Source organism: Pangasianodon hypophthalmus, chromosome 11, assembly GCF_027358585.1.
Source record: "Pangasianodon hypophthalmus isolate fPanHyp1 chromosome 11, fPanHyp1.pri, whole genome shotgun sequence".
Lineage (NCBI taxonomy): Eukaryota > Metazoa > Chordata > Actinopteri > Siluriformes > Pangasiidae > Pangasianodon > Pangasianodon hypophthalmus.
In genome coordinates this window covers 25,537,485-25,599,484 of record NC_069720.1, presented here as the reverse complement: position 1 = coordinate 25,599,484, position 62,000 = coordinate 25,537,485, and the positions used below count along the sequence as shown (strand labels likewise).

The window sequence follows — 62,000 nt, the reverse complement described above, 5'->3', positions numbered from 1 at the left end:
GCTCTCTCTCTTCCCTCCCCTCTGATCCCATGGTTCTAGCTCCCTGGAACTGAGGTGCTGGGGGCCCAAAACTGACATCTTGGACCTGGTTCCCAACTCGCTTTTCTAATGGCTCATTTTTATTGGCCAGGCATTCACAGCGATGTTCACAGGTGGTGTGTGGCATGTTGCGAATGTCACCCCAAAAGCACCATTGCGCCATTACCCTTAATTGAGGTCCCCTTCGAAAGAATTGGCATGGACCTTGTCGGGCCATTAGAAAGGTGCATGTGAGGATATCACTTTGTGTTAGACCTGGTGGTTTATGCAAGGCGATATCTTGAAGCAGTGCCTCTGCGCAACATCTCAGCATGATGTTTTGCATAGGCACTCTTCCGTGTTATCTCCCGAGTTCGGATCCCGAAAGATATTCTGAGGACACATGGTGAGTCGGAGAAGTATACTAGGGCAGGGGAACAGATAGCGGTGATGCACTTCAAATATACCACCTCAATCTCCTGAAACTGTGGAGAGAAGTGGTTCTGGTGACTCTGGTGACAGTGGTTCCCAAGAGGGAGGAGCTGGGACTGGAGAAAAGTCTAAAAAGTGTTTCCCAATTCACCCCGGTCCCCTCTATAGGCCACCTCTCACCGTCCCAGAGAGCACAGGTTGCCAGGTTACAAGGGAAATTTTCTGATGTGTTTTCACCTCTACCCAGTCGTATGGACCTCATAGGTCACCATATTGAGACTCCTCCAGGTGTGGTTGTACACAGTCGCCCATACCGGTTACCTGAACACCAAAAAAATGTGGTTCGGGGTAAACTTAAGGCTATGCTTGACGTGGGAGTAACCCTAGGAGTCCCACAGTGATTGGTGCCCAAGACCGACAGATCTGTCTGTTTTTGTGTGGACTTTAGAAAAGTCAATGCAGTGTCTAAATTTGAAGCATACCCGATGCCTTGCACTGATGAACTGCTCGATTGGTTAGGTGTGGCTCACTTTTATTTGACACTGGACTTAACTTTGGGATATAGGCAGATTCCGTTGACTCCAATATTTCATGAAAAAATGGCGTTTTACACTCTGTTTGAGTTACACCAATTTGTCACCCTTCCCTTTGGGTTGTTTGGAGCCCCAGCTACATTTCAACGTCTCATGGACAGAAAACTTCACCCGCACAGTGAACATGCTGCTGCTTATTTAGATGCATAATCATTTATAGTAATGATTGGCAGCGGCATTTACAACATCTGAGGGCTGTCTCGGGATCCTTGATATGAGCAGGTTTCAACACAAACCCAAAGAAGTGTGCAACTGGATGAGTGGAAGTAAAATATCTGGGCTTCCACTTGGGCCATGGGCAGGTGCATCCCCAAATTGATAATACAGCAATGATTGTTGCCTGCCTGAGACCCAAGACCAAAAAGGGGATGAGGCAGTTCCTGGAGCTGCCTGGCTATTATCGGAGGATTGTACATAATTTTTCGGACGTCACCAGCCCGCTGACTGACCTCACTAAAAAGGTCCAGTGGATGGAGAGAAAGAGTGTCTGGCCATTAGGTGGACGGTCCTCACCCTCCAATATTACCTATTGGAGCACACTTTTACCATCTGTTCTGATCACGCCCCGCTGCAATGGCTCCACCATATGAAGGATGCCAACGTGCGGATCACTCTTTGGTATCTGGCACTTCAGCCAATTTTGAGGTGGTCCTCAATGACATCTAAGTTTTAGGGGGAGTCAGCTGCAGGCAGGACGGCTACCTGAGCTACACTAGAGCTACACTCCCTTGTTTTGATCCTTCTTATCCTCCATTCTCTCCAAGATCAAGGACTGAGGTCCACGCCAAGGAAAGGGTCTTTTTAATAAAAGGTGTTCTGCAAGTAAAGCTATTGATTTTGACTTTTTGTGTGAGCTGATTTTACCCAAGCAATTTAGGAATTGTTCACCAGATCATGTAGTGGTTTATCTTAATGAGAAGAAGGTTTCCTCGTCAGAAGCTGCTTTTCTGACGTTTCCTTGTCAGAAGCTGCTGTGTTGGCTACTGCCACATAAAAATGTGTACAAGCTGACCAAGGTAGAACCCCCTGTGCTGACTGATCGGCAGTCTAAAGCTGGGTTTAGACTGCATGTTTTTTGGCCTGCGTTTTCTGTCACAAGCACAACCTCACACTGTAAAGTAAAATCTTTGGTCAGAAGTTGGGATAGGTGGTCTTACAATGCATAGTGTGACATGCTCACCAGCAACTGATTTATTACCACTGTGTCCAAAGATGGCAGTGTCAGAAAAATTGTACTAAAATCTCAGTGTGAACACTGCTATGACACTCGTCTAAAAGCCACCAATAGGAAGATGGCATAGGATTACACTAAACTCGGGGGACAGCTACAAATATGGTAGTGGAGATGGTGAAATGTAAACAAAACATGGGATATAAAAGAAGAGTGGTTTGTTGGATTGTGGCAGCAGTACTATGTAATTGCAAATTGCTCAATCCTAAAAAGAAAACGCAAAAGGAAAAGCAAAAACAAAGCTGTAGTCAGTCCCAGAATAGTGCTTAAGTTAAGACTCTTGCTCCTATTCCTGTTCCTGTTACGCTTCTGCTGCTGAGAAAGATTCTCTTGATCCTAGTTTTCAACCATTTGTAATGGAGAGTGTTGTTTCTTTGGTAGGTGAAGAAAAGACACTAGTTCCTGTTAAAATCATCTGTGATACTACTGCTACCCAGCCATTTATTTTAGCTGGAGTTTTGCCCTTTTCAGATGAATTATTTCATGGAACACATGTCTTTTGTAAAGAGATCACCATGCAAATTTAATAAAGTTCCTGTTCACCATGTGTCTTTGTTCTCAAGTCAGTCTTTACCTGTGGAAGGCATTACATTCATCATGGGGAAGGACACAGCTGGAAGTAAAGTTTTACCAGCATTAGAAGTTCTGTAGAGTCTCGCTGACTGTTCCTTATTAGATGAACTGTGATGTCATCACCCCAGAGTCTTCATCATGACACGTGTTAGAAGATAACTAAGTGGACACTATGCTTTGTGCATTAGCTGTTAGATGTAATCAACTTACTGAAGCTCAGAAAGCAGACCCTCTGTTTACAAACATATGTAGGCCTACTTCAAAACTGTATATGTCAGACCCATATGAAAAGCAGGAAAGCAGCAAAGAAAAGCAGTTTCCAGGAAATTTATGTCTGGTGATCATGTAAATGTTTTGCTTCTGATTCCTGATTTTCTGGTGGTACATTGCTGTGCCACTGTACTCCTGACACACATCTTTCACATCAACATACTGAAACATGAATGTTTGCAATGATAAAGCTTTTTCTGTTGGGTTGGTATGTTTTTTTTATGTTGGGTTGGTATGTTTTTCTTATGTTGTGCCATAAGAAGGATATTGCTAAGGATTCATATAGGTTATTACTACAAAATATACCACAGACTTTTTGCAGACTTTCAAATTCGGAAACGTTGTCAAAACTGTCTTCAATCTTAAGCCATTAGAAAAGTCTCATGTAAAAATGAATTATTCAAATTCAAATTCAAAGTTTAATGGTCACACTCACAACCATACACAGTACGATGTGCAGTGAAAAGCTTTTTTTGACTGTCCATGACAAAAAAGAATTTACATAATTTACATATAATATAAGGGATATAAAAGATAAATGGCAACAACATTATGACTATATTTGGAATAAAGTGCAGATATGTGCAATTGTTTGTGCAATATAATGCTGTGCAACATCAGGCTGAGGTAGTTGTAGTGAAATTGCCAACATATATAATAAATATTTATAAATATATGGTAATATGGGTATGTTAACAGGAATGTAGGGGGTGTAGGTGTTGCGCAAACAAGTCTAAGCTCTAGTTCTAGGTGACATCCTGGTTGAGGGCCCAAATGGCCTGTGGGAAGAAGCTCCTACTTATTCTCTCTGTGTTGGCCTTCAGGGAGCAGAAACACTTCCCTGACCATAACAGAGAGAACAGTCCATTGTCTGGATGGCTGAGGTCTTTCACAATCTTCCTGGCCTTGGTCCAGCACCGCTTGCTGTAGATAGACTGCAGGTCAGGGAGTTCAGTGTGGATGGTGCGCTCAGCTGATTGCACCAACCTCTGGAGACCCCGCCTATCCTGCTTGGTGCTGTTCCCAAACCAGGCTGTGATGCTTCCCGTCAGGATGCTCTTGATGGTGCATTTGTAGAAGTTCCTTAGCACCTTAGAGAGCAGTTTAAAGTTCCTTAAGCATCTAATGTGGTAAAGACACTGACTCGCCTTCTTCACCCAGGGTGTTAATGATCCTGCGTGATGTGAACACCAAGGTACCGGAAACCACTCTCTCCACTGGGGCCCCATTGATCTTAAGGAGGTGGTAACTCTTGTCCTCCTTCGCTGAAGTCCACTATCAACTCCTTTGTCTTACTGACATTCAGGAGGAAGTTGTTCACCTGGCACCAGTCTTTTAATCTCCTCCAGGTAGGCCTTTGCGTCGTTATCAGAGATCACGCCCACCACAACAGTATCATCAGCAAACTTGACAACGGTGGTAGAGTTGGAAGTGGCCACACAGTCACAAGTGTACAATGAGTACATCAAGGTGCTCAGGACAAGCTGACATGCTGTGCCATGCTGTGAGCAGGGTACAAACCTGCTCGGGAAAACCCCATTGGATTTTTGAGTCCAATTATGATGGCTTTTGGTAAATAAAACCACACATTATAGCTAATCAGCTAATTAGAAATACAATAAGGCATCATACTGTATGTTGGTAATTGTTTTTAATTTAAGTATTTATTTTTAATTGGTAGTCTTTTTCATCCTTCGAATGTTTCTTCTAGCAAGATACTCGGCTTGCTTTATAGTCAAAGTTAACTCACTGCCTGTGGCATATAGGGTTTTCTTTACTACTTAATTACATCTAGAAAAGTAAGTAAGTAAATTTTATTTCTAGAGCACATTTAAACACAGCTTACACTGACCAAAATGCTATACAAAGGACATAAAAAACATATTATAAAAATGATAAAGATAATAAATAAATAAATGTATTTATTTTTACAAGCACAGAATTACAGACATAAGGCATCGAGCAGCGATTGCAAAGGCTCTGTCACCTTTTAGTTTGAGACATGACCGTGGGACAAAGAGAACTTTGTTGGCATATTGAAGAGACCTAAGAACTGAATGCAAATGGATAAGGTCTGCGATATAAGATGGGGCCTGCCCATTAAGAGCCTCAAAAACAATCAGCAAGATCTTAACCTGAATTCAAAAATGTACAGGGAGCCAATGAAGGGAGGCAGGAGCTGGGATAATGTGATCATGCTTTTTAGTAACAGTCTTGCAGCTGCATTCTGGACCATCTGCAAGCATTTTAGTAAGGGGAAGACCTAGGTATAGGGAATTGCAATAGTCCAGTCATGATGTATTAAAGGTGTGGAAGTCTTTTGCCAGATCATGGAAAGACAGAAATTATTTTGGAAATGAGTTTGGAAATAATTCTTAACTGATAGTAGATATTTTTAATGACAGAACTGATTCGTTTGTCAAGGCAGAGCTCAGAATCAAGGATAACACCCAGGTTCTTTTGCATGTGACTTTACATATGGGGTGAGGTGGCCTAACTTGCTGGTGAGACAGCTTCTAGAAGGACCAAAGATGATTACTTCAGTTTTGTCGCTGTTAAGCTGGAGGAAATTATTTGCCATCCAGGCTTTAATGTGAATTGTCAGCTTAGAAGTGAAAGCTGATGCTATATTTCTTAATAAACTTACCATGTAGGAACATGTATAAATAGAAGAGAACTGGCCCCAGGATGGACCCCTGAGAGACCCCACAGGTGACAAAAGCAGAGGAAGAGAAAAACTGGCCTATAGCCACTGAGAATGTCCTATGTGTAATATAAGATTTGAACCGGAGTAGTGCTGTACCCTTTATGCTAACCCACTGTTCAAAGCATGTCAAAAGGATCTTATGATGCACAGTATCAAAGGCAGCACTAAGGTTCAGTAAAATCATAACTGCATTAACACCAGCCTTTTCAGTGCTGTGAAGGGCTTTGAAACCTGATTAAAAGGGTTCGAGTATCTTGAGTATCGAAGTATGATTTCGATAAAGGTTGCAATTGTGACAGGAAAACTTTCTTGATTATTTTTGAAACAAATGGCAGTTTAGTGATGGGATGATAGTTGTTTAGACATTTCACATCAAGGTTGTGTTTTTTGAGCAAAATTAAAATATAAATGGTTGGACATTTGCACCACATGGTGTTTTGAGTGGAAAGTGGGTACATATATGTGAGAGTTTCTAGATGTATTATATCTTATTATGCATTTAAAAATTTTTAAAGGGCAAAAAAAAATAGTTGGACAGAAAAAGTTTGCACCCTGTCATCAGAATTTCTTTGTATTTGGTATGTCACCCTTTAGCTTGAGTTTACATGAGCTGACATGGACTCTACAAGTTTGAATAAAATCTGACTATGAGACAGATGCAAATGCAGGTTGAGCAATTTAATGAAACAGAGGCAAACAATCCAAAAACACTAGACAAAAACATAGTAAAAAAAACACGCAATGGTCAGGTGATTGGCAAAGAGGACAAACTAGGTCAGGCAATAAGCACAGGAAACACGGACAGAAACAGGATCAAACCAGGAATAACAAACACCATGAAAACAAGGCTTGGTAACATCAAGCACAAGGTAACACAAGGTAAGCTGAGCATATACTTCACAAAGAGCAAATGAGTGAGTGTCTCTATATATAGAGTGTGGCTCTGATTGCATGTGAAATGGGAACAGGTGTGTGTTGTCCAGTGACTGTGAACATGGAAGTGTGTGTGTGTGTGTGTGTGTGTGTGTGTGTCTGGGAAGTGGAGTCCAGTGTGGGCATGTTTGTAGGCCATGGTGCCTGTTGGGAGTTGCAGTTTGTGACCTGGGTTGACAAGTGCAGAATCTTGAATATTGAATATTCAAGATAGTAAACATTTCCTTTCTTCATTTATGTTTTTCAAAATTCTACAACATATTGTATATTAAAAAAAAATCTCAGATTTTCAATGAGGCCACATACAGTTCCCTTTGAGAGTATTGGAATGGCAAGGCCAATTCTATCCTTTTTGCTATACAATGAAGACATTTGAGTTTGAGATCAAAAGATTGCGACAATAGATCAGAATCCCAGCTTTCATTTCCCGATATTTACATCTAGATGTGTTAAACAACTTAGAACATGGCACCTTTGATGACAGACCACCTAATCTTTTGTTGAGCAAAAGTATTGGAACAAATAGTCTTAAAGTAAATAACAATATCTGGTTGCATATCCCTTGCTTTCAATAACTGCTTCAAGCCAGCAACCCACTGACATCACCAAACTGTTGCATTCTTCTTTTGTGATGCTTTTCCAGCTTCTTTCAGTTGTTGTTTGTTTTGGGGCGTTTCTCCCTTCAGTCTCCTCTTCAGGAGGTGAAATGCTGCTCAGTTGAGTTAAGGTCTGTTGATTGACTTGGCCAGTCTATAATCTTCCACTTTTTTCCCCTGATGAAGTCCTTTGTTGTGTTGCAGTGTGTTTTGGCTCATTGTCTTGCTGCATGATGAAGTTCCTCTCAATAAGATTAGATACATTTCTCTGTAAATTAGCAGACAGAATGTTTCTGTAGACTTCTGACTTCATTCTGCTGCTACCATCATGAGTTACATCATCAATAGAGATTAGTGAGCCAGTTCCAGAAGTAGCCATGCAAGCCCAAGCCATGACACTACCTCCACTGTGCTTGACCAATGAGCTCATATGTTTTGGATCATGAGTAGATCCTTTCTTTCTTTTCTTGTAGAGGTTAATGTTGGTTCCAGACCTTTTGTGGCTCTGTATTTCTTTGTGAATTCTAATCTGACCTTCCTATTGTTACTGCTGATGAGTGGTTTGCATCTTGTGCAATGGCCTCTGTGTTTCTGCTCTTGTTGTCTTTTTTGAATGGTGTTTTGTAATACCTTCACCCCTCCCTGTGGAGGTTGTTGATGCTGTCACTGACTGTTGTTTTTGGGTTTTTCTTCATAGCTCTCACAATGTTTGTCATCATGCTGTTGTTTTCATTGGCCAACCTGTTTGATGTCTGTCGGTTATTACACCAGTGATTTCTTTCTTTTACAGGACATTCCAAATTGTTATATTGGCTATGCCCAATGCTTGTGCAATGGCTCTGATTGATTTTCTCTCTTTTCTCAACTTCAAAATGGTTTGGTTTTCTCCCAGAGACAGATTTTTGGCCTTCATGTTGTTTTATCCTTTTTAAAAATTTAGTATTTACAGGCAAAATCCAGGTCTCAAACATGTTTCTATATATTTGATCAACTGAAAAATTGGTGAATTCAAACAAAAGGTGCCATATTCTAAGTTGTTTAACACATCTAGATTTAAATATCAAGAAATGAAATCTGACATTCTGGTCTATCGTCTCATATTCGTCTTTTGATCTTAAACCCAAATATCTTCAGTGTATAGCAAAAACAAAAGGAATTGGCCTTGCCTTTGCAATACTTTCGGAGTAGACTATATATTTTTATTCAGAGTTTTTAAATCATTAAAGCATTACTAAAAAATAATTTGTTTTGGCAATTGATGTTATTAATAATAGAGTTGCTATAATTTAAAGGCTTATATTAAGTCCCTCTCCACAATGTTTAATACACAAAATTCACAGTAATGTTATGAAAGGACACATATGCACAGTACAGATCAGGCAGAGTCAAAAAAGCATTATAAAAAATGCTGTTGCAAATCAAGCAAACTCTTTTTAGGTGCTGTTCAGGGCCACCCTAAAAAGCAGTAGAAGTGTGTCAGGTTAAGGCACTGGCATCACATCAGAGACAGAGAGAGATAACAGATTGTTAGGTATGTTCTTATCTTAAAGAGAGTGCATGTGGGGACTCTGGCAGGTATAGCTTTGACAGCATAAGTAAAAAGGTGTATCCTGCATCCTGCATAAAAAGGGGGTGTCACAGAATCAGAGCAACCCAGTTTACAAAAGTCTCTATGGCCATGGACCCCCTAGATCTGTGTCTTTACCTATAAGAAAAGCAATTTAATAAAAATGCCTCATGAAACAAATAGGTTTTCAGCCTAGACATACAGTGCATCCAGAAAGTTTTCACAGCGCTTCACTTTTTCCACATTTTGTTATGTTACAGCCTTATTCCAAAATGGATTAAATTCATTATTTTCCTCAAAATTCTACAAACAATACCCCATAATGACAACATGAAAGAAGTTTGTTTGAAATCTTTGCAGGACCTCTCAAGCTCCATCAGGTTGGATGGGTAGCGTTGATGCACAGCCATTTTCAGATCTCTCCAGAGATGTTCAATCAGGTTCAAGTCTGGGCTTTGGCTGGGCCACTCAAGGACATTCACAGAGTTGTTCCGTAGCCACTCCTTTGTTATCTTGGCTGTGTGCTTAGGGTCGTTGTCCTGTTGGAAGATGAACCTTTGCCCCAGTCTGAGGTCCAGAGCGCTCTGGAGCGGGTTTTCATCAAGGATGTCTCTGTACATTGCTGCTAGTCTCCCAGTCCCTGCCGCTGAAAAACATCCCCACAGCATGATGCTGCCGCCACCATGCTTCACTGTAGGGATGGTATTGGCCAGGTGATGAGCAGTGCCTGGATTCCTCCAGACATGACGCTTGCTATTCAGGCCAAAGAGTTCAATTTTGTTTCATCAGACCAGAGAATTTTGTTTCCCATGGTCTGAGAGTCCTTCAGGTGCCTTTTGGCAAACACCAGGCGGGCCATCATGTGCCTTTTACTGAGGAGTGGCTTCCGTCTGGCCACTCTACCATACAGGCCTGACTGGTGGAGTGCTGCAGAGATGGTTGTTCTTCTGGAAGGTTCTCCTCTCTCCACAGAGAAATGCTGGAGCTCTGTCAGAGTGACCATTGGGTTCTTGGTCACTTCCCTGACTAAGGCCCTTCTCCCCCAATCACTCAGTTTGGCCGGGCGGCCCACCCTAGGAAGAGTCCCTCCGATCAAGTTCTAGAAACATCTCAAGGATGATCAGTGGAAACAGGATGCTCCAGAGCTCAATTTTGAGTGTCATGGCAAAGGCTGTGAATACTTATGTACATGTGATTTTTTTCTTTTTTTATTTTTAATAAATTTGCAAAGATTTCAAACAAACTTCTTTCACGTTGTCATTATGGGGTATTGTTTGTAGAATTTTGAGGAAAAATTTATTTTAATCCATTTTGGAATAAGGCTGTAACATAACAAAATGTGGAAAAAGTGAAGCGCTGTGAAAACTTTCCGGATGCACTGAATGATCAGTCATGCACTACAAAGTGAAACAAATGATCACTAATGTTAGCTGGCTAGCTTGTTGCTAACAAAACACAAGCTTTCATGGAGTTGTCAAATTTTTTCTCACTTTGTAGCTCAAATATTATATATAGTTATATATATTCTCAACTCTGAAGAGAAGGCAACTGCAGCACTGAAAATTTGAGAGAGGGAAGAAGTACATACTCTGAGAATGAGAGTGAGCAGGATGAATTTGTACACTTTTCAAGCATAAGAACATTTGAGTGCACTGTGTGAATGTACATTTTGTACATTTTCATGTATGAGTATGGCACATCCGTATGCCAGCAGGCTAAAGGTGAATGATAGGAAAAGAATTCTGTGCAAAAGCAGATGGAATCTTTAAGGATTAAACTACTGTGTGTGTGTGTGTGTGTATGTGCGTGTGGGTGGGTGGGTGTGCGTGTGTGTGTGTATGAGAAGGAAAGCTGTGAATCTAATTCTGCAGTATCACACAATAACCACCCACACACTATTCAAATTCAGACATAGAAGAGGCTTCTGTGGGTGGCTGAGTAGCATCTGTGAATCTTACTAACACTGCCTGAAATTCATGAGCATATTAGAATGCGTATGATTGTTTAGATCTCAAAATCACTAAAGTTTTTAGAAAGCATTATCTGAAAGAGATAAAAGATCTCTTTTTAATTTTTGTCCATAATGCAACTTATCATAGCACTAGTATAATAACTAGCTAAATTAAGCATCGCATGAGGTTCAGTTTAAATTTATAAACATTTGCTTTCATATGAAGAGGTGTGGTGTCAAACCAATAATTTGCATGTACTGTACTCTCCCATGTGTTTCGCTCACGTATATTTCAACTCACGTAAGTGCTAAAAATGTGTGGTTCTGCAGCTGAGAACCACAGTCTGTGAACTCCCACTGTACTTCTGCTAGCCTGTAGCCAAATGCTCTTACATAAGATGCTGTTGTGGGTGGGAATGTCCACAGAACAGCTACTCAACACAGCCATTGACCTTAGCCTGATGTCACAAGGAAATATACTGAATATAAATTACACATCAAGTCAAGTCACAGCAAGTGTTTATTGTTGTTCCTCTATATAGCTTGTATACATTGCAACGAAATGTTTCCCCAGGATCATGGTGGATTACATAACAATACAGTGGCACAGTACACAGGACCACATAAAGTGCAAATACACGACAGTGTGAGACGAGTGGAAACAATACAGTAAGTACACAGGTCAGTGCATGTCTACTAGGCAGGACAACAGTGGTGAGTGGAAATACTAGTGCAACAATTGTCTGCAAACTATTGACTGTTATAGCAGCAGTGAACTGTGTTAACCCCGATAAAAGAGTCATAATAGTAAAGTGAGAATCATAATATTTAATGTGTCCAATAGCAGCATTATAAAGTGCAGGTGTGCAGTGATAGATGTGCAGTGGTAGCTGTTGAGATGTTTTGATTAGTCCAGGTAAGTGCTGGGAGGCAGCGAGGTGTTTTGACCTCAGGGACGAAACTGTTGCAGAGTCTGCTGGTGTTTGGCACAGATACTTCAGTACCTTCTGCCAGATGGCAGGAGAGAGAAAGGTCCATGAGAGGGATAGGAGGGGTCATCCACAATGCTGGTGGCCTTACAGATGCAGCGCTTGTTGAAGAAGGCATTGATGGTGGGTAGAGAGACCCTGATGAGACTCAGCTATCCTCACAATTCACTGTAAGGTCTTGCAGTCTTAAACTGTGCAATTCCTATACCAGACTGTGAGACAGCTGGTCAGGACACTTTCTATTGTCCCTCTGTAGAAGGTGGTGAGGATGGCAGGAAGTAGAGACAGTGCTGGGCCTTCTTGGTTAGGCAGGTGGTGTTGAGAGTTCCAGGAGAGTTCCTCTGGGATGTGCACACCAAGAAACTTTTGACTCTTTCCACTTTTTTCTGAAAAATGTCTCAAATGGATGGTTTGTAAATCAATCCAAATATATAGGAATAAGACAGTATATATACATACAGTATACTATATGTAGTAGCAACGCCTTTATGAATGTTTTCATACAGTAGTAATGACTATATGAATTTTCCCAGAAAATGTGAATTAAACAGAAAATTCTGAGCATTAATTTAAAATCAGACAATTTGACAACTATCTATGTAGAGATCTGTAGATAATAATATAATGATATCAGATTAACGATTAGAATGTTTTACTCCCATTCGAGAGACCAAACTAATTTCACTAATTTCCTCATCAAAATCATCAACCTGTATACTACATCACTTACCTACGTGTTTCCTCAAGCAGATAATTCCAGAAGCAATCAAACCTCTTCTAAACATAATCAGTTCTTGCCTTAGCACTGGCTGTGTACCTAAATCTTTTGAACTAGCAATTATCAAACCTCAGCCCCTGTCAATTGTCCAACTATAGGCCAATATCAAACCTCCCCTTTATCTTCAAGATCCTAGAAAAGATAGGAACTCCAAGATACTATGAGCAGCTATGCTCACACCTACATAGGAATAACATTCATGAACTATATCAGTCAGGATTTAGGTGTCATCATAGCACAGAGACAGCGCTGGTTAAAGTGGTAAATGACCCAGTACTGGTCTCTGATCAGGGTTGTGTCTCCTTGCTTGTGTTGCTTGACCTTACTGCAGCTTTTGATACCATTGATTATGCTATTCTCCTCAATAGACTAGAAAATGTAGGCATTAAGAGAACAGCCCTCTCCTGGCTCAGGTCTTATTTGACTGATCATTATCAGTTTGTAGATGTAAATGGTGACTTCTCTACGCATACTAAGGTAACGTCTGGTGTTCCGCAAGGCTCTGTTTTAGGCCCACTGCTCTTTTCTTTATATATGCTACCTCTGGGCAAAATTATAGGGAAATAGTTTATTCATACAAAACTCCTCTGTTATGGAACAGCCTTTAAATTAGTGTCTGGGACTCAGACACAGTCTCAATCGTTACAGTACATTGTGGCAATCATATTTGTATTAGCACATACAACTAATGTTTCATAAATAGTTGAAATGAAATTGTATAATAACCACCATTACTATTCAGCAGTAGCTCTCTTTGGGTCACATTGTGTGTAATGCAATTGCCTTCTGTATCTGTATTGCTCCAAATATTTGGATCTCTATCTGTATTTAGATATAAAATGGAAGTGGGCATGTTTAGACTGGCATTTTTTTTGAGGATCTACTACAAAGCCTGGATGCACTGCTGCTGAGTCAAAATGATGTCTTTTAAGTAGCATTTTATTATAATGCCTGCATGATTTACCAGGATTTTCTTTTAATAATCATGGAGAATGTTTATTTAAGAGAGATGAACAACACACATAATGACCATGCAAGTTAATAATTTTAAAGATAATTTAAATGATGAATTTAATGATAATTTAATGATGAGTCTGCAGCAGAGATGTGCTGCCCTGTTTACAGCACATGGTCTGCATAAATATATTTCATTTGTGAATTTCAGGCCAGTTTTTACAGGAATATGGTAGAAATATGGTTTTATTTTGGAGATAAGCAAGTTCTTCAGTAATCACTTTATCCTGATTGCAGTGGATCTGGATCCAATCCTGGGAACATTGTGTGCGAGGCAGGAATACACACTGGGTGGGATGCCAGTCCATCACAGGGAGCCATGCACACACACATACACACACACATACACACACACACACACCTAGGGAGAATTTATTGTTGCCAGGTCACCTACTAACATGGAGAACATGTGAAATTCAGCACAGAACCTGACCTCAGGATTGAACCCATGACCCTGGAGCCATAAGGCCGAGAAAGTATCTTTCTTTTATTGTATTTTATTTTATTTTACTTTTTTTTATTACTTGTCTTGTTATGTTGGTTTCTCACACCAAGGTTCTGGGGGAAACGAAATTTCAATCCTCTGTGTGTCCTGTACATATAGCAGAATTGACAATAAAGTTGACTTTGACTTTGACTTTGATCATGATGATCTGCCTGAATAACAGCAATAACAACATCATGATTTTTTTTTATGCATGTTAGAATAATTGGTGGACAGACACTTACTACTCTCCATAATGTTAACAAACAATGAGTAAAAAGTCAATAAAAGCAACAAAAAATACAATCAGTGATATATTGTAAGATATTGTACTGTAATAAAGAATGCCTTTGTACTTTTTCACTGATTAAGTGCATTCAGTAAAAATAACAATGATGATTTTTGTTTCTTAATTTCTTGTAAATACACAATTATTTCTCCTTGGGTCCCTGGAGGAATAGTGGTTAGGCCTCAGCGCTCTCACCGCCCTCCCCAGGTTTGATTCCTGCCCAGGATACCACAAGTGGATAAAATTGGGAAGGGTTGCCTCAGGAAGGGCATCCGGCATTAAAAACTGTGCCAAATCAAATATGCAAATCAGTGATCCTCCATGGTGACCCCTAAAGGGAGCAGCCGAAGGAAAAAAAAAAAAAAACCCACAGTTATTGATACTCAGTAAAACCTTTTCTGACAGAACTGACGGCACTATGCTATATTCATATAGCTGCATTCAGATATCATGTTTATATTTATATGCTCTACTTGTATTTATATTAAATTTACTAAAGTCAGAGAAAACAACAAATAAGGGTTTTGAATTATATCTGGATGCAATATCTTCTGCAGTGCTTGATATTTTGTCTATGTTTATAGAACTTTCTGGAATTTTACTAGGATTTAAGAGCTATCTCACCTCGAAATAGTATACTCATTTGGGTTTCGGTCAGGTGATTGCTACTACCAGTCAAATCTTTTTGTTAATGAACCTTCTAGTCCAGCTAGCCTTTGAGCTAGAATCTTATAATGAACATTCTGAGGGATATGCTGTGCACTTTTCTATAACATGATTCATGGTTTTTGTCATCTTGATATTACTATGTTTACCAGTGCATCAGAGACAGCACTGGTTAAAGTGGTAAATGACCTTCTACTGGCCTCTGATCAGGGTTGTGTCTCCTTGCTTGTGTTGCTTGACCTTAGTGCAGCTTTTGATACCATTGATTGCTATTCTCCTTGAAAGGCTAGAAAATGTTGTTGAGAGAACATTGGCTCAGGTCTTATTTGACTGATCGTTATCAGTTTGTAGATGTAAATGGTGACTTCTCTACGCATACTAAGTCTCGCCAAAACATTTCCAGGTATGCAACCGGACACACCTCTCCGCTAACCAATAAGTGTTCAGCCAAAGCATAGCACTGCATATACGCACAATGTGTAGTTAGCTTGTGGGAGGACTGAGCGCCAGCATGTCTCTGCGTGCCAAGTTTACCCATGATTCCCCTCTCTGCATCTCGATACAAAGATGCAAATACACATTAAAGCAAAAGTATAAACCAGACTTAACAACCCAGCAACAGACTAACCAGATACAGATCTCTGGGACTTTCAACCTGATTCAAAGTTGCTGATTTTTCTTGAATCCCATAATATACTTTTCTCCTGTTTTTAAATATTTACTTCCCTTTAAGCATCAGATCCTTTTTGTTGTAAGATTTCTGCAAATAAATCTGACAAAAATTTTTTTGGAGATTTTGACTCTGGAGTACACACTGGTCCTGGAGTAACCTCTGTCCTGTGCATTTTAAGAGTTTACCTGCTCTAACACACCCACTTCCACTCAGGAAGGGCTGTTAATTATTTGATTAGTTGAACCAGGTGTGTTAGAGCAGGGAAACTACTAAAAAGTGTACCGTAATTCATGAGACACTGCCATTCCCTCTTTCAGAAGTCTTTGTGACAATGCCAGGACATTCCTGCTGTATGTTTTTTTCTGCAGCATAGACTTTTTAGACAATCCCTAAAATACCTATTAGGCGGTAGAGGGAGTTTAGAAGCCATGCAGCAGTCATGGTGGAAAGAGGAGGAGAGAAGCACCTTCTATTATGCACAGACAGGCAAAAATATGTCTCTTGCTGAAAAACAGCAGTCTTTGTCTTCCACAAACACACACTGTGCACACACTTTTCCAGCAAGTGCATATGCTCCCACCCCCAACAGCTCTTCTGTGGGGAAGTGTGTGTCCTGTGCCTGATATCCAGTGGGATCCAGCAGTGAGAAACAAAGGAGCAGGAGGAAGATTAGTCATGCATAGAATCTCACTGCACTCTGACTCTGAAACGATCAGCAAACTGTGACTGTGAAAAAAAGAATATATCAGAAAAGCAAGGGCTTTCTATCTGCATCTGGGAGCCTCATGTGAAGATTCCAGTGGAAACTCAGAAGAGGAACAATCTGACTGAAGACACTTGCACACCTTTCAAGAATTGCTGATGTGGATCTCGTCAAGGGTCAGTTGTGGGTAAGCATCCATCCATCTCTAACACATCACCAATACTGTTAGAGGATTGATGTGGGAATCTGCATGCTCTGTTGCCCTCATAAATTGCATGAATGATTGCAGTTTCTTCATGTGAGCTCTTGCAAAAATGCTGCAAGATTGTTTATCAATTACTGAGATCGCTGACAGTAATGGAAGCAGATTAAATATGCCTCAATGCTCTTGAGGGAATTTTCAAGGGTTACTTGAAAAATATGTAGTACATCATGCGTACCACTTTGCTTAACAGTCACTATACTCAAGCATACTGGATATATGCCATATTGTTTCTTGATTTTGGGATATTTTCCTACTTCCAATTGTTGAAAACTCACAAGAGTTAAATGGAAATTGGTGTGAATTATTGGCTCTACATACCACTTATACCATCCACTATACACAACTTTTTTTTCTACACCATTTATCTAAACTTCTGCAATTGTGGTATACATCATCTCTAGAATATATTTCTAAATAGGCAATGTTGTGAAGTAATATTTATATATTTCAACATATCTATTTAGTACTAGGGGTGTAATAAAACACAAAATTCAAATTCAATTATGGTGGGCTCTTGATATGATAGATTTTTTGATACAGCAAACGTAAGAATTGCCAGAAGACGCTTAGTGCCATTTTCAGTGGATTAAAACAATCAACATTATACAAGTACAATAATTGAAATATTTGTGTTCAGACTCCTAGCAGTGTATAACAAACCAAAAGCTGTGCATTAAACATGGCTAATTAAACTTTTGCTCTCTGGCCAAGCTTTCACTGGGGTGCAGGTTTGCCAGGTCTCAGGGAAATTTCTCCTCTTGAGTACTCTCAGAAACTGCACAATAGACTAGTGCAGAAAGTATGGGAGAAGGGCAAGGTCTTTTTTCTTTGCACTGGAAGCAAGTTCACTGTGTTGCACACACATTTCTGATTTGTTGTTTCAAAAGTAGCCCAACTTGGTGTAAAAAAAAAAAAAATAATAAAAATGCAAGCCTACTGATGTAATTGAAAAGGGGGCGTGTCTGAAGCATGTATGAAGCAAAATTCAAATTCAATTATGGTGGGCTCTTGATAGGATAGAATTTTTAATACAGCAAAGGTTTCTATTTAACCTTATTTCACATTCTGCTAGGTGTGCTGTGAAAGTCAGGCAGTTCTCTGTCGGTCAAATGTATTTTTCTTCACTATACCAAATATAGCTACAGTCATGAACCTCCCATTCCCAGTGATTTACTTAACCTTGATTTGAATCCACTGGGAAATGATGTTTAAAAGCAGCAGAGGGAGAGAGGGAGAGAGAGAGAGAGAGAGGGAGAGAGGGAGAGGGAGAGAGATATTGGTGCAGGATAGTATGCTAGTACAGTAACAGGCTCACAGGCCTTTTCAGAGGAGTGTGGGCTTGATTAAGTTTAAATGTTTATTACACCTCACACAGTATTTTACGATAAATAGCCTACTTTATTATACAGCCTGTTAAATGTATTGTTTGATACAAAGATGTATTGAATTGAGAGCCTTGTATTGGTACAGCGATATCACGTACCATAGATATATTTTAATATTAAATAAAATGGTTGTTTGAACTGTTGATTTACCATCAGACTGGTAATATTCAGAGGCATAGAGGAGCACTATGCCTTATTGGACAGTGATATGTGGCCAGTAGGTATGTGAGATGTATGTTTCCTCTTACACTACAGAGCCAACCCATTAAAAAGTGTTTCCAGATGTAGTTAATATTATGGAAAATATCTGTATTGGTATTCAGTCGTGTCTCTTTAAATGGGATAGAAAACCATTTAAACAGTCATTTCTCTCATGGAGTATTTGAAACTGTATATAACTTTTTTTTTGTGACAGAACTAATCATTTTGTGTGTTATTGTTTAATACCTGCTAGAAAGCCATTTGTTTCATCTATCACTAAAACACCATAGCAACTCCATGACTCATCCTTGGTGCTTGACCCCCACTTCGCTGCTTGCAGCTATATTTACATAACTTATTTACATAACTCAGAGACCTGCTCAGGCCGAAAGCCTCTGCCACCATGTGAATGAATTGAAGAGATTGTTTTTAACTGACCTGTTCCTTGATTTGCCTCCCATCATTTTTAAAACGTTTACTGCAAGTAGCCCCTCCGCAGCCTCTTTGATATCTTGCATAAGCTGAAATTGATCTCATGTAAGCCAGCATCATGATTAGTGATTGGCTAAAAAAATAAATGAAATTTTAACATTTTATGGCTACATGAGTGCATTCTAGTGCCCCATGTAGAAACTGCAATGATGTGAAAATCCCTCCTTTTTATTATTTTTTTTTTTGTAGTTGGAAGTGTAATGTATTGCAGCATGAGTGATATAAATGCATGAAAGACACGTCATTATTCGGCTGATGGTTGGAAAATGCCAGTCCTGTCTCCAATTTCTCATTTAAATGTGTCAGTGGCTAAAAGCCCTACTATAGAAATCAACTAAAATTGCACTGGGCAAATGAAATCGGCTGATTAACCACTCAACACTATCGGTAAAGTGTTTCCTGCGTTTCTAAAAATGCATTCCTCCCTGCCCAAAGCTGTGTGTCTTTTTATACGTGTATGAATTTTTAAAGAGTTTTACTTCATATTTCATCTGCATTTTATCTGAGAACACTGAAATCGGTTTTTACACTGTCAGTATGTTTACATGATTGATAAAACATGGGATGGGAGCCTCTTTTCTACACTTTACTACTACCGGTTCTGGTATACGCGTGGTCAGGAGTGTGAGGAAATATACGCACATCCTCACATACAAGAATAATTTGATGTCACATCCTGTGTGTAGAAACATGCATACGCATTCTTCATGCATAAAATTATGTACTTTATACTCGCGGTTGATAAATGAGAACCCTGGTTTAGGTCGTCAATATACATCTTCCTCAGTGTCATTACCTCTTCTAAAGCATAGAGGAAGTCGGTGGTAGAAATGACTGTCTGCTCTGAAAACTGAGACAGTGACAGGCATAAACTAGACAAGACTAAATAAGCAAATGTGAAGCAGAACTGTGGTCAGAGTCAATACAAGCTACAAGGGATTGGCCTCACCACAGACACAGTGCTGGAGCAAGACATCACAAAGTAACACTGAGAGTTTAGCTTATTTAAAGAGAGTCTGCAAACAGATCAGGTGATTTTGAGCAGGGATAGATGCTTGCCTGGAGGTAATGAGGATCCTCAGGTAATGTTGAGGATCATGGGAGATGCAGACATGGATATGACAACCTACATCTGTAAATGGTTGCAATACTAATAAACTGTATTAGTGAGTTATTTATTGGAACAGAGAGGATTAATTCAACTGTCTATAAATTTCTTTTCTTACATTAGTGTTTTGGTTATCTTAAATTGGTTTGGTCATTTTAAATCTTTTGCTGGTTTTGGATGATGGTCAGCTAATTGGTGACCCTTGACTTATATATCCCACATACATTAATATGATTCATCTCTCTTATAACACTAATGGCCCTAATACCAAATTAAAAATTTCTGTCTTGCATTAATTTTACATTGCAACACCATGACCTTCTCACTGACTCACTGCCAAACACTGGCAAAACAGCAGACAAGGTAATTTAGCTGGACATATAAATAATTCATTTTGTCTCATTAGAGTGCAATATGCTGAGCTAAAGTTTGAAAGAGAATATGGAGTTGTTTTTTTCTCCCTCAGATGTAACCAACTGACTAGCAGGTATCACTAGCCATATTCTAACAAGTCCTTAAATCTACTTTGGTTTAGGACAATGTGGGTTAGAAAGTGACTGATCACAAATTATTAGCTTCCACAAATAACATAATGGCTGATGATGTGCAAGATTAATCTAAACTGACTCCTGCCTGCATACCTGACACACCTAGAAAAGCCTGGATCATTTAATTTCCCTGGGTCTTGTGTGCACACGATATCCATGCACACTGTGTGAATAACTAGTGACTTTCCAATGTTTACATAGACTTTTATTAAATCCATGCATTTCTATTCTGCCTTTCAAGTCTATGTATCCCAGAGAGTAAAAACACACTACAGAGAAAGGCTAACTTTGCAAGTGTATAATTCACTGATGACTTTTTTTTGTTTGTAGGTTCACGATCAGTGTGCAGAAGGATTTAACAACAATCTGTGCCATCACAACAAGTCCACAATCCAAATATCAATGTCAATAAACAGTCAATGGTCAAAACACCAGTAATCACAATCTGGCACAAAGGGAAATCCAAAAGGCAATGTCGATAAAGCATAGCAAGGATCATACATGATACAGACAATAGTAAAGAACATGGCACAGAACTCATACAAGACATGAGGTATAGGCATAGCTCAGGTTTTTAGATAGGAGTCTCAACCTGAGGTTGTGGGCTGAGAGCCAGACCATCTGTCCAGGTCGGCGCTGACGATGAGGTCTGTCACTGGTCTGTGTAGAATTTCTGTTGTCTGATTGCTCTCAGGAGATAAATGTGTGTGCAATCTCTTAGGTTTGTTTAATTTTTGCTTATCCACTTGTCAACTACCAGTACCTCAAATGGTTCTCAGAACCACAGGAAGAGAGGTGGTTGATAACCTACTGAAATGGTGTGTGTCCAGTGGATGAGTGTCTGAGAGCATTCTAGGGTATTCTGCCCATGGAAGTTACAGACTCCAGTCGTGTATGATTTCTTGAACAGTATGAGTTTAGCAATATTCTAATCAATTGATTCTGTTTAGTAACTTGGCCATTAGACTGCGGATGGCAACCTGATGGAAGACAACCATCGATAATTTATCCAGGAGTCCACTAGGTAGGGGTTGTAGACTGAGCACAGGCTTGGCAAGACTGAAGTGTGGCAGGATTGATGATTGACGATTTAAAGTGTATGGTTTTCAGAAAGCATGAAAGTGTCCACATTAAGAGGTACAGCATAATCTAGACAAGGTGCATAAAATAATGTAACGTAAACTTCTGTTACAGCACCATTGTTTACAGAAAATTCAATGATGACCTGGGATTAGCAGACAGTTTATGATGTGATAGCAACTACTCAACCACTCTCATGCATTCACTGTGTCTGATTTTAAAAAAATATCAATTACTAATAATTATTAAAGAATCCATTACATGTTCATTACAAATATGAGATTAAATATGCCCAGCTAGCAGATGTTGGAGAAGGTGTTTGTTGTTTAGGAGCTACTTTTGTAATGACATGTTCTAATTCTTTCCATCTGAAAAATTCAGCTATTCAGTTTGCCTATGTGAGCAATAGTTGGTTAGAGTGGCTTGCATTTCATAGCTCATATGCAGCAAGATCCTACTGAAATCCTGATTTCAGCTGGTAATGTCAAACTTTTCACACTGTTCGTTTTTTTTTTAGTAACAGTCCCTAACATTTCAGCAACACACATACTCCGAGTGTACTCAGAGAAAATGTTCTATTAACTCAGAATCAGCAGGTTCCTCACTTGCTTAAGTGGGTGTAGTTGGTCCTATGATTGATGTCACATTCAAAACATGAAATCATGTAGTCACATTAGTTTGGCATGCCAATTGTGTGCTGCTGCCTGGAAATACCAGAATGTCTGAATATGAAATTAAACACAGTGGGCAATTTGCGCTTCTTTTTCTGCGGTTTCTGATATTCTTTTTTGTCTAAATAAACTTTTTTAAATCCCACATATTACTTTCAGAACATGAAAGCAGGATATATAGCAGGAACCTTGGCAGGATAAGATACTATACTTTCTGTTTACATTTTTTCACATTTGTATATTTACATTTCATTAAGGCATCTTTACAAGGCAGCAAAGAGATCTGATCTCACTGTCCACTCTGTGTGCAATTTTCTAACTTTCTGATGCATTTTAGTTACAGCGTCCCCTATTGGCCAATTGTTTGTGAGAATTTGGGCCTTGATCTCAGAGTATCCTTTTGATGATATATTCTAATGTTTGTGGAAATATGACATTGCATTCAGAAGGTACAGCTCTTTTAGTACATTCATGCAATGGTCTAAAATTCATTGACTTGTAGAGGCCAAACAGTTTGTCTAACCACAATTCTTTTAATAACTTTTGTTAGCCAACTCTCTGCATGGTTCACACCAAATTTCATGAATGCCCTATGGAGAGTTTAAAAAAGTAGGTAGCCAAAAGTAATTAAACTCTTTTGCCAAAGAGATATGGGATGCCTCAAGGATTCAGTATATATTTTTTTTACTCTATCCTATGCAACTGTGGAGATATAAGCTGAAACATAAAGCTTATTATAGATTAGTGGGTGGTATTTGAAACCTAATGGCCAAGTTTGGTCATTTTTACATTTGGTCATACACATTTAGGGAATAATAATAATAATAACAATAATAATAATAATTCTTTACTATGTAATGGTAACTTTTTCTCACATCCACTAACTTTACAGTTCAAGAAAGAAGTAACAAGCTCCTCTAAAATCTGTGCTCATATCTAAATGGTTCTGATGGTCATAGTCCTCACTGCCCAATGCCATCATGCCCTTCAAAATCTCTATGCCTAAAATGGCACTGAGCTACAGTACCACGAACACTGTGCTGTGGAGCAGCAGAGGCACTTGAAGTATTACATGGTGAGCACAGACACAATGCAGTGCCAGCTTGCCCTGAGGTGGTTTGTACTACAGAGAATGGTAGTCCAAAATAGAAATACATGAATACACTGAGAGAATCCCATGAAGACTAGATAGATTAAAATCCAAGAAACTATCCAAGACCAATACAGCCTCAATGAACACAAGTTATTATTACAGTTTAAAAAATCAATTGAAAACCAAAAACTAGAAAAAAAAGTAAAAAAAGACGAAAAAAACAAAAAACACTAGTAAATAGCAGCAAAGCAGAAGCCCCGCTGTGCACAGCATACTCTCATCTCTATTTGTGAAAGATTATATTGGATACTTGGTTTGGATTTCCCCATAGGTCACAGTGTGTTTTGCGTTGTAGGGAGTTTTAGCTTCTTGGCATACATCAGCTTGTCTTTGAAATAAAGAAAAAGAACCATTTGGTTGTTTATGGTTAAGGTGACGGATCAATGCAGTTAAACTTTAGCAGTGTCTGTGGATTTTTGTCAATCCATACCTAAACATAACATTATTTATACTATGACTGCAGTGTTACTGAGACAAATAATGTAGGCTATTTAAAGAACCTACTAGCTTTGTATCATTGCCATTACGTCTGTGTCCTTTGCTTAGTCTGAGGACAGATATAGATCCCCAGTGGCTTGCTGTATTTCAGCAAAGAGCTGTAATTCAGTGTTTGACCAGAACTGGCTGTACTGTTTTGAGCTACACTACATACCAAAACACATTCAAAATAAATCTCCAGATAATGGTCACTCCCTTCAATATCCTTCAAACCCTAGCCTCTCTCCCTTCTGCCTTACTGGGTAGCAACTTGTGATGGATCACCCGAGACCATGAGCAGGAAGGATATGTGGGTTACTGTGGTGTGTTATGGGCTGCTTGAAACTGAAATTGATGTGGGCTAAAGTGCACAAAAACAGTGTGGCTTGAGTGTTAATTCCGAATATTTCTGTAAAGCTGCTTTGTGACAATGGTTGATAATGGGTGGCTTGGTCTAATATCCCCACTAGGGGCTGCATGACTACTAATTTTTACTAGTTGACCAGTAATTCAAAAAAGTAGTTGCCTAGTCATCCTTTCCATAGATTTTTTTGAGGAATGATTCTCCTATTTTCTCCCAAATTTAGTCTTGGCCAATTCCCAACCACCAGTATCATATGAGAGCTACCAACTGGGGAGAGTGAAGGCTATCACGTGGTTCCTCAGAGACACGTCAAGCCAGTCCAGTGCATCTTTTTGAACTTCTGCTAAAGCTGTCTCACAGGGCAGCGTAAAGGCTGATTTATACTTGCTGTTAACTACATTTACGCAAGATGGCTGCCACGTGTATGCTGCGGTGTGTTGGTGTGTTGCTTGTGCACATCCTCAGAAATTAAGATGATGCCTCTGTGTGGTGCAATACCAATGTAAATAGTGGAGGCAGCATAGCACCATGTGACACTGTGTCCAAAACTGACTAAACAAAGTAATGTGTCTCAAATTGCATACTTGTGTACTATTCTAGACCGTTATTGAGTACTAACAGTTTTCCTATTACAGTTAGTGTCTAATTTTCAAAACATTTTTAAACATACTGAAAGGTCATTTTTGGGTAATAGTTTGTATTTTCTGGATGAGTAAATATTTTTGACGCACTGTCTAGAGGATGCTACTTTTAATCCTCCAGATGTACATAAGATATGCAAGCGAGTATGTGGACAATGTCACTCGCATAGCAGCTGCTTGTGCAAACTAGTTTAGGCTGGTTTAATTGCTGCAGCAAATATTGCATCAAACTGCACTTTAGTGAATTGTCTTTGGCAGCGGGGGTGTGCTTGAGCGTCAGCTGTGGTCAGAGAAGAGGCGGCTTGAACTGAGGTAACGTGTGATGATTCTCACTTGTGTGTGATCACAGTGAGTTTACTTATGTATGCTTTGTTTGCCGTTTCAGGAGAAAAAAGAGAACACAGTGAACCATAGAGAGAGGGACAGAGCTGACAGAGGTCACACATACACATACACATCCACACACACTGGTGTGTGAGCCAGGAAAGTGTTGATGACCCTGAGCAAGGCGAAAGCCCTGAAATACTGGGATGGTGTTTTTTTGGCTTTTCCACAGAGTGTTGAAAGCATGCTGAAAAGCGCTAGTCGGAAAAATAAAACGGGCCCAAAGCTCTGTCAAAGTCCGCCTGTCTCCCGAGTCCTCCTTCCCACCCACCTTCACACACACACACTACAGTGATGCTGAAACCCAGGAGCTGTGCGATGAACTGCTCCAGCACCACCAGATTGAGAATTCCCTTGGCGTCCCGCTCCTCAGCCAACATCCACTGGCCACAGGATAAACGGATGGCCGACCTCCGCGAGTTTCAGGACCTGAAATGTTATCGACATTCCTCTGGGGTCCCACTGACCTGTTGCAGCACCGCCTTCCTCACGCTCTGGTACTCCAGCCACAAACGTGGTCGCAGCTGCTGTGCGGCGAGCTGGGCTTCCCCAGACAGCAAGCGGACGAGACATAGGGCCCCCTCTTCCTCTGGCCATCCCCATGTGAGCTGCACAAAGGCCTCTAGATCATCTGTGGAGGACATCTAAGTTCTATCAACACTGTCAAAATATTTCAGGGCTTTTGCCTTGCTCAAGTTCATCAACACTTTACAAGCGTGTGAGTGCGTGAGTGTGCATGAGTGTTATGTGCAAAACCACTAATATGCAATGTACAACACTATACCAGGAACTCCACTAAACGCGGCCCATCTCACTAGCATGTGGGACTTGCACAAGTTTATTTTGAGTTGTCATGCTCTTCAAATGAAGAGAGCATACCTGTCTAGAAGCCAGAAAAGAAAGAGAAAACAAGAAGAGGAAAAGAGGAAGCAGAAGTGTGGTAAGTGGTGGATACAATCTAATTACAAAATAATTGAGGATGACAACTGTAAGCCATAATGTAATGTATCATTTTGCAACATTTTGACAAGCAAAGAACTAGCTAGGTGTTGGTGCCTAATTATTTAGCTCGCTTTCTTGGTAGAATTTGTCATTTTGCTTTATACCAGAGCATGGTTGAATTCTTGAATCTGATTAGTCAAAAAATGTGCATTATTTTGCGTGGACATTTTATGTTAGGAGATATTTATTTATTTAATTTTATATATTTATGAAAGGCACTTTGCAACAGTCAGTGCTTTGCAGTATCCCAGCACAGGAAAGTCTTCAGGACGGAGGAGTTTATAGAGAGAGAGAGAGAGAGAGAGAGAGAGAGAGAGAGAGAGAAAGAGGCTGGTGAGGGAATGATTGTTACTGCGGCAATCACATCAGTGATAACAGGAACTAACTTGTCTCTCAGACATTCCACAGCATTAAATCTAATGATAAACCATTAAAAGGCGCAATATGTCGTTCATTAATAACCTAAACATTGTAATCAATCGCTGTTGTTATAATCGATGTTATGCGCTTTGTGCCATGCCCCATCACACTGATATCACATGATATTCAGTACAACAGCATGATTGCAAGTGTGATATTGCTTTTATACAACAGTTTCATAAACAAGAAATTAATATCAAGTAACTGACAATTCAGACACAATATGGCCAAATATTTTCTTTATTTTTACTCTGTCAATGAAAATAGCTTCCAAAGAAACCCCAGCAGGATGGAGCATTACGTGTCGTCATGGTAACGCACAGACTGACTGACAGCTCATAGTAAGTGTAGTATCAGTTTCAGTGTAACGAACTGTTGCTAGAATTGGAATTTTATGTAGTGAACACAGACAAGCGGAGTGATGGACACAGTGAAACGTCCCAGTGATGCACTTCATAGCCACACTCTTGGAACACCGCTTATCCAATCAAATTAGTGGGCCAGAACTAACTGAGTACAAGAACTGTTGGCAGAACTGAGTATAAAAGCCAACACTTTACCCAAGGTGTTCTGTTGTAGCCTACGTGATGTAACAATGGTTTATCTAGTTGAGAAGCTTGATCTAGTGCTACATCTAGCATGCAAAATGTAATGACACTTTCAGACAGTTACATATAGTTGGCTCATCATATTGTACACATAATATAACTCTGTATGCCTACAATTTGGATTAGGGAAATGATAATTTTTTTTTAACTGAAAAGCTGACTTCTTTATATTGCCCCTTGTACAATTACACTATGTATGTATATTTCTGGATATCTGATTCTTGATAAAGGCATCTGGGTAACATCTGGTAACGGCAATAATGAGGAAAAAATGTCAGGAGGGCCCCTTGCATTTTCCTGCCCACAGTCCCTAAAATTGCATCTGTGCAATTTTCCATTAAAGCAAAAGACTATTAAAAAATAGTGCAGTTGTGCAGTTTACTGTAGAATTGGGGTCATTTTCAGACTAATAATTAAAGTACATTTAACTGCATAGAACAGAAGAGTAGAGCTACACTAGTCTAAACCTAAACCTAGTACTGTCCGAAAGTCTTGGAACTTGCAAAAAAATCATTAAAATAATGCTTTAAAATAATAAAATACAAAATATAATACGGCAAACAAAAATTATGCCTGAGTAGGGGAGATAATCAGCCTAATCAGCCAGATGGTTGTGCTGTAGCACAGCCTTTTACATGTTGGCCCCGATCTCATAAAGTTCTAGTGACAAAATTCTCTTTCTCTGATTCCATAGCAATTTTGACAATTAAGGTAGGAGGGAATACCACCTACTGATGAACTCTCACATCTGTATGACCTACAGTTTGGTCTGCATGGTGAGCTTTAGAGGACAAACATAATAATAATAATAATAATAATAATAACAATAATAATAATAATAATAATAATAACAATAATGTTAAGAAGAAGAAGAGGAAGAAGAAAAGAAGAGAGAAAAATAAAAAATAAGAAGAAAAAATGAAAACAAGAGAGTTCTTATGCTTGCCCTGAAATATAAAAAGTAATACAAATATTGATTAACAGTAAAAATATTTGGCATGAGCACCCACTGACTTTAATGTTGCATCAAATGGGTTCCAAACATCTTGGAGAGCTTTCCTTCTTCAGACCTTTGACTCTCATTTGCTTTTGCAGATAGTGCCAGAATCCCTCAGTCATTAAAAAAATCATTATTATGAATTATGCTTCATTTAGTGCTGTGTGGTTAATCCATAAAAATGTGCTTCACTTTGACGAGCTTGAAGGTCTATGCTCACAACCTCAGAAGTAAAATGATGCATGCAGTACTCTGGAGTAGCAACATCTGTGTCTGATGTTTCTCTTATTAAGATTTGCTGTAAAGTTTGATCTTTGTCAGCTCCCAGACTGATGAGACTAGCAAGATCACTATTTCATTTTCTCCACTTCAGTGTCTTTGTGTTCATGCTCTTGGCTAGTTTCAGATCCTAGTAGAGAATAGCAGGTACTGGCACTCACCCAACTGCCCCATATGTTGAATACAATGATGTAATGAATTATTAAGTTCCTCCTTAATGAATGAAGCTTCAAGGTCTTCTATTACTAACAGCAATTTCCCATCAGTCTATTTAGTAAAGCCGATAATAAAATTCACAATGGATGTTGGTTGTAGCAAAACAAATGTACAAAAATGTCTTTAGTGGCCACATTAGGAGTAGATTTGGGGACAGTAAAGCAAAACCATTATTCTTCAGCATTCTTGCACTGTGCATGTGAGGTCTGAGTTCTGAAAAGTCTTTAAGTCTTTAGTATGCTCTATAGACTAATAGGTTAGAGAAAGGTGACGGTATAAATTACTTTGAGAAGTAATTTAATTTCTGTGGCATCAAAACCTTCATACTGTCAAAGCGTGAGTGTGAAACTTAGGAGTCCTTTTTTTGTGGTGATGGAATCTAATCCATTGTGTTGCAGCTACTATCCAGTAACAATCCTGCACTCCACCAGTTTGTTATGAAGACCTGTGTTGAGTGGACAGCCCTTGGTGTTACCTGATACAAGGTTAAACGAGAGGCTGGTCATGCGTTTGGGTTACCAAAGATGGAATGAGTTGAGAAAGGGGGTCTCTGAAACCTCATCTCTCAAAACTCAAGAAATTCAATAGTTGCCTAGCATTAGAGGAGGGAACTGTTGCAATTTTGTTGAAGAGGTGAGTCCTGGTGTTTCACTTCAGATGGTTCAGATGTGACATTTGCATGAGAAAAAGTCTGTTTGCACAGAGGTGAGTTAAATACTTTAAATATTTATCCTGTTTTTTTTTTTTGTTAAATCAGTAGAGCTCTTTGTTAATTATTAATTATTTTACTGATTGTCCTTACAAATTACAGTAGATAAATTTTTCAAACATCGGACAAATGAGATTAACTTGGTGTACTCACGGAAATAAAGTTACAAAAGTGATGCATGATGCAGTATTTGCATACAGTGCTCATGCAGCCACCTGTCCCCTTTCGTCTTCTCACCTCTACACATATTAAACCACAGCTATCGGAAATGCAGCTCTCTGATTAGCAACTTGTGACCACAGCTGGAGATATAGGTATTCTGTCCACAAAAGCCGATTAGCAGGCCTGTGGTTGAGTGGTTTTACCTAGTCATGCCATACACTGATCTTCACAAACTCTTCTAATTTCCCCATAGTTTGATTGCTGTTTACTGACTGGAATTGTGCTCATGCAGCCAGTGTCTAAATCACTTGGAGGCAGAAGGTGGGCACCTTCTATGTACTCACTGCCTCAGCTTTGAGCATCTCAATGCAGTGTTTGACTCAGACATCCCAAGGCTTATACTTTCAACAGTCCCCTCCAGAGGAGCATGAGGATGCTATGTCTATGGTTAGCTATAGCCTCAGCAGCCCGAGGAAGGGTCTGAGCTGTTAACTGCAACAGGCTATACGCTAGCCATCTCTAAAGCTGGTTGCAGCCCATGTTGAATTTTGAAAGTGCTCTTTTTCAAAACAACTTGATGTAGCAGATGTTTTATTAATGGATTTCAAGGTGGATTTGGACAGACCCCAGCTCACTTGTGCCCAGACTCTGTGCTCTGCATTATTTACTGTGACAGAAAGCAAGGGTGCTGCATTGGCACATTTTTTTTCTGTTTAATGTTTCTTTTTTTTTTTTGTTTATTTCTTTAGTAATGTCTTTAAAATGAAATGACTGGGTTTCACAAAAAAGTGTGTAATTGAAATACATAAGCTATTTAAAATTGACAGCGTAACCTGTATATGAATGGGCAGTACTCATCATGATTTATATGATCTGGAACCGATCAGTCAAGGTTTACATAAATTATTAGTTTTATGCATAAACTTACACACACTCAGATACATCTTTTTGAAATTACAGGATTTACATGAATAAAAGATTTCTTGTGTTCTTGTCAATGACTGATGAATGAATCCATTTGTATCCAGCTTGATAAATGAGGCCCAATGACTGTATATACTGTATGGGTGAATGTCATAACAGAGGTTTAACAGTGAAGCCAAAATGTCTCCGAGACCCTCTAGTGGCAGGCCGCAGTACAATTTTAACTCCGCCCATTCCCTTATTAGTGAATGTCACATGACCTTACATTTTTAAGTTGCATCTCCACAAATTATTTTCAGGAATAGTGTTCTGTCGTTTTTACGAGATCAGTTGACCTTGATCTCTCCCCCAACAGTTTTCTTTTACAATAAATGCATTTTCTAGGAGTTATTTGATGATAATTAAAAGGGCATTGCTGAGACGACACAGGTTTTGGACACGTCAGTTAAGACATATGCACTTTTTAATATGCACATAAAGCTTTTGACAGTTCTGTAGCAAAGCCATAACTTGTTCTGTTGTAACAGACCCTCAGCAAGGAGTTCTTTTCAGTTTTTTTGGTATGTTGCTCATTTTGATGTCTAAACTAGCCTGTTGTGCTGATATTATAACTAGCAAGTCATCATTAGTGAAGTGATGGCATAAATCAAGACGGCTAACACTACTGAGCAAAGTAACAGTGAAAATTCCCAAAATAACAGTGAAATTCAGTTTAAAGTTCATTATAACTACAGTAGAACCAAGCATATAGCTAACGTAGAATAACGTAATATGTTTTACTAGGTAGCGAACATGGACCAGTAGTCCTATATTTTTATTTATATGCCTATATATTTGTTCAGTTTCTTTGTGAAAAATCAGCTGGCAAATGTAAATGTCTGCTACTGATAAGTATACTCTGTTGACAGCAGAAAGTCAGTCAGCCACAATGATCCTATTAATCCACATACCTTTAAATGAGAGAAAAATGCAAACATTTGCTAATAGAATTGAAATATTTTGTGATTTTCTTTTTCTTTTTTTTTTTTTTTTTTTTTTTTTTTTTTTACATTTGAGATTCATTTTAAAAGGTTACACACAACTAAACACAGTAACCAATCACAAGCCATTAGAAATTTCAGTACATCCATTAAGACATTTTCTCCAATGGTTTAGATTTTGTTACATTTTCTTTGCATAACAATGTAAATCTAAACTATTGATTTTGTGACCAATACATTAACCTGATTCATCTCTGCCATGTTGCGAATTTTAATTTGAATCTTTGCACCTGGGCCTGCTCCTGGGTCTGGGAGCAGGCAGGGCAGTATGCCATTCCTCCCACCATGCTCCCATGGCTCTAGGCCGTAGGACGCTGTGTCATCAGAATTCAAACTCACACTCTCCTGATAATAGGACAGTTGCTTTTCTGTCACAGCATTTGTACTGGATCAACTGCTATTCTGAAAGTTGTGGAAGTTGTGTGCAAGATGTCGCACTGTTGCACTTATTTTTCTGTGAGTCTTATCCCTTCCACTGAAGCATGTGTTCAGTCGACACGCCGATGGATCATAAGGTGTAAACATGAGTAACATGGATCATAAAGTTTTACACAAACATGTGGAGTCTGTTAGCTCGAGTGCACACTGTCATTAAAGCAAAAAGGGGACATACCAAAACCTAAGAAACTCTGAAATTCATGTAAATATTTCTGAAATTCATGTAAAAGATACCTACATTTCACTCAAGTTACTGCTGATATCAGTTGTAATGAAAACCTTTGTGTTAAATTGAAAAACAAAACCAAACAGAAGCATTTTCACTCGTAGCCTCAGACTTTTGGAGCCTACTGTATATTAACAATATACTAGACTCCTTAGAAATTTTTTTGGATACTTGCCATTTTCTCTATATATCATCATATCGCTCTTTCATATTAGTCTATCAAAATGTTGATAAAGTATACATTTATATGGGAGTTAACACACTAAGGACCTAGATGGACTTGTTGAATAGGAAAATCAGATGATGCTAATACACTCTCTGTTTTGTGTCTAGGTATCTGGTGCAGTGATCCAACCTGAGTAAGGAAGAAAGAGGGAATGGCGGTCTATCCTGGCTTGGGCTTGCTGGGCCTTCTACTGCTACAGATCACAGCTCCCATATGCCATGGCCAAGGTTGTCCCCAAGTCTGTGACTGTGTACCCCAGAGAAAGTCCGTGAATTGTCAGAACAAGCACCTGAATTCTTTTCCAAATGGAATTCCAACTGACACAAGGTTGCTAGATCTGAGTAGAAATAAGTTGCGTTGGGTGGAGCGTGGCGACTTGGAAGCTTACACACATTTGGAAGACTTAGATCTTAGTGAGAATCTCATCAGTGTGCTTGAGCCCAATGCTTTTTCCAGCTTACTGAATCTACGTGTGTTACACCTGCGTGCCAACCAGCTGAAGCTGGTGCCAATGGGTGCCTTCTCACATCTTGCCAATCTCACAGTTTTGGACTTGAGTGGAAATAAACTGGTTATATTGGTGGATTTTACTTTCCAGGATCTGCGGAGGCTCCAAAAATTGGAGGTGGGTGACAATGATTTGGTGTATATATCAAACAAGGCATTTCTGGGCTTGAGTGGTCTACGGGAACTTACTATTGAGAGGTGCAACCTGACCTCTATCTCAGGACAGGCTCTTTCCTATCTCCGTGGCTTGGTATCACTACGACTACGCTACCTCAATATTGTCTCATTAGAGGAACAGAACTTTCATAAGCTGGGTGGACTGCGGGGTCTAGAGATTGACCACTGGCCATTTTTAGAGTACATTTCCCCATACAGTTTCCAGGGCCTCAATTTATCCTGGCTTTTCATTACCAACACCAACATTACTACAGTTCCAACTGGTGCCCTACGTAATCTTATCCATTTAGGCAGTTTGAATCTCTCGCACAACCCCATTTCTGTTCTTGAATCTTGGGCTTTGCGTGATCTGGTCAATTTGAAGGACTTACACCTTGTGGGCACCAACTTGATGTGCGTGCAGCCTTATGGCCTTGGAGGTCTGCAGCAGATACGTTTACTCAACCTGTCCAACAATAGGCTAGTAACACTAGAAGAAGGCTCTTTTCACTCTGTAAACACCCTGGAATTGCTTCGGGTTGATGGCAATCCTCTGTCCTGTGACTGCCGTCTGCTATGGATCTTGCAGCGCCGCAAGACTCTTAACTTTGATGGTAAGTTCCCAGTTTGTGCAGGACCCATTGAGGTGCAAGGTAAAGCTCTCAGCGCCTTCTCTGACTCAGGACTCCTTGATCACTTCACATGCCAACGACCAAAAATCCGCAACCGAAAACTACAACAGCTATCTGCACGAGAGGGTCAGGTTGTATCATTTTTTTGTCAAGCAGATGGAGAACCAACTCCAACCATCTTCTGGATTTCACCCCAGCGCCGCCGCATCACTACTAGAAGCACTGGTCGTCTTATAGTGTTGCCAGAGGGCACATTAGAAATCCATTATGTCCAAGTAACAGACAGTGGAACCTACATATGCATTGCCAGCAATGCAGGAGGCAATGACACCTACTTTGCCACATTAACTGTGAGTGGGATACCCTTGGATGCAGGTCCTTCAGCAAATCGGTCCTATGTTGGTGACCTCAATGACACTAATCTGAATGATACGCGTGTCTCCCTAAAGTTCACATTAGACCTCAAGACAATTTTGGTCTCCACAGCAATGGGTTGTATAACTTTTTTGGGTGTAGTCATCTTCTGCTTCTTGCTTTTGTTTGTGTGGAGTCGTGGACGTGGACAACACAAAAACAACTTTTCAGTGGAGTACTCCTTCAGAAAGGTGGATGGCCCTACAACCAGTGGGGGCCAAGGAGGGGCTCGAAAATTCAATATGAAAATGATATAGAGGTATAAATCAAAGGTCTCTGTCTCATATATATATATACCACTGGGTAACTAGGTACTGCACAGAAGATGTATTTGATGTATGTGTTCTCTCTATATTTTTTCTTAATTGTATGTTTTATATACAGTTTGCCTGCCATTAGCACAAAATTAATAAGATAAAAAGAAATTTAACTTATACCAGCAATACATTTATGCCCTGACTTACTAAGACCTCAAATAAAGAGTTTATATGTGTACATTTTGATAATTTGTTCTTTTTGTTGTGCAGTCATTGGGGTTGTTGCAGGTGATCTACTAGGAATATTTATGATAATATCACATGTAAAGTAGGTTGCGGAGGCAATCTGCAAATAAAGTTGCATGTGCTAATTGTAGGATAGCTAGGTTGAATTTGAAACTCAACATCTTCTGGAAGAGTAAACATATAGTTGCCACACATACTGTATGCGTGATTGAGTGATCCTCAAAAAACAGTAGGAATATAAAATACAAAAACGTGTGTAGAAATAACTGTTTTGTGTTGTTTTGTGAATGAGGTTGGTCACAGACAAACCTAAATCAAGGCCTTTTACTGTTTTACTGTTTGTTCACCGAGTAAAATCTACAGTTCTGTGCAAAAGTCTTAGCACCCTATGTATCGAGGTATCTGATGCAGTGCAGTTTTATATTTTTATAGATGTTTATTTTATGACTACTGCATTACTGAATCAGTGCAAAAACATTTTACATTTCCAACAATACTTTTCCAACATAAAATTAAATGTTACAGAAACATGTTTGTATGTCACTAAAGAAAGCAGCACATTACATGATAGACCACATTTCAGACAAAAAAAGCAAGTGTGACAGTGAAAGTCTCCAAGAAGAACTGCAGCAGATTATTCAAGATGCTCAGAAAAACTTACCAGCCAATTTCCTTTTAAAACTTCACAAGTTGTACCTGAGACTACTGATGTTTTTCCTTCTTCTTCTTCTTTTTTTTTTTAAAGAGCAAAACTATGTACTATATGTATTATATACAGTGCCTTAAACGTTATCAGATTTGTATGGATTACAAATGACATACACAGATTGTTCCAGCCAGTATTCTTTTGCAAACTAATATGGTAAAAGTAAACTCAAAGTAAATTGAGTAAATTTCCAAAGCCAAAATTCATTATTTGTCAGCAGATCTTTAAAAAAAAAATTGGGAGAGCGTTCAGCAATGACCATTTCTTCAGTATAATTGCAGAACCATCTCTTTAAAATGAACATTGCACAGTCTCCATTTGACATTTAGAAAATTAACAAAAACTGGAGACCACATTGCTTGGGTCAATTTATTTAGTCTTTTCACACACCCATCTTCTCACGGACAATACTGAAGAGTCTGGGCCAGATCTGTACAAGGGTCACCTTTGTGGGAGGAGGCATTAGGGTCAAGACCTTGTCCACTGTATAACCATATCATGCCCTCCATCTATGGCCAGAAGTGCCAGTTTCTGCCCACTTTGTGCATGACTTTAACCTCTACAGCTCCTGGTTCCAACTGCTCAAGAAGACTTGAGTAGTTGGAATGTCAATAGCCCTGGTCACCTGAAAATCAGCAATTCTCTTGATAGTTGCTCCAACTCCATCTGCTGGACCCTTCCCATTGCCTGCCTCAAGAAAATTCCAGTTGACTGCACTAGATTCGGAAATCTGAAGGGTTGACAATACAAAAAATTCTTTTCCCTATATTGCATTGTTGGTCCATGAATAAAATGTTTGGACACCTGGGTACTTCTCTCTGAGAAAAGGCTTAATCTCTGACCAAATAGCAGCAGGGTCATGTTTCAGTGAGAGGGTACAGAATGTTTCGATGACGTTTGTGGTATATATGGCACTGCTGTGCAGTGTGGTCTGTCTATGTGATGCTTCAAAATGTATCTGGTGCACTTCAGAAACATATTTGCATTGCTAGTTTTCAGCATAGTCAGTGTACAAAATGACCTCATCCTTTCTCAGGGAACGGTTCAGTGCTTGCAGCTGAGCATAGAGGTGATGAACGTTGAAGAGATGTTTGCACACTTTTGTTCTCATATCTTTTTCAAATATTTCCAAAAGCTCTTTGGCTTTACCCTCACATCTCTGTTTTACTGTTTTTGACACTGTGATCTTCTGTGCTGTTCCCAGTGTGTTTGAAACGAGAGAAATGGTTTGATCTTTACACAAGCATGACTGTTGGTACATGCAAACGTTGCTTCTTGTGTTGCAACACAGTCAGCCACTTTGATCAAGCTGTTGGTGGTGTTAGTGCTCAGTTGTTTTAATCTTTCTGCTCTTAACTGAGTATTGCCATGCACTTTGCATAAGCATCGTTGATGTTAGGGTACACAATCCAGAATGGCTTCAGTCTACAGAAGTAGGAATATTAAATTATCAGACAGGGCATCTTAAAAAATCAGCTTCTGATGAAGATTTTGTTATCAGTGGCTACGGTTAAATGCACATCAATATTAATAACATTAATCGGAATTTGGTAATATTCTAAATAGTATTGAGTCATGTAAATGCCGCAATCTGATTGCCCGATTCAAATTATGACATTATTCTGATTCCCCAAATTCCAATTCCCATCCCTGGATTATGCAAGTTTTAATGGGAAGTTTGTTGCATGTAAACACCTTATTCAGAAAATCCACTGAAAGGAGAGATATGCACATGCTCAGTCCGCAAGGAATTGTGGGTGCTAACAGACGCTTAGCTGTAGGCTAGGTATTTAGGAATGGCAACTCGGGCATATTTACATCAACCATGTATACAGGAATATTCCGATGCCTATGCGCATATAAATATTGTATTTGGAATACAGCTGCACCCAGAAAATAACCTTAAGAAGAATTTGATATGCATGGAAATGTAGCCAATGAAGAATATATTTTTTTTGCTTTTTTCTTCCCAAACTATGTGATTGTTTCTTTTTCCCTGCTGTGAGACGACTATTGTCATCTTGATTCAGAAAGTTTGTCACCATTTTCAGAATCTCTCTTGTGCAGCAATGATATTGTAAGATGCATGTCATTATATATTTTTTTTATAAAGTCTGTGTAATGCCCACAGCTTGTTTGGCTATAGATATAAGGAGTCTGTATTTCTTCAGCAGGGTAATTTACATTTATATGTATCCATATCCATATATATTTGGTTTAAGATTTTTGAGCTGTACATCTGCCCCAGATGGCTAATGAGTGTGTTATGAACTTTTGGACATAATCAGGAACTTTGACCTTCTCACTTGTCTTTTTGTTCTGGATACTGGGGATATCTGTGTTTTTTTGCTTTAAATCTCTGCAATCTCTTTTTGTATCTGGAAACCCTCTTCTTCATTTTCTGTAACTGGTTTGATAATTGTCTTATTTTCCTGGTAGTCTCACTTAATCAGAGAAGGACCAGAATATACTCTGGTGTATGTTCCCTCTCACTTGTACCTGGTGGAGTGGTTGTTTGGCGAAAGGCTCACTGTGCGTTGGTTTCTTTGACTTTCTTTCCATTTAGTGTGTAAGTGAATCTCTGTTCCCTTTCTGACAAGTCTTTAATGCATTTAAATTTAGCTCTCTTACTTTTGCTTTGCATTTCTTGATGACATACTGGGTCCTCTCTAATTCTTTGCCTATATTCTCATAGTCTATCTTCTGTACTATTGGGCATATTTGCCCCTCTTTCGTTAGCTCTACCTCTCTCAATGGCTCTATCAATTAAAAAAAATATATTATTAATTATAAGGGGCAATACATAATGGTTTACAGAAAATATGAATTGACCATATGCCAGTACTTGAAGTATGTAAATACTGAAACATTAACTAAACATTAATTGTTTTTAGCAACAAATTATTGCCTTAGTTAAAGATCTGTACATAGCACTAGGTTTTGTATATTAATGAAAATAGATTCAAGAGATGGAGCTACAGTGGATATAAAAAGTCTGCACACTCATGTTAAAAAATGTAGTTTTTTGTGATGAAAAAGAGACCAAAGTAAATCATGCCAGATCTTTTTTTCCCCCACTTTTAATGTGATATAGAATCCAACAAAATCCAAGTGAAAAAACCAATAAAAACATTTAGCCTGGTTGTGTAAGTTTGCACACCCTTTTATAATGGGGCATGTGACTGTGCTCAGAATTAACCAATCACATACAACCTCATGTTCAAACATAATGATCTTACACCTGTCATCAATAAAGTGATTCTGATTAACCCCAAATAAAACTAGCCTATTTCTGTAGGATTTTATTTGATGACATCTTGGTTTCATCTGACTGCTGAAGCCATGCTCCACAAAGAGCTTACAAAGACCTCACTGTGGAAAAGTATCAATCAGGAGAGGGGTATAAAGGAATTCCCAAAACATCGTACCATGGAACACCGTGAAGGCCATTATCAACAAGTGGAGAAAATAGGTCACCAGAGTGTCACTACTAAGAACAGGATGTTGTTCAAAATTGATGAAAGGACAAAAAGAAAACTTATCTAAGGCAACATTAAAGGAGCTGCAGGAATATCTGGCAAGCACTGGTCACTCCCTGCATGTGACAAAAATCTCTTATGTTCTTTAGATCTGGGCTATGGGGTATTTTGGCAAGCTGGAAGACCTTTCTCATGAGAAAAACACCCAAGCCACCTAAATCACCCCAAAACTTGTGGCAAAATGTATTGTGGTCTGATGAGACCAAGGTAGAACTTTTTAGGCATTATTCTAAAACATATGTTTGGTGCAAAAACAAGACAGCTCATCACCCAAAGAACACTGCACCCACAGTGAAGCATGGTGGTAGCAGCATCAGCTCCAGCTTCTCTTCAGCTGAGAGACATAGAGGGTATCATGGACACAATGCACAAATTCAAGTCAACAAAGTAATGGTTTTAATATTTTAGAATTGCCCAGTCTCTAAATAGCCCACATCCTATTGAAAACCTGTGGAATGACTTGAAGAGGGCTGTGTACAGAAGACCCCCTTGCATCCCCTCAATTGGAATAAAAAAAAAAAAATCAAGATGTGCTCAAGTTGGTAGACTCTTACCCAAAAAGACTGAGTGCTGTTTTACAAGCAAAAGGTATAGTATTAGTTAAAGGGTGTAACCAAGTTATTTTAAGTTTTTTCTTTTTCTTTTTCCATAAAACGTTTCTGTTTTTCACTTGAATTGTGTTGGTTACTGTATCACATTAAAGGTGATCTCACATAAAATCTGATGTGATTTATCTTGGTTTCATTTTTTTTTTTCACATCACAAAACCCTGCCATTTGCAGACTTTTTATATCCGCTGTAAGGTGGAGATAAAGGTGGATACTGAGGTGAATGCTGACGAATTACTGGAGGTTTATTGCAGGAGGAGAAAAAGAATGGTAAATCTGGTTTTGTAAGATAAACTATCATTTCCACCTATTACTAACATGTTATTTTAATCATCAGTGTAAAGGTATTGTATTGCAATTTTTTTTAAATATAGCATAAATTGTTGATAGTAGATTGTGCCTCAAATGATTAAATAACAAATTTTGTGATCACTCCTCTTACTGCTGTCTGACATCCAGTCAAAAAGCATGAGCATGTCGCACAATTCTCGTATAATTGTACATATCGGTGTGTTCAAGCTCACAGAGTTTCATCAATATCATCCATTTGCGGTGCTGCAGCACCCTATGTCACCTCAGTTTTAGACCAATAGCTGTTAATAATTATTAAACTGGAAACTGGTGTTAAAAACCCACGTGAGGCTGGCCTCTGGTGGTCGGAAGAGGTTGGCAAGATTTTACATTAATGTGAATATCAGCTGATAGTGTCAATACCCCTTCTGTCAGAGACATTGCTTGTATGGAAGTACAGTAACTTGATTTGTTTGCAGTGATGTGTATGCAGTGATAATACATCATACCACTCCTCTGTGCTAGTCTGATGTTGACCTAGCACTCATTGGATTTAAACAACACATCAAGGGTGAGAAATTATACTTAAGTTATAGTATAAATAAACCATCAAAATCTTATTCAGTTAAAAATGGAAGTGTCCAGCCAAAAATGTACTCAAGTGAAAGTAAAAAAGTTGCTTATTTTTAATGTATTCAAGTATTAAAACCAAAAACTTTTACTTGCCTAAAACTGTTCAGCAGCTATACAGTTTTGCCTAAAAAGATCATTCAGCTTTCAGTTTGCTGGTCATAGGCATGACTAACATCATCTAATATTATGTAAATGACCAATATTTACCATTAGTTAGAATTTGACTGGCTGTCTAGTCTAAACTGATGCTAGTCTGAACTGGCAGTAGCAAAGAAAAGGGTTAATTTAGCTAACTAATGTTAACAAATTAGTGAAACTTCCCTCAATCTTACCTTTACCTTCTATGAAGGCAAAGCAGATGTATCATTTTATACCAGTCTTTCCTTACTCCAGTATACAAAAACATTTTCAAAGGTATTTTACTGAGATATTTTCCATCCCTGCAATGCAATATAATTCCCTACAAATTTTTGAAAATTTTGAAGATTTTGATATCAATGCACTTGGGGTATGTTGGCATTTTGGCATGAATGTTCTATATTTTCTGCATTGTGTGCTTGCACTCATTGTATTATTTCAGGCTGCATTTGTTCATTAGTTTATTGCAAATAAGGTATTTATTTCTAATTAATTCCCTCCCACAAACCTTCCATGTGTAAACAGTGGTGCATGGCAGTGTTTCCATGATTGGTGGAGGGTAGCTGTTGCAACTGTCTCTGGTGGAGCAGTAACTCCTGCAATAATGTCTGGTGGAGCAGTAACGCCTAGATTGGTCACTGGTGGAACAGTGACTTCTAAAAAGATCATTGGTGGAGCAGTAACTCCCACACTAGTCAAGGGTGGAGCAGTAACTCCTACAATGATCATTGGTGGAGCAGTAACTCCTACACTGATCATTGGTGGAGCAGTAACTCCTACACTGGTGTCTGCTGTAGCAGTAACTCCTACACTGGTGTCTGCTGTAGCAGTTACTCCTACACTGGTGTGTGCTGTAGCAGTTACTCCTACACTGATCATTGGTGGAGCAGTAACTCCTACACTGGTGTGTGCTGTAGCAGTTACTCCTACACTGGTGTGTGCTGTAGCAGTAACTCCTACACTGATCATTGGTGGAGCAGTTACTCCTACACTGGTGTGTGCTGTAGCAGTTACTCCTACACTGGTGTGTGCTGTAGCAGTAACTCCTACACTGGTGTCTGCTGTAGCAGTAACTCCTACACTGGTGTCTGCTGTAGCAGTTACTCCTACACTGGTGTGTGCTGTAGCAGTAACTCCTACACTGGTGTGTGCTGTAGCAGTAACTCCTACACTGGTGTGTGCTGTAGCAGTAACTCCTACACTGATCATTGGTGGAGCAGTTACTCCTACACTGGTGTGTGCTGTAGCAGTAACTCCTACACTGGTGTGTGCTGTAGCAGTAACTCCTACAATGATCATTGGTGGAGCAGTTACTCCTACACTGGTGTCTGCTGTAGCAGTAACTCCTACAATGATCACTGGTGGAGCAGTAAGTCCTACAATGATCATTCGTTGAGCAATAACTACTACAGTGGTCAGATTATTGCAGGAGTTACTGCTGCAGCAGAGATCATTGCAGGAGTTACTGCTGCAGCAGAGATTATTGCAGGAGTTACTGCTCCACCAGTGACAATTGCAGGAGTTACTGCTCCACCAGAGAGCAGTGCAGGAGTTACTGCTCCACCAGGGAGGAATGTAGGAGTTACTGCTCCACCAGTGACCAATGTAACTCCTACACTGCTCCCTGAAGGAGCAGTAACTCCTGCAGTTGTCACTGGTGGAGTAGTAACTCCTGCAATAATCTCTGCTGCAGCAGTAACTGCTGAAATAATCTCTGGTGGAGGAGTAACTCCTACACTGGTCACCGGTGGAACAGTAACTCCTACACTCGTATTGGGTGGAGCAGCAGCTGGTGCAGCTTATATACTGCAGCAGATGGAGTAGAAGCTGACTCATCTGAATTCTTACATGGCCCTAAAAAAGAAAAAGCTACAGATTATGCAGTTATTTAGGGAACTTTGATTTTAAGTCAACATCTAGGATCTACAACACAAAGAAGAGAATTATCGATTTCAATTGATGATGAAACATGGGAGGACATTTGGAGGTATGCTAAGAATATATTAATTTGTATTCAAAGTAAAGGAATTCAGCTGAAGATGATACATAGGTTGCATATAGCTCTTAAATGACAACATACTTTCAATTCCTCATTGTCACCTCTCTGTTTGCTATGTAAAACTGAAATTGGTTGTGTCACACACTGTTTACGGTCTTGCCGCATAATACAGAAGTACTGGTTGAGTATTATTTGTGAAATGAAAATTACCTTTGGTAAACATATTCATTTGGATCCATTCTCATTGATATTAGTCATACCCAGTAAAGAATTAGCCTCACAGATTCAGTGTTAAGAAACAAGCTGGGCAAAACTTTCTCTACACTTTACACATACAAATGCGAACAAATTTAGTGCAGACAGATAAAGAATGTGAATTAAAGTGTAACAAATTAAGAGCAAAATGAAATAATCAAACAGGACAATGGATTTAATAAATCAACAATATTAAAAACAGTAGAATTAGGTACAATGTGTGCCCTGATGACAAGTCAAACCTGAAATATTTCAAAAGGTTTTAAAAAAAGATAACTTGAAGTAATCAACAACTGAAAACTGAAAACTGAAAGCACTAAATAAACATTATAGCTAGCTTGAGCACTATTATACCTAGCCTGAGTCACTCAGTTAGGTGATGTATTTGGTTACTCAATACATTAACATATATGCATTAGAAATTGATATCTAGAAAGTTTTTATATAACGATTTTTTTTATAATCATTTCTGCATCCTAGAATATGTGAGGATTAGAAAAAACACAGTATGTTTAATATGTTACACAATACATTGAGGGGGGAAAAAAAGCCAAGATGGGACCCAATATGGCCTAATGATGAGAGATGAGCCAGCCCATGAATGGTTTTCATATTGTTTGCTGGATGCAATTACAAACAATGGGCCTCATTCATTACACTAGATGCGATAGTATGAGTGTTTACACAAAATATTTTGTATTCCTGAAAATCCTGTAAATTCAGAAAAATGTTCATATCCTGCTCCTGCATCTGTGTAAATTTATGCATAAGAAGACTAACTAATGTAAACCTAAGAAAGGGTAACACTTTACAGTAACTTTACATGAATAATCATGCACTAATACCTGAATTATCACTTACTTAAATATAAACTAATGATGAGTTAAGACATGTACTAATCATGAACTAATGAAGAGCTAATCTTAACTACGATGTCTTATGAATTCATGCATGAATAACGACCACCTTAAAAGTACACGTTAGTACGTGTTTAACATGTAGGTATAAACTAAAACAAACATGCTCTATAAGAAAGAATATGAATTAAATGTGCATAATTTCAAATTGTTTATATAGTTTGCTATATGCAGCTGCGTACACAAACATCACTGGATGGCACTGGATTACTTTCATAAATGACATTAATCCTCCTTATTGAACGTAGAAAGATAAACACCAATAATTTCATCTCAACCTGTTTTGTGTCATTCTCCATCCATTTCTCTTCAGATCCCATTGTAGTACTAGTGCATGCTCTGTTAACATTCTGTTATTGTAAAGTGTTACAAAACTTTTGTTTTGTAACACTTTTTCCACTTTTATAGCTGGAATATATTGTTGAGTTTAAATTGCTTATTTTTATTAGGTTTACAGCATTTAGCAGATGCCCTTATCCAGAGCGACTTACAGAAGAGCTTTAGAGACTCTAGCAAAAACACAACCTCACGCTAGTTCACTAGGTCAGGGACTAAGAGTACCATTGAATATTCTGTGAAAACCAGTCATTTTATATTATTGGCATTAATTAAACAGTATGAAAAATAAGGAAAGCAAGCCAACACAAATCCATAAATTAAAACAAATAAAACTAATTATTCAATTATGACAAATAGCGCCGTATGTAAACAAATGCCTCAGGTAACAGAAGATTTAAAAAGTGAACACTTTTTATTATTAATATAATATATTATTAAATACTTCGATGGCATAGTGAGTCAAAATAATTTCCAGTCCTATTTTTCAAGCTTTACCCTGATTGTTCATTTTCTGCTCACAGCTGTCTCTGCACTTGAACTTTTATGGAGTTTTGTGGGCATCACTACATGCAAATCAGGTCTGTTGTGCATGCACTTGGTAATTTACGGGTGATTTACGGGTGATACACAAGCAAGTATGAAATTAATCAGCGTTTCCGACACTTTTCTAAATCCGGCAAAAAGATTTAGTTTGGTGTGGTTTACACAAACATTTACACCCACCCACTAAAATATTGACAAATGAGGCCCAACGTTCCTACTATTAAACTGTCACTGTCATCTGTGAACTCATGTATCTGGAAGGGGGAAGATAGTAATTTGCTCCAAGTGTGTTATGCTAGCACTTTGAAAAGAGTCTAATGTCTAATGAGTCCTAGGTCATTCATCAGAATAAAGTATAAAAAGTAGCAAGTAGAGAGGTTGATGACAAAAACATACTAAAACATTTTTGATTGGCCAAACTGTTTGACCGCTATAAGTCAATGAAATCTTAAGCCATTGCATGTATATACTAAAAGAGCTGTATCTTCTGAATGCAAAGTCAAATTTCTACAAACTTTATAATACATAGTCAGTTGGACACTCTCTGGCCACCTCAAATTTCATAACAATTGGCCCATAGGAGCACTGTAACAAAAAAAGCATATATACATACGTCAAAATTGAAAACTTTGTCAAGTTATTTGTCTAATTTAGGGAAGAAATATAGCCTACCAAATACTGCATACTCAGAAAATGGCGGACCTTTGGCCCCTGGTGTGTGTGTGTGTGTGTGTGTGTGAGAGAGAGAGAGAGAGAGAGAGAGAGTGTCTATGGACATTGGTTCTCTGCAGCACAGAATTTGAGTTTAACACACCTGATTTATACGGATCCTAATAATCTGTATAAATCAGGTGTGTTAAACTCAAATTCTGTCTAAAAATCTGTGGGTTTTTTGTATGTGAAGCTATCCAGAATTATGTACATGCATAGAGCGAGGTTTAGGGACATTTTACCTGAATTGATTAACACCAATAACCCACTTTGAAAGTCAAATAGGATGATTCTAGGAAAAGGGAAAATGGTGTCTAATGTGCTTGAGTCCAGTGAGTGCATTTAGCTTTTTAACCATACAGTACCAGAGTCATGATGCACTGCTACAATGGTTGTTTAAGAAAACACATTTCATCTTATGGATTTTTTACAAGCCATAAATCCAATCAAGCTAAAATCTGTTTTACGGTATGGTTGTGCTAATCTGTGAAAGGATTTTTACTGGGGTCGCATTACTTTAAAAACATAGCAGCCATCAGTCAATCACATTGCAGAACACATTTCACAGTTTTAGCATTAAGCTACTGTCACAAACCTTTAATAGTGTATTCATCTGTGGTTGCTTTCGTGTCGTATGGAAGATAGTGAGAACTAGCTACTTTTGGTTCAGTCTGCACACGGTACTTGACCATTGCAGATTGTCGCTGCAGCTATATTTATAATTATTATTATTATTAATAATAATACCTTCACCTTCATCTTCTGTGGTTTATTTGACAAGAGCAAACAGTGTGCTAATATTATTGCTAGTTGAGCTTATTATTTAATTGTTTTTAATTATTTCCCAGAGAGCACCACGGCCAGCACACTTAAGAGTGTTACTTGGCATGTATTTTAACTCTATGGACAGTGAATATGTTACGAGTATAAACAATAAAGTGAACTAGTAGTTCTGCAGGGGAAGTGAAAGACTCTTTAATTACTGCTTAATAGTAAAATCCTCCTAACATACTTACTTTAATAATTAACTAGTAGCTCTTAGTAGCTCTTACTAGTAGTTAACAGGAGTAACATGCAAACCACTCATTTGTTCCTTAGTTCTTGCATAGTTAAGTACATATATTATAAAACAGTGTTACCAATAACTCTGAAAACCAGTAAATTCATATATTCACCAGGCCATATATTCACCAGGCTAGTTCTAATCAGTGTTTGCATTCTGAAACAGCACATCCTGTTCTTATTATCACAATGAATTAGTCACCTTCACAATAAATCAAAGATCTACTGAGGGAAACCTGAGTTAGTGGAGACTGCCTGTCTTTTTGCTAGTGTGCAGTGTGTTGTTTTGGTGGCTGGTGACTCATAACTGCTGAGAAACATGTCCTCCCCCCACCCCCCTCATCCCCAAGACCCCCACCAAGCACACATGCACAAACGCACACATAGTCACACACCTCGTCATGCCACTGAAACTTCACTTGTAGCCACTCTCTTAACACTACTAAACCACAATACAGCCTGTTGATTCCTGTTGCTTTATTACTGCTAGCAAAAACTATTGATTCTCTCTAACTTCCTCATAGCCAAGTCTGTAAAAAAAGATTGCAAATAAAAGTAAAGACAAGACAAATACATCAAATGCATTAGAAAGCAGACGACTATCCACCCCACATTTGTTGGATGTAATAATGGTCGTATCTCTCTATATGTCTTTTACCCATGTTCTGAAATTCTGAATCCTGCAAATAATACCAGGAGTCAAATAGATTTTATTTTTTGCACATTTATTATATATTTCAGACCAGCAATAGCACCCATTTGGTGTGGTCCAAGAATAAAAACATCTAAGGAACTACTGGGATAAACATAGACATTCGTGTGAATTCAAATAGCAGATTAAATCATCTTTTTTTAATGAAGGAAAGAAAAAGTTCCTATCTACAGTTCCTGTTGCAGTTCAATAGATGACTAGCAACTTGCCATTTGCAACCTAGAATTTAGCCATTAGATGTCTAAAGCTGCCTGAAATACTTGTCCTACACTATCAGTCAAACGTTTTTGAACACCCGGACCTTCTTAGGCAGTATAATCACTATTAGTTTAAGAGACGAACCAAAATTACACCAAATACCTTTTTAATTAAGGAAATGTAAATCTAATTAATTGGTTGCTGTCAAATCCTACTGCGACTCTAAATGAGTGCTCTATTAATGGCAGGCACACTTGGAGGGTAAACCCGTTAAGCATATAGATAAAAGACTCATAGTCAGTGCTAATATTAACTGTAAAACAGAACTATTTTGGATGCTATATGTGCCTATTTAGAGTGACAATATTTTAACCTGTTTGTTTATATCTATTTGTTCCAATTGTTCCAATAATACTTCTCAATTCACCGAGTATGTAATAATAAACATTTCTCAATTCACTTATACCTATTCCGTGGTTAGATTTTCAAAATTTAGAGTATTTAAAAGGTGGTTTAAACAAAATGATAGTTTGGTGGTGATCTTCTTACACAGCAATATTATCAAAAAGTTGATTCATTTATTTCACTAACTGGCCAGGGTTTTAGTGGATCCAGAGCCTGGGTGCAAGGCAGGATTAAACCCTGTAAGGAATAGGATCACACACACTCCCACTCATTCACACTTCATTTACACAATTCAGACTTGCCGTTTTTTGACAGACAGTGGACACCAGGGTACCCAAATGAAACTACTTGGAAAGTCCAAACAGACACTAACCTGAACTCAGGATTGAACATAGAACTCTGGATTTCTGAAGCATCAGTGATACTCATCATGACACTGTGCTGCCTTTCATCAAAAAGTTTGATATTTAATTCCATTCCATTCTCTCATCTGCCTGAACATTTTTTGATTTTTGTGATTTTTTCTGAATTTAAATTAAAAATTTTGAAAGTGATGGTATATGGCTTTGTGCAATTCATCCTTTTTTTAGATTTAAATTTTTTTTATTTCAAACCAAGGGTTTACATTGAAATGTTACCATGTAGCATTTATCAGGCATCTTTCTTTAGCCGGATACATATATTGAGAGTGGGGATGTAGGTGAGATTCTGTCTTCTTTTTTCTTTGCTGATCTTGGATTCTTTAGCCTGAGCTTGTGAGGCAGCATAGCACTGCTATTGGCTGGTGGCTGCTGCTCAACCTCCTTGTGTATTGTTGTTCTCTGATTCACTGGATTTAACACTGGAATTTCTGGAAAAGAGGCAGCCAGTGGTGGGAACACAGGAGCTAAGACCACGGGTGTGCTTGTAGACGGAACAAAACTCGGTACATCCGGAAGGTAAGAATAGGCCCTGTTGATGGGGAAGGAGTGTGAGGCAACAAAGTTTGAGCCATAATGAGCTGCTATGGCCTCAGTTGCTTGCTGGTATCCAGGCCATTGGGAAGACTCCTGACTCATTTTGTCCCTTTCCCAAAGCTCTCTGTCTGGGTAGTTGTTTGATGTTTGAGCAAAGTATGAATGCATCTGAAGGAAGCTCCTCTGATGTGATGTGTAAGGACAATTAGAGCTGATCAGGCCATATCGAAGGTTCAAAGCCAGTAGCTCAGCTCGTAGAGCTGCATTTTCCTCACTCAGTGCCACTAGCCGTGTCTCCAGCATGAAGTCATTTGCTCTGCGCTTCTCTCTTGAACGCTTGGCTGCCTCATTGTTCTTGCGACGTTTTTCCCAGTAAGAGGCATCCTTTTTCTCTTCTGGTGTAAATTCACGTTTGCGACGCAAGCCTAGACCTCTATGAGATGGCTCCTCAGACTCTTTCTCAGCATCCCTCCTGGGGCTTGAGAATGCAGACTGCATCCTTTCCAACAATGGCAGATTGAAGAACTCCTCTGCTTCAGAAGTGCTTGCTATCTGTCAGTACATTTGTAAGTGGTACTTGGAGAAAGCCTGTGCTGAGACTCTCAGTCAACCTCTCAGTATGCAAACCTATAATAAAAACATGAAAACATACTTTTTAAAATAATATAACATGTTTTTTATAACATAAATGTGTGTATCCTAAATGAGGACAGAGCAGTGATACAGGATATTGAATTCTATGGATGCAGAAATTTCCAATCTATATGCAATTCAGTGCTTATTAAAGACCATTAAATTTGCCAAAGCCTTGGTGGGGCTTTGGTTTCATAAGGTTAAGCTTCATAAGGTTAGGTCTAACCTGTATGTTCCCGTAATGGTCCTTCATGAGCAAAGAAATGCAATGAAAAAAAAAAAGAAATTCCCCTTGTGGTTTGAGAAAGTGCGTGATAAGTCATCTGAACAGCTCACAGCATTACAGCTTTTCTGTGAATACAGGTTGCAATGGCTTATTACTAGTTTGTACTGCACACACACCTTGTGAGGAACTTCCAATGACATAATTATGAATGCAGCTAATTAATGCTTTTTCTACACTTAAACATAACCTAACACACTGAACATTTCATTAATCTCACAGACTGAATCACACAGACATACATAAACAACACAAGGAGGAAATACATAGACTTGTATTTGTAAACTTTTGACCAGGATATTTGGTGTAAATTGTTATTATTTTGTCTTCTGGGAAACATGTAAATCATGTAAAACATGTACGTAGCTTCTTACGTAACTAAATGAAAAAAAAAAAGATCTTTAAACAAATAATAACAATTTACACTGATCATCCTGTTCAAAAGTTTACACCCCCTGGCTCTTAATGTATTGTGTTGCCTTCTTGAGAATCAGTGAATGTTTGGGCCTTTTGTAATAGTTGTGTTCGAGTCCCTCAGTTGTCCTCAGTGTGAAAAGATGGATCTAAAACATCATATAGCCGCTGTTGGAAAGGGGTCAAATATGTAGAAGATTCTGTAAAAGAAAAAGAATGTGCAGAACCTGGAGGATTTTTCTGAAGAACAGCAGGCAGTTTAACTGCTCAGGACAAACAAGGGACTCATGAACGACTATCACAAAACATAAAAACAGTCACTGATCATCCAGGTAACACACACAGTATTAAGCACCAAGCAGATGTAAACTTTTGAAATGGTTCATTTGTGTAAATTATTATTATTTATTTATTTATTTAGTTATTATTGTGTCTTGTGGACTATATGTAAATATGTTATATGAAATAACTTATTCAGGGCAGTACTACATAAAAAACCAAATGCAATTTTTATAATCCCTCTAAGGTGCATATAAGGTGTATGTGAACTTATGACCCAAATGGTAGAGCATATGAGAAATGGAAGTTGGTGGCCCATACTTCCTTCATTTCTCATAGCATTAGCACATTGTCCTAATTTTGGAACTGAGAGAAGACTATGTTTTCTGTCTCAATAAACAGATAGCATGTAGTACAATTCTCTTTAATCTGTTTCATCAAACTAGCATGAGGCACCAGAAACCATTTCTCATGGAACCTGTTTGAGACTTGTTAAAACACTTCATACACCCTGGGTTCACCCCCTACCCTCTGAAACAGAATGGACAAATAATGATTGTGCAATATGTACATTACACAGACAGACAGCAGCGATTAAAATTTCCTTAAACAATTCAAACCTTTCCTCTAACAAAACATCATTCTCATGAGAACAACAACAAAAATGCAAAGGAATCCAACCAACCTGTTCTGGAAAAATGTTTATTTCTTACTAGGGTGAATAAGTACACGCACAGGTTCATCTAAACTGGACAGTTGAAAATTTAAAAAGACTGGGTGACATTTTTCCAATCTTCAACTGTCCAGTTTGGGTGAACCTGTGCTCACTGTAGCCTCAGATTCCTGTTCTTGACTAACAGGAGTGGACCCTGATGTGGTCTTCTGCTGTTGTAGCCCATTCACATTCAGGTTCAATGTGTTCTGGGATGTTTTTCTGCTCATCCTGGTTGCAAAGAGTGGTTATTTGAATTACGTAGTCTTCATGTCAGCTCAAAGCAGTCTGGTTATTCTCCTTTGACCTCTCTCATTAAGAAGGTGCAGAACAGAAGCTTGCTGGATATGTTTTTTCAACCACTCTGTGTAAACTCTAGAGACTGTTATGTTTCCCCATTGTGATGAATCACTGATCAGATAATTGTATGAATGAGCAAGTGTACAGATGTTCCTGTTAAAGTGGCCAGTGAGTGCATCCTCTCTTTCCTAGTCTACCTGCCCACTAGCCCCCAACGGTGCTAAAATACATTAGTTTAAAAATTACCAGGGCCATATCTTGTGATAAGTGGTATAAGTGGTTGCTTAGGGCTCCTGAACCACCAGGAGGTCCACATGATTTTTTAAAATAGATATGCACGCTCTACACATCATAGATATATACATCACATAGATGTGCACATCATATGGAAAACGGTTTATGTATCAGACAGTTGCAAAAGAATAAAATGAATAAAAATGCCAATTTATGCAACTAAACTAAAATAAGTCATATCAGAAGATCACCAAGAAGCATGATCATGAAGTCCTCATATCTATCTGGGGGGGAAATGAGGAAAACGAAAAAAGCAGAAAAGGAAAACTGGTTTCAAATCATTGGTAAGAAACTATTGCTAATTAACTGGATTTAGTCATTGGATTTGTCTGCTTTCTTGCCTTCACTTGCTGATGTAATTGAAGGAGAACTATAGCAACATAGATGATCACAACCAATGAAGAAGATTCTTTTGAATGCTAGTTCAAACCATGCTAAGTTCCCTAATGGGCTAATGGTCATTTTTCAGGTGCTATAAGGAAATATTTCAGGGCATCGTCAGTGTTAGAACCAAATGAAAGTGATGCAGGTACATATTAAGTCAAATTCTACTTGACTATATATATATTTATATATATCCACCAGTCAGGTCTAAATTATGTTAGCTAAGGTGTGTGTAAAGGAAATCATGGAAGCAGACATTTAAAAGTGTTAAGTACATTGTAATTTTTATTATTTATTTATGTTATTTATATAATTTACTTGTTTAGTGATTTAATTTGTTGTATATATATTTCTTGTTCAGTTGTTTTTATTTTATTCTTTATTAAAAGTTATTCTCTGAAACCAAGATAATGTATAAATTCGAGATAATTCTAAAGTATTAATTCTGTTTAATTCTCACATATAAAACAATATGACTGGTGTGCATGGAGCCCCTGAGTAAATTGACGCTTAGACCCCCAAATTCGCCATTGTGATTTGTCAAGCTACATGCTACCCATGATTTAAAATAGCTAACCTACAGCTAAGCTACCATTTTGACAACATAGCTAGATACATTACAAGCTACTAAGAAGGAGTATCGAACTACACTGAAGCTGCTTTTTTTCACTGAAGCTACTCTTGGTTCGCTTCAATTCTAGAAATAGATACGTTAACGTTAATGGGTGTATGGTAATACGATAAATAGCTGTGTTTAGGTGTTTGCCATGATATGGCCTGACATGAAGCGGGGTAACTGTTGCTGCCCCAAAGTGGAATTTGTTTTGTATAATGGTACGGTCTGAATGGTGTTATATTGCACTTATACCACAGCAATTTGCCAATGATTAAAATTTTCAATTTATTAATGAACAAGACTGTGGAAGCAGGGGGCACAAGTATGTATCTGTATTTGTGTTCATTTTTGTATTCATACAGATACCCATTGGTATCTCTTTTATGGGTGTAACACAGTGCCATTATCTGTATCATTATCTGTTTAGTACTCAAAATATTCACATCTGTTTTCATATTCAGGAAAGTGGGTGGATTCTATGCCAGAAATCTGCTGTTGTTTGTTTGTTTTTAATGTTAACCTTACCACTATGCTCTTGAAACTGGACACCACTGAACAGGGCTGCTGGAAAAGAAGAAATTTTCATCCACTGTTTATAACAACAAATAACAATTTGCAGAGCATTACTTTATTTACTCCTGAACCAGACGCCCTGTGGATATCTTCTGTATAATGTGACTGAGTAAGCTGTTTCAAAGCAGTGGTGTCTTTCACAAATTGAGAAACTGTTAGTTAGGCTACAATAACCATCTAATAATAGTTTCCTAGATTTAATTTGGTTAGGTTTGATACATTCCATTTACTGGACATCTATATATATATATATATATATATATATATATATATATATATATATATGTGTATATATATATTTGTGGAGAGCGTACTGAGATATGCAGCTCTGGGTACGGTGCACGCTCTGTGTGAGCTGTACGGAACAGTGGTTTAAAATATGACAGCATATTTCTTGTGTTTATACAGGAATATGGTAGACATATGACTTTATTTTGGGGCTCAGTAAGACAGTGTTTAAGTCCGGTTAAAACCAAACAGTGCATTATCTATTCCTATACTGTTAATGAACTTGGTATTTGTTCTGTGAGCAGGGTTGCCAAGTTCTGTGTACAATGCCCACGTATTGCAGATAGATCATTCAAATCAGAAATGAGTGCCGCTGTTAACCTGTTAACTTGCCACTGTTAAAAGACTGAAAAAAAGGAGAACAATACCTCTATCTTCTCCTATGCCAAAACATTTAGGGTTTCTTTTTGAGCAATTTTTCAGTTGTAGCTGAAGTAGCATTTTCTGAAACATGGCAACCATTCCCCTGAGCTTCCACAAGACATTCTCCGAGCTCCACATTAAACAAAAACCTTGTGCTCAGGTGCCTTTTTTTGGTCCTGTGGGATCTTGATGTAGCTTTCTGGCAAGCTTTCTTATTAACAAATAAATTAATAAATAGATAAATAAACCCAACTGTTCAGATCTGTACTCATATTCATTTAGAACACATATTCTGTTCAACCCAAACAATGTATTCATATTCAGTTACATCCCTCCGAGGATTAAAAACCCTAGTATTATTGTATTCACATTTTTATATAGAATAGCACTCTAATCTATAGCACATAGCATTCTAATCTATAATACAAAACAAGCTTTGTAATGGCCCATATACAGAGTGTATCAATTATAATACCTGATCTAATGATCAAATAAATACTTAGATGCCTAATCAGTCTACTGTAAATGCCACAAAATTATGTTGCAATGCTGCATACATGCACAAATTTTACATTTCCTATTCACCCTATTGACTAACTACCAATCCACTCACCAGTCAGATGGGTTAGACATAAGAAGCTCTGTGGGTGTCTGGGTCGGTTTTGGTTTTAATAATATTCATCGAGTAACTCCCAGTTAGAAACTTAAAATAACATTGCCACTACAAAATGCATAATATTCACATACCATGCTGTCAAAAAACTTGCTGTAATTAACATTAAGACTCAGTGAAGAAATGTGTTAGCTTTGTTTCCTTTTAAAGTGGACCTTGCTAACCACAGTAAAATGCAATACCCCCCTATATGTCACTTACACACGAAATGAGTCACTTTATTTAGCAGCATAACTGGGGAGGGGGAGGGGTTTGAAGTGGTTACGAAACCCATAAAATGGTTTGTATCCACTATTTAAATGACTTTTAAACTCTATGATTTACTGTTTTAGCAGACTATTTAATAAAAAATCTGTTCTCATTGTTATATAACAAACCTTACGATAAAGTCTCGCAAGAGTGAGCTGCTAAACAGGATGTGAGGCAATGACTTTTTAATCACAGTTTTAATGACAGGCTTCTTCATAGATCTTTATCTTGTTGTAGGGGATGGTGTGTTTTGGAGTATCACTTTTGTTATTTTATTTTTTACTCATTGTTTCTCTACTACTGCTTTCGATCTCAGACATCTTTCAAGATGATCTTACAATCTTCCACTAAGATACATGTACGATCATTCTACATTGAGCAATGTATAACGTCATGTGGAAAACATTTTATATTAGAATTAAACTGATATAAAATATATCTTCTTTAACCAGTATAAAGGTTTGAAAATCAATCATCTCTTTTTTGCCTGAGTATTTTTGGTAGCAGCTCTTTTTTTTGCAGTAGCATCAGCTTGGTTATTGCTATGAGCAGTATCTAGTTGATAAACATTCACACTTTTCACACATTTCCATGATGTCATGCTTTTGCATGCTATTGCATGTATGCAAAATGTGAATTGTATTTAAATGCCCTCAGCTTTTGGACCTTGTAAATATCATAACCATATGCAGTTTTTCATGTTTTAGACAGCACTATCATCTAACTAATCATACCAGCCATCTATATGATTGCACAACGCTGACAGACTTTTTGCTTGGAACACGTTGAGGCACTTAGCATGTAGCATGGCCTGTTGGTCCAAATGTTGGCCCAGTCAGATGCAGCTAACTGGGATCCCAGAGTTTGAAATGCATGGGGAATTTTACAAAAGTAAAAAAAAGTTTAATAAGAAAATGGTAATGTACAGAAGACTGTACTCATCTCTAAACTGTATAGCATATTAGTTTAAAAAAAAAAGTTTCACATCACAAAAGTTTTTTTTTTCACAAGTTGTGTCTTACTGTGCTACTCTACTCACCAACTGATTGAGTGAGAGGTCTTAAAATGACAAGTAGATGCAGTATAACAGAAGATCTCACATGCTGAACTGCTAAAAATACACCTGTGCTGCCATCACCTCTACCACACAGTGCCAGCTTCAAAAGAGCCTGTTCTTGCCCCTCTCTTTCACTTTTCTGTCCTTCCTGTACAGCCATGATGAGCTATACATTATACCCAATATGACAAATCTATTTTTTGTCTATTACCAACTGGTATTAATTCAACATTCATAATATTCTTATCTTCTTCTTCTTCTGATTATTATTATCTATTGCAATTTGCTTTTGGTCATATGTCATATGCTTTGCAATATGACAAATCTACATGTTATAAGTTGCACAACAGTGAAGCTGCAAAACACAAAATAACACTCATTATTAAAACAATATTGATTTTTATTTATTTAAATTAATTTTAATTTCATTTGTATTTCTGGGGGGAGACATCAGGATGAAGATTTCCTGACAAATGCACCAGCAGCTTATTCTTTTTTTCTGTGCATCTATTTCTTTTAATACATAACATCTGTTGCTTTTGTTGAGACAGTATGTTCTACATTACTATAGATAGGTTTGAACAAAAAAAGAACATCCTGTAGCTAGAAAGTGACGATGGTATTTTCTTTGAAAGTGTCTCAGTAGTGGATGTGCTGGTTATCGATTATTGGTTTGTGGACAACTTTTGCTTTGTATTTTTTTTTGGGTGACGGATGTTTGCTTGCTGTGGATTATTTGCAATGCAGTGAGCAGGGTGAAGAAAAAATGTTCAGGTTGTTTTTCTACATCTTTGTAACTTGCAATGATAAATTTCTCTGGTCATAATATCTGTGTGAATAGCAAAAGAGGGACATGAGGGTTTAAACTTTATCAAAAGTTTAAACGTTGTATAGGAAGATACAGATTTAATATGCAAATGTAACACAGTTGAAAAAAAAATCAGAACATTATGTTTCATAGGATCTCTATAAATAAAACTTTTCAAAGATTTATGTAAACACATTTCATAATGAAAAGAACAAGACATCAAAGTAAAACAAATCAGCAATCTGCAATAATTTTCTTTTTATCTCTTATTAAAATCTTTATCACTACTCATATCTCATTGTCCTACACAATAGACAAATGCTTAGAAAACCACTACACAGCATCTTTAACCCATAAATAAAATAAATAAAATAAAATAAATCAGATATACTATTATATTTATTATAATGCATAACATAATCACGTGAATCTGGGTAATTTTTTTAAATAATGTTACTATCTGACTGCAAATATAAAAAATGGACTCTTACCTTTTGTGTACAAAACCTCACTGAGTTACAAACATCGATATTAAGGTGGATGTTCTTCAGCCAACTAATGTCAGTTGCCGCTGGTCCTGTACCCACTCTTAACAGAATGTGAACTGTGTGTTGCTCCTGACAAAGAGTGTTAATCGGGTGATGTGCTTATTAGCATGTGGCTTCTTTGGTGTTAGTGTTGCAATGAGTTCTATGTATCTGTCTGTCCGCCTCTTACGTGTTATTAATGCTACCCACAAGCCCTTCCATCACTCAACATCTCCTGTACAATCAGCTCAAATGTCTGAAACTTTATGTGTGTGTGTGTGAGTGTGTGTGTGTGTGTGTGTGTATGAAAAAGCCCACAAAGTGGGGTAAAGGTGTCATGGCACTCATCATGTCTACTAATGGACATCTTTCATCATTAAATTTAGAGCTTATATATATTAGAGCTACGTGGAAATAAAGTTCACTATTGACAAATAAGACCCTTCTGATTTTCTGCAGAACATTTTAAGAGATGCAAGCATTTTTCTTGATTTCTGATTAGCTTTATAAATGAAGTGGAAAGATTTGTGAACATTTGTGCCATATTTCATCTTCCTTCTTGTCTCATCAGTTTGGTGAATTGGTAATTGTACTGTAATATGCATGTTAGAAAATGCAAATTTTGCTCAAATTCCCAAATGGTGTTTAGTTGCTTGATTTGTATGACCAGTATAAACTTACACAATGCGGCCAAAAAAAGAGGACAGTGCACCTTTGCATGGAGAGTACGCCCTCTAGAGACAAAAATGTCACCACTGAGATTGCTATATTATTTATTTAGATTAAATGGCTCAAATAACCCTTAACTCTTAATGCATTCTGAAGCCTTATGCACAAGCTTGTATGAAGTACTAAAGTGTAGATGTAGAACCTGAAAGAAACAATTCCTTAGTGGTGTTAGAATTTCCCCTAATTTTATTTTCAGTATAACAGTTTTTTTTTTTTTCCAAATACAAAACCAACCTAAACTATAACTTGCTATAAACTATAACTATAACTATAATCTGTCTCACTCTATCTGTCTGAGATCTGTTGCTATGGTCACCTAGATATCAGTGACAATAATGGCATTATATTATTACATTATACATATTATATACTGTATGTATATGTATTATATGCATATAGAGTGAATTCAGGTATACCGGGAAATCAGGTGACTTGGGGTAGTTCAACTTGGCAGCTTTTTTTTTTGGCCTGATAAATGAATCAAAACTTATGTTACTAAACCCTTGCAGTGAAACAGCTTGATAGAAATAACATGACTTAATTCATGTAACCTCATATAAGAGGGTGCGATCAGCACCAAACATTAAGTTAACCTCAAAAATGACATATGCTCTGGCTAGTTTTTAAAAATATAATTATCATGACTAATATATACAGTATTAGGATGTATATTTGCATACAATGTACTATTGTAATAAAATAAGCATTATGTTAGTCCAGATAAAAAATAAAGTTCAAATGGTGTGAACATGGTTTCTAATTGAATCTCTGTCAAGATAGCCAAGTGAGCCACACATGGGTCAGGTTAATTTGGACAGTCTTAAAATAAGTGGACATACAATAGCTATACAATAACTCGGAATCCCAGACTCTTCATCTTTTGACTAACTTACAAAAAATCTTGAGGAATTTTTTTTTTTAAATCTCAAAAACATAACCTGTATTTTTGAATTGCATGTTTTGGTACACTGGCCAAAATGTACATTTATTAAATACACAGCAAAACAAAAGAATACTTTTTAATGTGATCTGTATATAATTCAAATATTTTTGTCAGCTTCCAAGGTCCATAGCGAATGAAGTAGACTGCTGAGTGTGCAGAGATTTTTACTTAGTGTACTGTGTTCATATAATTTTAGAGATTGATGTTAATGTTATTTTTTTTAAATCCTGTGTTACATCACTACTGCACGAAATAAAATACTTTACCTTTTAGTGTCTGTGATTTTTATTTAACCTGTACATACTGAATTTTAGACAAGATTGGTTATGAATTTGAAAACTAATCAATATTTTCTAAACCATGTTATTGTTGTTATTGCTTTATGAAATTAAAAGCTATGGAAATATATTAATATGTAATGAATTTTACTCAGTCTACTGTATTACAGTGTTAGAATATCTTGATGGTGAATTTGGAGATTTCTTCAAATCCTGTTATTGAAAATATGACTTATGATTTATTGATGTCATATAAACTCGCTGTGTTTGGTTTTCTCCAAACGTGGCACTGTGCATGATGACCAAACATCTCCACTTTGGTCTCTTCAGATGCAATTTTGCAAACCTAGGACAGGCTGCCATTTTCTTTTTGGAGTTTCCATAAAAACCATACTTGCTCAATCATTTTCTGATAAACATTTAATGTGCTTACAGAGGCCTGTAGGTCACATGATGTAGCTCTTGGGTTTTTCGTTATATCTCTGAACATTAAATGGTCTGAATTTGGATTGATTGTGCTGGGACACCCACTCCTTGGAAGATTGGCAACTGAATTGAAGGCTCTCCTTTTGTAAATACTATACTTCTCACTATAGAATGCTAAATTTCAAATTGTTTGGAGATGGCCTTATAACCCTTCCCAGATTAATGAGCAGCAAAAATTGCTTCTCTGAGGCCATGGCTGATGTGTAAAATTGGTTTTGAAAGCGGCTCTGAAAGTGCCCTCTCACACAGCTCCTGTCACAATGGAATTCACTCCGCCAGTGCAAGGATTTTATTTAATTTTTTTTAGCGCTGAAAAACAGAAAAATGCAAGCAGAATTCCTTGGGGAACAGGCGGGAGTGGGATTAAAAACAGCCTTGCTGTTACCTCCCCACTACATGATATCAAATTGTTCACACAATTAACACTTATGCAGTTGAAATATTTTCAGACTAAGTACATTTAGCTGTTTTCTTACCATCTGCTTTTCTGTGCTTTTTTTCTCCCACTGCCCAACTAGTTAGCACCCTCACAGTACGAACAAGGCCAGTAGGCATGAAATGGCGGTGGATGCAGCCATCAGGAGCCCGACTGTAGCAGGAAATCTTTCTGCTTGTTTGTTGTTATGGTTGTTATGACTCACTGTCTGTACTGTTTGTCCTACTTTTAAAAATATGTGGCTAAACACCTACAGCAGTTAAAGAAATGTTCAATAGTTTTTCAATCTAATCTCTATTTGTAGAGATATTCTCAGGGGTGGACTATCTAGTCTCAGTGTGTGACTATCAAAGACAAGAATTGAAAGAATGTGACTATCAAATGAGAATTGAAAAAAGCAACAGAAAAACTGTTTACTTCAAATTCATTTATGGAGGGCACTTGCACTAGATTATAAGACCTTGTATATTTAAAGTTCTGTCTGATGATTATTTGATTTTAAGATATTAAGCCAGGTTTTGATCCTCAATAAGGTCAAAGCAGATATAAATGTTCAGCTTTGTTTTATACTTTTAAGCAACATATTGATGTAAAATCAATTCTTGATTTCTTAGGTTACCCTAATCATAGAGTTTTGCTAAATCCCAGATAAATGAGGCATGGACCCATTAGAATAATTGGTCTTAGGGGACCAATGACTAGGGGGAAAAGTGTTCTTTGGGAAGGCATTCAAAAGGTGTGGGTTCATTGTTCTGTGCTCTTGTGATGTTATCCAATATTTCCCATCAAATGGGCACTACTGTGCAAGCTGGGAGCAGGACAGTTTGTTCTGGTTGGGGCTCTAAGTCTCCTTTGGGACAAGATATTGGCTGTAAACTGTGTGAAGGAGCCAACATGCTTGGCATGAGTCTTTTCATTTTACGTACAGGTGATTTCAAGGATCAGGATCAGGAAGGGGTGCATCCTCCAGCGATCCCTCTAATGGTACCTCGATTGCTAGCAGCTCACGGGCTCCTGCATAATAGTTGCTTTCAGCTGAAATAGAAAGCAGAAGGTGTAACTTTGGGGGATTTCCATGGTACTCTATGCCACTTTCTGAAGCATCCACTGAAACTACAAATGGCAGTGATAAATCTGGGTGATGGGGCACTGGAAAATGTGTCCAAGAAATTTTTAAAATTTGGAAGAATTTGGATGTTGCTTCATTCCACTTTAACCTCTTTGGTTTCCCCTTGAGTAGTGAGGTGAAGGGGCTGCCACTGAACTAAAGCTTCAAACATTCTGTAAAAGTTAGCAAAACTTCAGAGTAACAATCCATGTACATTAGGTTTTAATACAGATCATAGCATACAAAGTATAATTGCAATCCAATAGTCATAACCATTAAGGCAAGTGATGGTCATAAACCTGATTATCCACACTAAACAAGGCCAAACCAGTACTACAAAGAACAGTCCAAAACAAACATGACAAAAGTCAAACACACAGCAAGGCAGTGAATGGGCTCAGAACCTATTCATCTCAAGAATAAAACCTTATATTTATGTAGTGAAAAAAAACAAACAAACAGGAAGTCAGCAGGTAATGCATGACGGGGTTAAGCTAGAATTTACGTGACTGCGAACTCTGAGTCCTTCTTTTATATATATATATATATATATATATACACACACACGTATATATTACTATATTACAAACTCCTAACCTCTTATACAACCTCCTATTAGTGTTGTATTTTTCACAATTAACACATTAGCCTGAGGGACTATTAATTTATTGTTCCAGTAAATTAACACAAGACAAATACATCAGAATACTTACCCATCTTACTGAAAATCCATCAGAATTCTGCTGCCCTAATACTGTTAATCACATGCAATGCAACTTTTGTTCAAAATGCATCCAGTCAAACTTCAAACTCAAAATCTGCTTGTTATGATGTACTGTGAGTAGTGTTGTGCATTCTGG

General features: G+C 38.0%; 2 protein-coding genes across 2 annotated transcripts; one reads left to right on the top strand and one right to left on the bottom strand.

The window, feature by feature from the left end:
* Positions 1 to 16,081: 16,081 nt before the first annotated feature.
* On the top strand, positions 16,082 to 36,285 carry lingo3a (leucine rich repeat and Ig domain containing 3a). The gene is made up of 2 exons (XM_026947271.3): positions 16,082 to 16,654; positions 32,591 to 36,285. The coding sequence occupies exon 2, from the start codon at positions 32,635 to 32,637 to the stop codon at positions 34,447 to 34,449; it is 1,815 nt and encodes a 604-aa protein (XP_026803072.3). The 5' UTR covers positions 16,082 to 16,654; positions 32,591 to 32,634; the 3' UTR covers positions 34,450 to 36,285.
* Positions 36,286 to 48,383: 12,098 nt separating this feature from the next.
* Positions 48,384 to 57,368, bottom strand: LOC113547073 (uncharacterized). The gene is made up of 2 exons (XM_026947277.2): positions 57,125 to 57,368; positions 48,384 to 49,334 (listed from the first exon to the last, which is right to left on the bottom strand). The coding sequence occupies exon 2, from the start codon at positions 49,203 to 49,205 to the stop codon at positions 48,417 to 48,419; it is 789 nt and encodes a 262-aa protein (XP_026803078.1). The 5' UTR covers positions 49,206 to 49,334; positions 57,125 to 57,368; the 3' UTR covers positions 48,384 to 48,416.
* Between the last annotated feature and the right edge of the window lie 4,632 nt (positions 57,369 to 62,000).

Coding starts and splice junctions, on each gene's coding strand:
- lingo3a (XM_026947271.3), top strand. CDS start 32,635: ATGGCGGTCTATCCTGGCTTGGGCTTGCTGGGCCTTCTACTGCTACAG.
- LOC113547073 (XM_026947277.2), bottom strand. CDS start 49,205: ATGCAGTCTGCATTCTCAAGCCCCAGGAGGGATGCTGAGAAAGAGTCT.